A 70,378-nucleotide genomic window follows, 5' to 3' on the forward strand; every position below is an offset into this window, starting at 1 on the left:
GGCGCCCTCAACATGAGTTGATCATATAAAGAGATGCTGACTTATACTTTAAAAAAAATCCTGAGAACCAGAACAGACATTGAGACAGGGTTGAACAATGAGTCACTACTCGAAATTCCTTTTTTTGTAATTGTTGTTTTTGTTTTTTTTCCACGAGAAAACTAACAATGTGCTGTAATCTATTAGTATCCCCGTTATTAATCAAGTGGTTGCCAGGCAGCCCGCAGCAGCGCGGTGATTTAATGGCCGTAACAGCATCCTCTCTCCTCAAGTTTCTGCATTCCATTTGTTTCTGGTCCCCCGGAGCCCTAAATCTTAACAACCCGTCACCGTACCATAATATTAGGCCAATAATCAAAGTCAATTATGGTCCTCTAAACCTCTTTCTTCCGACTCCCTGTCTCGCAACACGCATGTACACACACGCACACACATGCACACGCACGTGCACAGACACACCCTCTTGTATTATCACACAATTAACCTGAACCTTAAAACTCTCTCTCCAAACACACACACTCACACATGCTAACACAAAAACACACACACGCACACACACACACACACACACACACACACACACACACACACACACACACACACACACACACACACACACACACACACACACCACACACACACACACAAACACACAAACACCCACGCACACACACACACACACACACACATACACACACACACACACACACACACACACACACACACACACACACATGCCACACCCTCTTGGAATATCACAATTAACCTGAACCTGAAAACACTGTTCATCGCAGCACAATTGTTCTTATGTTAAAGAAATATTTCACATTTTTCTGGGGGGCACTCTGCATCATACATGAAAAACAAGAGGATGAGCAAAGCATCTGTGATTGCTGATGAATGATAGACCCGCCCATGCTTTCCTTTCAGAAAATGCTCATAAAGACCGATCAAGCCCAAATCAGAGAATCGGAACGCAGCCGAGTCTTGTGCACATCATCAAAAAGAGCAGCTCTTTAAGGCAAGCAGCCCTATGACGGAAGAGCACTCTCAAGCACAAGGCCAAGGTATTGTGCGTGCCATAAAGTCTGCTTTACAGCGACTGTGATAGATGTTGTTTAGAGCGATTTAAGCGGCCCTTATGCTAGTGTCAGCACCTGACCCCTCGGCAGTGATAAAGCTATCAGATGGAAAGAGTTGAAACTGAAGTGAAATATGGAGGAAGAGACATAAGTAAAGCCCTGCATGACTGGCAGCTTTCCAGACCTGGAGCGGAAAAAGCTTTCAGCGGTGTTTGCCCCAATTCTGAGAAAGAGAGAGAGGAGGGGAAAAAAGGCCAGAGCAAAGGGGAGTGGAGATGATTTACACTTGAAGGATGGCTTTTAGAGATTAAATTGGGATCTAATTGAACGCACTCATAAGTAGGAGACGTCTAATAGCTGCCTTGTTTTATAACACCGAATCCGTTCAGATTGAATTGAAAGAAAGTTTTATGATGTGGTTAAAAGTTGGCCAATATACCTGCAGTAACTGACAAGATTTATGAGAACAAAATAATTGTTGATGTAGAAGTGGCTTGTGCCTTAGTCTCTGGCAGATGTCTTTCCAATAAATATATGTTCCACACATCTTTGAATTAGTTCTTACTGAAATTTCAATAACAGAAATTGTGGTGTTTGGTTGATTAATACACACTTTATCAAACAGATATCTGAACTGTACCAATGAAACAACCCTAAAAGTGCACATTGATAAAATGTGTTGTTTTTTTTGCTGGATTGTGTCTGCAAGCTCTGTCCATAATACAAGAACACAAGTCACTAGTGATAGAGCACTGGGGGATTTGCTTTACACAATAGTCTCTCTCTCTCTCTCTCTCTCTCTCTCTCTCTCTCCCTCTCGACATGCTGACACAGGTGAAGAGAGCAGAGGAAAAACAAGATCTCATCTTAAACCAAATCTCTAGCTTTTTTTCAAGATTCTAAACAGGTTGGACGGCAGCAGGCTGGGTGCTCACCTGCAGAACAACATAGTAACAACACAGCAAACCCGTGACATTTGAGTAATCTGCCTTTTTCTTCTTCATGACACAGTCTGGGGTCCCTGGGTTTGAGTATAAGTCTGGTTCCATAAATACACCCACAGATCCACCAGAGGCAGGAACACATACCAACAACAAAACTACTGCTGGACGGAAGGAAATACAAAGTTATCCGTTTCTAAAGCCGTTCCTTCCTCCCTATCGCATCACGCCGGGAGAGGATCCACCACACTAAACCACAAGACGGACAGTCCGGCTAATGGAGCGACCATGGAATGAGTCCACAAAGAGTTCAAGTGATACCAAGAGAAAAGCCCTGGACTCATACCAGGCGTATTATCCCTCCATCTTCAAAGGTTATTATTTTTTAGAGGGCCCCCATACACCCCAAGAGGGCCCTAAACGCCCACGCCACGTTCCCGGCTCCTGTAACACACACCCTGACCCAGCTGAGTAGTTGGCGTTGTCATGTCAAATAGAGACCTATAGGTTGCAATCAGCCCCGCAGCACTGCAGACCACGTCCTCCTAGGAGAGAGAGGGGGTCACCTCTACTGCCCCCCCCGGCCCTGTTCGGACCCTCGTTCAGCCCTCCAACTGCCCTGGGTTTTATTCCTGGAGCCTCTCTCCACACACGACGTCGCCTGGCCCTCCGTCGTCCTTCACTCGACTCTCTCTGATTGCTGGTTCCGCTATTCTGGCCAATCCCCACTTACAACCCCTCGTCTTCCTTGACTTTATGACATTATTACACGCCTTTATCCCTGCCATCAATACTGAGCTCAGCACCGCTGATTGTGGCTTCAGCATCTGACCCAAACTAGGCCCAAACTTTTGGCTGAGCCGGCGAAATACATGGCACCTGCTAATGCAGAATTTATATCCAATTATTCGCTTTTTTAGAGAGAGCCAAACTTCCATGCAGTGGGATACAAACGGTACCTGGCTGTATGTATAGTCGGACGTATCCACATTGCATTTCAACCTTTCAGCTATAAGGGAGCAATAACTATTAGTGACCAAGAACATGGCTGAGTCTTGGATGTTCTTTTATTCTGTATAAATACATTCTGAACGCTCAGTCTTGACTGGGACCGGAGGGGTGCATGTGTAGGAGGGTGATGTTGTGGAAATAAATATTTTAAAACAACCTTCACTGTGGAATAAAGATATGTTTGCATGGGGAAATTGCATTACTTCTATACTGACTACTGTACGTGATTTAACTTAATTGAAAATATTTGACACTTGGATGATTTCTAAACCCGTTTGCAAACCACGGACAGTTCAGTTTTACTGAATTCAAATACTTCAAGGTAGAGCATTAGAAAAAAAAAAAAAGTCGCATTAAAAGTGTTTACCAAATGAATACAGATTATCTTGGGCACATAAACTTGTTTTTTACGGGGGAATATTAAGATGATTGAGGTGTAATCTCACAATAGGCCATTTCAATGTCAGAGGCACACTGCATGAGTGTCAATTACTATTGACATCATGCTAATTGCAGCTGAATAATTAATACTTAGTGGTTCTAGTCTGAAAAGGAGGTCTGAAAGGGTGAGTTGGATGGCAGATCTTTGCTCTCTGCACACTAATTGGTAATTAATATACGTTTTAGTTTGGGGACTATATCATTAGAAATTGATCTGTTCAGGTGCATCATAAATTGAATCAACATACTCTACTCCAAGTTGTCTAGAACCAGAACATAATGGATAGCGCATTACACTGACGATGGACTTCAGACCTGCAGTCAGCTCCTCTTTACAAAATGAACTAGTAGCATAAGTATAATACAATACTGCCATCTAGTGGCAACATATGTAAGTGTGCAAGTAGACCTAATCAAAGTGAAAGTACATCTCTTTCCATTAACCTTATGTTCTTGTATTGTAATAATCACAATAAAATATACGAACTATGAAAACTATACAAAGTTCGTACAAAGTTAAAATATCCTATCGTTGGTATTCATCCCCCAAATAATTGGTAAAATATGTCAGTAATCTTACAAAATAATCCAAAGAAACAGTTAAATAAAATAGAGCAATCAACACAGCTATTCAATGGTTAATTGTTGGTATTTAGTTAGGAACAGTGAGAGATTTTGAATTTGTCTTAGATGTTACCCATCAATCTTGTTTGGCGGCACAATGTGTTATGGTCATAAAGTGTTATCGTGAAATTAACACAACTGTCACTGAACACACTGCTTGATTTCTGCAAGCACTCCCCTGCCTCGCCTCTTGTGAGCATGGAGTTTGCATGAATTTGTTTTTGCATTCAATCCCCTCCAATATCGTCAGCCCGTCGAAGATATAGGCAGTACAAAGCCTGAAGTCACTGATAAGCCGTTTTGCACGCATGTAGTGCTATGCAAATGTAGCCAGAGTTTTGCATGACGCACGTATGTAGCCTACCAATACTTGAATACAGGCTCTAATTGAATTTCAATTTGGAGAAGAAGAATGGATCGCCCAGAAAAACTCAATTTTGAACTCTCATGACAAAAGAAAATTCGTGTGTCCGCAGGATACAATGCCCCATTGGACCAAAATAGGTGAACATTGTTTTGGTGATTTAGATTCGGCATAATGGCATCCCTTTGGGTTCTTCAAATCAAGCCATTATGTAATCTAATGTTTTTTAAACAGTAACCCAGCTATCAAATCAAAGGGTCATCAGTAAAGGCACAGTTAACTTTGTTGATTGGCTCATTGTTTCCCTGGTGATACTCCATCACTCGATACTAACATAAACCAATCACAAACCCCATGTGTGGTAGAGTAATGTCGTTATCCAGATATTTTTAATTTCTTTATTTACTAATCACTTTACAATTCTATTTGCTATCCTCTCAGAGTTCAAACTAAGCCTGGATGTTACGGTCGTGGTCATTTGAGTCATCAGTCACAGGTGTCAGTCCTTACATTGTGCTCTATAGGCTACATCTATTGTCCCCGGAGATGATCTGCCATTCAATGACAGCGTCGTGGCTCCACGTTGCAGGCAGGGCTTAAAGGGGAGGTGATTAGAGGCCTGAACCGCTGACGTATGTGATCTGGTGTCTCCCGTTTAGTTTCATTTTGATGTCATCTCCTGGCATGTATGTGCGCTGAAGTTGATGCACAGGGAGCACTGCACGTAGCAGCTTGCAGAGATAATACGATTCATAGGACTGTCTGTGGGACCCTAATCCACTAAATGGCCAGAAAATCGAAAGACATAGTTTAACAATTGCATATACATGTGTTGGGTTCCCAGGTGTCTGCATGCGGGAAGGTTAAGGTATTTTCTGTACCTTTTTGTTGGATGACACATTCTGCGTAGGCACAGTCACACACTTTGATGAAGAAGACAAACAAAGCCTTTTAGTTATCAGATTTACATTCCAACCGACATGATTGTCATGGGCATATTATTGAAATACTAACTCAAAACTGTTATAACTATAAAGTGTATTTTCTGCTAGCCCATTTGTTTCTCTACCCAAAAAACGTATAATTATATTCTTAACGGTATTTGTAGGATTAATGCATTGATCATATATTACGCAATGAAAGCTATCTCTCACCAACCAACAGAGAAGTGGTATTTTCCTCTACAAAACGGTCTGATATGGTGATTATATACACAATATTTGTGTATTCAAGAAAAGATTTGGCACAGTCCACAAACACATCCACAGTTATGAATTAATCAGGGATACGTCAGCAGAAATGAATGAGGCCTTTGAATGTTTTTTCAACACTACAGATGCTTAATTTAATAGAGGCCTATGTTTTATTCAAGTGAATTGTGGGCTTTTCCCTTACAAATTCCATGTGGGTTTTGTAAGTGTGTTGTTGACATTCTATCCCTTTGAACAATGTTGAGAAAATCAGTCAACATGGTGTTCCTGGTTGTTTCAAGATATCTTTCTAGCTGCACAGAAATCATTCACCCATCTCAACTCTGTACTGGAACACGGAGATGGAATACATGCTATACACATACCTGTGTAATAACACAACCCGTTTGAAATGTACAAATATGCCTATATTTGGCATTGATTTGAATTGCTAAAAGAGGAGAAAGGCAAGCATGTTTAAAGCATATTTCAACAAGAGCTTGAGAAAATATGAGCATTGAAGCAGTGAGGCAGTGACCCCTGGCTCCTACCCAAGTCCAAGAGGACGGCCATGACATCCCAACACACTGTTAGGGTGCTAGGGTGCTAGGGTGTTATGGTAGTACTCCCACTTCCAGGAGTCAAACCGACAAAGATCAAGACACATCCTCATCCCAAACCCCAAGATCAGTGTTTCATTCAAGGTAGATATATTTATGATTTTCTTTGTGTTCCTTTTTCAATGTAAGGTATTACAGGGTTATTTCTAAATCTTTCCAAAAAAGCAATAGTATATAAGGTTTGCTATTATGTTCGTGCAATTTTAGACTGGTGATGGTGAGTCCTTTACCTTTGAAGAATGAACTGAAAAGAGACCACTAACTCTGGTGAAACACAGATACTTAATATCCCTCTTTCTGATTGTCAGGGATTGTGCTGTACCTGAGGTTTTATGCAAATGTTTGTTTGGAGAACACTTGCTCAGCGGGTTTACTGGTAATAACAGAGGTCAGGATGAAAGTATCAGATTAGAGCTTTAGGCCAAATGAATGGTTTTGTGTAAACAGTTTGGAAATTTAAAGGAGAAGCCATAGGAACCTAGTTTATAATGTCTAGGATGCGATACATTTGAGGGAGTTTGAAGTGTGTAAATGAGCCCTTGAAACATGTGGAGTGTGGGGGAGATGAGAGATCTTTAGCCCGATAAAGAGGCTGTTGCTAGGATGAGAAAAGTGAGATGATGCATGTTGAATTATGCAAATTTCACATGAGAAGGTCATTGCAATGTGTGCCCTGACTGTCTGATGGATATGAGGGTCTGGGCTGACATTCTGCCTGCCCCTCTGTGCGGCTGTCTGTGCGGCTCCTTCAATAACTTAGAATATCTCTTCTTTAGGTGCAGGGGAAATAGAGGGACCACTCACATCCAAATACCACGTTGATTTAGATGCATCAGGAGGGTTGGTGCTTGGGCAACCTCTTTTCTGTGTATACTAAAATAAGGCTTAACGATGCAATTCCCCATTTCAATGAAAAACCAAGGCACTATGTAATGACACAGTAGGAAGTTGAACCAAACTAATCCCAGCAGTCGGCAGAGAACTATACTACAAGTGCAAACAAAATACTCATGGCTATGATATCATATGGTTGCAGCGTCAGGTTTAAGAGGAGGAAGACATAGCTGAGAGAACGAGCTCTCGCTCTGTGTGAGGGCTTTGGATGGCATTGTTGTCATGTCTTGAAGCCATTTTGTCTCAGCTTCTGTGGTTTCTGCTTGGAACAAATGTGTGAAATTTGACATCAAAGCAAGCCTGAGATATCTATTCACTTGGATAACAAGTACATATCTACTATTCACTATGATACCTAGTAGCCTTGTGCTTATACTCATCGCCATTACAACTGACCAGCTCTGGTGTATTATTGTTAGTGGTTGAATAAATACATCTTTACAATGGAAATGGCATTCATACCACTGAAAGAGAAGGTTGGTTCTTTCAAATGTGATGGGATTTTCTACTCTGACACCTTCCTGTCAGAGTTAAAGATCAGATTTGAATGTTTGAGATTGAACAGGCAATCCATGAAAACATCAGCGGGCAATATGTGGATGAGTTCACAGCAATGTGTTTGCTCAAAGATTTGCTAAACTTTGATCTACAACACATACATTCTGAGAATGTACAAACATGTGATTTTCAATGTACTACTCATTTCCAAACTATAATGATATAAATCATTGAAATGAGTCTTCATTATTGTGTGAGCCAAAGCATGAATTACAGCATTGATTTTGTAATTGCCTAAATGGATTTTAGATGTGAATTGTGCTCACCTGTGCTCTGGTTTTTCATACACACGTCCCTTATGTATTGTTACTTTCAAGCCTATAGTGTATACAACTAGTCAGACCTTTATAGGCATGAAATGATCTAATACTGAAAGCGAAAATGAATATTGACACTATTGCATAAACACATGGAACCCAGAGTAAAAAATATGAACGTATTGCATTGCAAATACCTTTCTCACCAATACAATAAAAAAACATCTAAAATATGTACATCTCATATAACATTCAGAACTACTAAAGGTGAAGAGAAGGGATAGAGAAAATAGATAATTGATTAGGGGACATAAGAAGCAATTATCCTTTATAACATTTAGTTCTTACTGTTTATTATTATTCATCAATCATGCATTTTATTAAAACATAACTCAGACTTTGAGGTCTTCCAAACAAGGAATTTGACAGACGAGCGTGAATAAGACCAACTCCAGTGTCCCCAAGCAGAAACCAGTAGGCCCAGTCCATCGTCTCCTCCTCTGCTGTTGGACTGCAAACACAGGACGGAGCGGAGTGACCATCGGGCTTTATTCATAGCTGGACTAATTTCAGTCCTCCCTCGCATTGGGTAAACAGCACCGCCCAGAAGGTTGTTTGTTTTAAGTGTGGAGCGATCCATCGCAGAGCGCCGTGCTCGATTGACACTGTCTGCTGATCTGCTACTGCAGCTTTCTCAGAATAACAAGGCGGCTCGCTAATTCCCGTCTACCGGGGCTTCCACCGAAACGCCGAGCGTACGGTCCTACCAAAAAACCAAGAAGGCGGGCAGGAACGCCGCGCCGCAAGTGCCCGCACCCCAGAATGGCTTCGGGAGACCTTTACGAGGTAGGCGAGAGCCTGTTCCACGGAAATACTCTGTTGTACACTGACGAATATTGTAATTAGGAAGTAAAGGGAGGTCGTCGCGTATGGAAAAGGCGATGTCCTCCTAAGCCCTTTAACAGGCGAAACTACAACTCAATTTACGGGAGACGAGCTTCTATAATTTATGCATATACTTTACGCCGCTTCGAATCCACTTTGAGATACGGATTCACCCGAAACGACGTGGAGATATGACTAGGGGAGGTAAAGTAGCACGTCGCCGAGTTCAAAGTGGTGGTAAAGTGACAGTAGTGCTGAGCTGTCGGACATGAATAGCTACGGTGGTGGAAGTGAGGATGGTGGTTGTGAAGGTGCGCATTCACGTAGCTATAGGACTTCTATTTTGTTTGATCTTTTACAAAATCCCCCCCCCCCAAATTAGACATGAGCGAATACTATACATCGATATGAAATACTAACACTCACGTGAGTATTTGATATCGCATTCGCTCATGTCTAGTTTTGAGGGAAAGTTAACCAAATAGATGGGTGCACACACTTGGATGAGAGGTAAGTGGTCTCCCGTTAGTGGTTGTACTTTGGAGATGTGTTCAGGACCAAGTCGTTTACTCGGTCTCTGTGTTCGGTGGCTGACAGTGTTCACCACCTGACCTCGCTTCTGATGCTAAGAGGCCATTAACAAGCTCTGTGTCGCTGCGTGTACGTGTGTGTCACATATGTTTCGGTTTCAGGGAGATGTAAAAGTGTGGTGTCCCACTCCAGACAGACCACGGCCAATCAGGATAGATCTCTGAAGGGCTATGGGATCAGAGTGTGTAGGATGAGGGAGAGAGAGGGCGAGATCGAGTAACAGGTGATAGCAACAGGTGACTTTGGCTGAGAGAGAAGACTGCTTCTGACACAGCCTGCTGTTTTGTCGCCACTCGTTAGATCAACTCTACACTTCATCTTAAGCGTATAGGTCTATGCATGATCAACCTTTAATTTATTTCCATCATCAATTACATTTTTATTTACTGTTGTTGATATATCATCTCAATTGTCTTGCAATCTACCTTTTGATTAGATTCAAATGCAATCAATATGATTGATCTCATGTCGGCCTATATTTCTTATTGAACCATAGCTACTTGATAACACAACCATACACACAACTACAATGGTGTTGTTGTTTTTTTGTGCATACTCCGAGGAGGATAGTTTTTTAGTTCCAAAGATAAAAGTTCAAATCAAATTAGTCTTAGATTAATTGACAATTGGACCATTATAATTTTGTTACTTAGACTCTGTCCAATCGCAACGATATCTTTCGGTTAAGGGAATAACATTAGCCAAACTCAATCAATATTTAGATAAATTACTCCTTTACAACAATACAGTTTTCTTTCAAGCGCATTACCCTTCACAATTACTGGTGTTTGTTTTCTTACAAAGTTGTTAGCTTGTTATGAGGATGGAGAAAGGCCACACACCTCAGGCTATACAGGCCTACAGAATACATTACAGTTTAGCTATTGTATCTTGATAATTAGCGCACCAATGTTGACTGGGGTGCAGGCAGAGGATTTGCTTGGTAAAAATATGTATCATTCACACGTTTAAAATGGAAACTGCATTCAAATTCACAATAAAAGTAGAGTTGTCTCTACAAACCCCCTCCTCCCAGAATGGAAGCTCACATGGGTTGCCAGGTTGGGGACACTGAACAAACACGAGACCAGCCATCACAAAATTATATTTTGAGCCGAGCGCAATTATTCTATTTTGACAATGACGAACAACGACTAGTGTTACACGGTAAGTCTATAGGCTAATGTATACATTATGTTGCACATTTTACGAACCAGCTCATATGGAGACTGTCTTGAAGTCCTTTAGGGCTCTAAGTTGTATCCTTCTTTCAAAGGCACCTCGAAGATTTACCTGTCTTTGAACACGGTTCTGGTCATCAAAAGCGGCTTTTTTAAATTGGGAATCTAGGCCAATCTCAGTAGATCCAGTTTGTTTTCTTGTTTATGTGACTGCGGCACGCTGTGTTTGTTTGCCAATTTGTTTTATATCTGGCATCCCGGGTTTACTGGGAGAATACTTACAGAACTGGTGAATCATAAAACACAGGCCAAAACAAAAACAAGCACTCCCACCAGGAACAGACATTTTTAAGGAAAGGCATAGCTGTAGCATTGAGCCAGTATTTTCAATTTAACATGTTTCCTTCATCTCTGATGAATTATGGTAATTGTGTGATTTAGTACAGTCAATTTGGTAATTCTTTTTCCTTTTGAACTAAATGCATGTGTTAACTCTTTAATGAATACATCATGAAGTACATGCCATCTTAAAACCTATATTATCAGGGACAAAGTAGGCCATGACGTAGCAATGAGCTACGTCAGTCTTGTGTTGACGCTGCAAACACCACAAGACAAGATTGTTGGCAATGACTTAGTCTTTTGTGCAACCTTTTGTATTCTGTTTAGTTCAGGAAAACATATATATTTCCTTTTGAAATTTCAAAACCAAGTACTGGTTTTGTCTAAAACCAACCTGTTGTGTAAATAGGACCATAAATAGGTTGTTGTCTTTCGGGTTTTTACTGCCGGAGAGCCTTTTGGACATTTTGGACGATGAGACGTATCCGGTTGAAATGTGTTTTAGTTAAACTACTGTTTTGGGCGGGGTACTTTGTAATGCGGCTGACTTGTCTAACGTCTGGGAACTCCACCTACCCAGGCAAGCCAGGTGACGTTTGTGAATGAACCTATATTAATTCAACAACAATGAAACCCTGGGCGACTATAATGATTCTGATCCTTTATCATAACAGGAAAATACGACTATTCAACCTCCACAAACCATAGTCGTCAAAACGCCCTGTGACTAATAGGTCGGCTAGTCGACTATGAGGGGCCAGCCCTAAAGATCATCTTTATTTTCTTATTGGAGTGCAGTCTCATAGCTCAAATTTATTTGAAGGAATTACAAGCCAAAATCAAAAAAACTCTTTAAATTAAGGTAGCTACTAAACACAGTCCTACATTTGAACCATCGTGTTAAATTGATGTTCCTCTTATACTACTTTATTCACTGATTATAACAGCATCTCTCATTGCCATCTCTGTCAGACAACTACTTGTCTACTGCTTCTAGTATGTCTGAAGCTGAATTTTCAATTAGCCTGCAGAGGGTGAATGTCCCCACCTCCGCAGACACACTTTTAGCCCCCAAAATATCTTTTTAAACGGCGACTATGTTTAACTTGCAGCAGAAAATATACAGTCTCTGCCTTCTGTAGCAATCTGTATTTTTATCTCTCGCCGGGGCTGTTCTCAGTGTGACTGAGTGGGATGGTGGGCATCAAATTTGTCTATTCGTTGAGACTGCCCCCCTGCGGTGCACCCATCTGACACCATTCACCCCTACTTAGTATTACTCAGCATCTCTTAAACCACAAGCACCACTAAGCGTTCGCTCTGAACGTCGCTTGCCATTTATTTAAAACACCCTCCTAAATTAGTTTCCATCAGCCACATGACCCTGAACCGGTTCCTTGGACGTTTCCCAGTGCTTTCCTCCACATCACACAGGGCTGATCTTCTGCACAACGGTAGAGCCGCAGTCTGACCCAGAGGTTTCTCTGTATAATGGGGAAACACTGGTCTAACTACAAATTGATTTGTATTACGCTTTGGGAAACGGGAATGAAAAATGGTCGCACTCGGTGGAGATGAAAATTGTGGTTTGCTGTACTGCTGCCTCGACTTTGTAAACCCTTGTTTTTGTGAAAGCCTCGTACAGACATTTCACCTGAAGTCCCTCGTCACTCAATTCAAAAGGGGGATATTTGTACATCAATTCAAAGTCGATGTTGTTATAAGTCATCCATCAAAATTTGCAAAAAAATATTTTCTTTATATAATGATGACTATATTCTCTCATTGGAGTTTTTCCCAGGGAATGGGCATGGTAGTAATATCGTAAGAGCAGTTTGATGGATATCTACCAGGCTCGACTGCTGTGCAATCAACTGTCATGGTGGTTTCAGTCAGTATTCTATATTATTCCTGACAGTATTTTTTGATATAATTTCATTTCATATCATAATTTTTAACAAGCGCACGGACGAAGCGGATCGCCTATTAGCTGCAGCGACAAAGTGGTTTTGAATGTGTCGGAACAACCATGAAGGAGACATTGAACAGGTGCGACACTCACTCCTAGCTGAGTGTTGAGGTGTCTCTGAGCAAGACACCTAACCCTAACAGCTCCCGACGAGCTGGCTATCGCCTTGCCCGGTTGACTGCGCCGTCAGTGTGTGAATGTGTGTATGAACCGTCTATGAAGTCGCTGTGGAAAAAAAAAGCATCTGATAGATGTAAATGTAAATGTATGGGTCTGCTCATTTTATGTACCGTAACCAGGGCACACAATCCATGGTCCACCCGTGCCCTGGTACATAGAAAGCAAACAGCTATGAGTGACACCTGGGTTCATCCTTAGATGATGCCCCTGTGAAAATGGTCTATTAAGCCAGCTGTGTAAATGGTGTGGGACCTGGGGGGAAGAATAATGTTTGTGATTGGTCAGGCTTATGATTAACGCCATTGGTCAATTAGGTGCGAGGTCACTCCTAATTGTAGATTGCCTGCCTTAATAACATCCAGTTACGGATACAATATCTAAATATTGACTGGTAAACATGTTTTATCACCTATGGACACTGGATGCCAACTCCAAAACATTTTGAAGCAAAGATTTGGGTGACCAGAGACTTAAAACCTGTTGTATCATAGGCTAAAGAATATGAATGCACTATACATTAAGTTACCCATTGGTCGTTTTGAGGTTGTAAATTAGCCTTCTCCAAATATTGTAATTATGTGAGTTTTTGCCAACAGCAGCATATTTGTCACATTGAGGGCAGGACTGAATGAACGACCTTGAAATAGGTCTATGGCCAAAACCCATTCAAATATGAAATATAATATAGAAAAAACATAATTGTAAACCAGGAACTTCGAAAGTACATACGATGAAAATGAACAAGATGCAAACTATCAAAATGTATATATATTTTTTTCCTATGAGCCCCGATGATTTATACAGGGCGATTCTGCCACCACAAACCACATGAAGGCCTTTAAGGGAAGTCCTCATCATTATCTTCTGCCTGAGCCTCACAAACAGAAGGGAGTCCAACACCCTAACCCCTAGACATGTCACGCTTATGTCATATATTATGACATGATATGACATTAGTATTATGACATGATATGTCATTAGTGCTGAAGATGACATGTTAAAGCCACACAAAAAAAAAGAAAAAAATGACAAGGATATTCAGGCCCCGTCCACACGAAGCCGATTTCATGGCGAAACCGCAAAGGTCTTGTACGGTTCGGCCTTCCGTCCACACGAAGCCGGCGAATCCGCTGACCGAAACCGCAAACTTCTGAAACCACCCTCGGAGGTGGTTTCAAATCTATCCGGTTTCGTTTTGGTTTCGTGTGGACGCCTGAAACCGACTGAAACCGCAAACCATGACATCATCGCCCCACCCCTCGACCTCCTAGCCAATGGCTCTTAAGCCCGCGGAGTCTCAGAAATCACAACAAAAAAGATGATGGTGGACTACAAGCTTGTAATCGTTCTGCAGCATATCATGTCCCTTGTTGGGTTGCTAAGCCATTATTTATTGAGAATCTAGTTCGCCATCGTAGAAGAGCTGTTTGTTTGTGTTGTTAGTGGTTCGGGGGGCAGCCTTTATGCGCATGCTCGCCTCTTCTTCTTCTGGATTTGTGTACCAGAAGCAGCGCCCCTTATGGGCCTGGAATGTTTACTACAGCGTTTCTACAGATCTATCCGGTTTCGCTTGGCTTCGTCTTTACGGAGATACTTCGAAACCGGATAGATCGAAACCGTAACGGTTTCGCCCGTTTCGGCTTCGTGTGGACGGGGCCTCAGTCCGGGGAAGACAATGTTGGTCAATTGTTGGCCTGCTAAATATGCAGCATGCGTTGTGTCTTGTTATCAGACTGTTGTGTCCAGTCCAATAAATAATTTGCATTATACAGAACCAAGACCTGTGGCAATTTAATGAGGCGGGTGCTTCTTTATCTGAACTGCAATTAATTTCCCAGGTTCCGTTGTCAATAGTGATGAGTATAAAATGATGAGTAAAGCTTTAACACAGAAATGCCAGCAGTGCACCCTTTATCGTTCAAAAAGTAGTAATTTCATCCCCATTACTAATAATCGAATTGAGATACACAGGTCAAATCCTATATTTTTACCAAACTCCACAAACCACCTAGCGAATGTTCGACTCTGTTCCGAACTCGGGTTCCTTTGATTTATTGACGTCCAAGTGCCTTTTTGTCACGAAAAAGGCAGAGAGTCGCTGAGAGGGTATGCTGCTTCAGCCATTGTGTGTGGATGTGGGAAGCTCTATCAGGGCAGCCGTTGATGTTGGTGGCTGCGTCCGAGAGCACTTTGTGACAGCCTGCTTTAAAAGGTGCTAGATAAATACAGAGAACACGTAACAATTTCCAAGCCTTAACCCTAACCTAAAACTAGGTTGGGTGTGCTTTTTGCCAAAAGCTCAATCTATCCCCTTGCTATACCAACATGGTCGGCCACCCATAATACTGCTTGACTAAATTCTAAAGCCTATTTGTCCAATGTTCATGCTATATGTTTGCAAGCAGAGCTACTTTAACCATCACTGCCGTGACTGGAGTCTATGTGGACATTTCCCATATTAGCATTGTTCCTACCATGAACTAGAAGCTGAATGAGGAACTGAGGCCCCAGATTCCGGACAGGGTACTCTAATGTCTGTATACTTATGGTGGCTCCAGCTCTGTTTGTTGCAGGCTCCAACATAATAAACACAATGGCAATGGCTGTGGGGTACAGTATACTTAAGATGAAAGAACAGACACACAACATGTCCACACACTGTGTGTGTGTGTGTGTGTGTGTGTGTGTGTGTGTGTGTGTGTGTGTGTGTGTGTGTGTGTGTGTGTGTGTGTGTGTGTGTGTGTGTGTGTGTGTGTGTGTGTGTGTGTGTGTGTGTGTGTGTGTGCGCAGCCTCATTTGGCCCTCATTACATTACAGCCCTCACAGCTTGTTATTGGCAGTGGTCATTCCTTAATATGTGGAATGTGTTATTACACTTCCGATCTTCACCTCATGCGGAGTGCCATGACGCAAGAGTACACAAACCGTTGCTTGAATGGCCCCGTTTCCACAGAAGCTCATTACTGTGATAGTAGTGGCTGCACACCATCGTGGCTGTGCACTAGAGACAGTGCTACAACAGTGGGATCAGAGGCACTCATTCAGGAGAGGGATGGGAGGGATGGAGTAGCGCAGTCATGGATATGCCAGCATGTTAAATGTAGACGGCACTGCTCATGTTCAACAACATTATTTCGTTGTTGACCGTGGAAATATTGCTGTACTCACTGTCCAGTTTTATTGGGAAACACAATAAATCCTACAATAAATAATTATGAAACCTGGTGCAGATTATCCGGACACGTTAAATTCTGTTGTAACATTAACCTTTAAAAATAACAAATTACCTTGGAACCCAGCCTTTCTGTGCCAGGAAGGTTAATCAAGGGATTGATTGAATTTTGAACCCCCGACCACGGATCTCATCTCAAACACTACACTTGAGAATCTCAACCACAGCTGCGTTAAATTCAATCGATTCGAGTGTTGGGGAGTAACTTCCCTTTGTGGGTGTTGGGGGGGGGGGGGAAGGAAGAGAAAAATACGTATGAATGTACTTTAAGTGAGCCACTTCCCTAGAATCCCAGCAAATAGGTTGGTGACGTTGAGATAAGTACTCCAATGATAAATACAGGTTTCAGAGTAGCAGTTGAGAGGGAAGGTATTATAAACAATTTTGCCCAGTAGAAGGTAATTCACATGCGGTTAGTTATAGAGATAGGCATATGAGTACGGCATTCCATGAGGGATTTAGACGCAGTATTTTTCGAGGCATCTTTCCCACATGGAAAACGACTCGCAAAATGTATCTATCTTTCAGCATCAAAGAAAAGTACATATTTCCTGCAGCGCAAACGTGGAAACAAATGAGTTGAGAACCACCAATAGCCGCTGCCTCATCCCATTTTGCTAACACAATGTTGTACTTCTATGCAGAGAAAATAATTAAAGCTGTCGGGAGATGTAGCTGTCAAGAACTTGTTGTCAAGCCTAGAAGTGTAGTCACAACATAGTGGAACATGTTAACAAAAACGTCACGTCAATCACAAAAGACTGAACAACTACCATAATTAAAACACTGTATTTGGCAAATACAGCCCCCAGTGAGTTTTCACATGCTGGTTTTTTCACTGTCATGCCCTGAGAGTAGTCTCATCATTATTATTGATTAATTGAATCCCTGTTGTTCTATACAGTTTACTCCGTTTACCAATGGCCAGACTTGTCAGAATAACATTCAGGTAAATATGTAGCTGGAAATGTTATTTGTCCGTCCCTCCCCAAATGACAATTCCTTTTTTCAGTTGTTAAAAAAAAGGCTGCTATGTCTGTGTACTTTTGTTTTTGCTAAGTAGCTTTTTTCGCACTCGTAGACGCAACTTCTCCCACTGTTAAGATATTCGGCTCCATGGTGACATTATTTATTTATTTATTTTTATTTTTCTCTACAGAAAGAGTTGCACCATATTCTTGTGCCCTCATGCAACATATTCTTTAGATTGAATGATTATGCTGATCAAATAGGGCAAATGTATTTATGTTTATATATATTTCATCGGATCCCAATGGAAGAATGCAAATGATCCCTTTTCAAAACAACCATAGCAACCCTGGTTTCTCCAGCCAGGTGTAAAGCATTTCTTTTGCATGCTATTTTGTATTGTGGCCAAATAAATCGACCATCCGTCTCTCGGTGTTGCTCTGATGCAATACAGAGCTAGGGCTGCAGCAATGAGATGCAGCCCTATTTCTCAGTGTGCCTTCATTAACAATCTCTGGAAGTGTGGTTGAGGGTTTAATTCCCTGCTCTCCCTAACCCGTCATATATTGCTGTTGGAGAAGGGACTCGTGTTGGCAGGGGATCCACATCACAGACTCTTGACTCCTGCTGCATTGTTAACAGAAGCTGATTTTGGAGCTTGTTTGGATTTCCTGGAGTTATGACTAAACTCTATAGAATCTGTAGTTCAACAATATGAAAAGATATCAAGTGTTGAAATATCCCATGGGCAAAACAGTTTTTTAATCTACATTTCTTATTGATATCTCATTCATTTTCAGCTACGTAGTTTGTGCTTACATTAACATATGCTAAGAGTTGTGATATCAGAAGGAAAAAATGCAGCCAAAGTATTGGACTAGGCGCCGATATAGTTCTAGTGTTACTTGGAGGAACAATACTGTAGAATTACATTGGCAATTATTCTACATATCTACACACTCAATTCAAATGCACATCAACTTAGTACAGCCCTTTCAAACAGTTTAGCATGCACTAGGGAAGTCTGCTTGTGCATATGCTGGACCTCAGTGGTGAGGTATGCGTCAAATGTCAGGCTGAACTGGTGTGTGAGTGAGGGCTGTGACCCTGACAGAAGCCACAGTTATGTTTAGGGTTTCCTCATGATAGCAGACTAGGAGCTCCTCTCGGCTAAACTCTGGCCTCTTATCTCTCCCTGACAGTGGATGTTCCCTATCTCCGGCTCACAACGTGTGCCTTTTAGGCTTCAACACGCCCAGGAAAGGACATTAGAAAGGACTTAATAGTCATTCAAAAGGGCTCTTTCCATTGAAGTGAAATTGTGTTAATTTCTTTATACCTATGATGGATAATAATTGAGATCGACTTTGTATTGGACAATGTATCGTTGTGCATGATTTTGTCTTCTTTTTTTTTTACATTTGATTTCACTGAATCTTTAATCAAATGCTTGTATGTTATTTTAGCTTAAACTATGCAAATAGCATACATGGTGCCCTCTTTTGTTTGTTTCATAATGCTGTCAGAGCTCTGCTGTCGGCTTTCACAAATGACAGAACAATTTTGGATGAGCAGATGCAGGTCACCCACGAGTGACAGTGATTAGCAGAAGGTTCTATAAACAAGGCTTCTATGTGCACTTCTATTGAAAAGCGCTTCAGCATCAGTCATAGTAGTACGCTATTCATACACAAAATAATGGCTACATAAAAACATGCAAATATTTGGCCTGTGTGCCATAGACCATTTTTCCAAACCCTACACTTGTTTGCAGTGGTCTCCTGTCACATGTCTCCAACTGAAGGTGGAAACGTTTGATTGAAAATAAGAAATCAATAGTAAATGGCGTGTGTGCATGCGTGCGTGCGTGCGTGTGTGCGTGCGTGTTTGCGTGTGTGTGTGTGTGTGTGTGTGTCTGCTCTGTGTCAGCAATCCTAGGTGCTGTCATATCTACCCTTGATATAACTATATATTTATCGACTGATTCACTTGGTTGTAAATACTTACACAATGATTGTGTTGTTGTGTGAGACATAATGGGCTCTTTATTAATATTTGGATGCTGTGGTGTTGTAGCAATGGGCCTTCCGAATAAATGAATCGTGTGTGTGTGTGTGTGTGTGTGTGTGTGTGTGTGTGTGTGTGTGTGTGTGTGTGTGTGTGTGTGTGTGTGTGTGTGTGTGTGTGTGTGTGTGTGTGTGTGTGTGTGTGTGTGTGTGTGTGTGTGTGTGTGTGTGTGTGCGTGCGCGCGCGTCGCCCCCTCAGGTGGAGCGAATCGTGGACAAGCGGCGAAACAAGAAGGGCAAGTGGGAGTACCTGATCCGCTGGAAGGGCTACGGCAGGAGGCAGGACACATGGGAGCCGGAGAACCACCTGCTGCACTGCGAGGAGTTCATCGACCAGTTCAACAGCCTGCGACTGCACGCCCCGCACAAGCCGCTCAAACCCCCAAAGATGCTCCACGGAGCGCCGTCCGGCCCGCCGCCCCTCGCCACCGCCCGCCCCGCCGCTCACCCGGACCCCTTCAGAGCCCGCGCCGACACCCGCAAGAAGAGGCAAAGCTCGGATCCCCGGGCTGCGGGGAGGGGGGGGGACGTGGCCGGGGTGGATGTGGTGGTCGGGGGGGGCGGGGATCCAGGGAGGACACAGAAGCAGAGGGTGGCTGGTGGAGGAGCGGTGGGCAAGCAGGCTCCAGAGGAGAGGATTAACAAAGTGACGACGTTCAAGCCCACCTCGCCCCGGCAGTTACCGTTTGTTCCCGCCATGAGGGCTTCACACAACGGACCTCAGAATGGAGAGGCGGAGCCTGTCTTATACCGGGCGTCGTCGAGGACTCCGAGGCCTCCTCCAGACAAGGGGGAGAGGACCCTGGCGGACGTGGCTAATCCTGGGCAACAGCGCGCTGAAAACATAGGTGAGCCGATGGTCATTTGAATCATTAAATGCACGGGGATATACTTTAAACTTTATATTAACCAAAGAGCTGGGTTGTACGTGCTATGTTCAATTTGCGTTTGATTGTGTTACATGATCAGAACTAACTGGAAGTAGAATACTGGAATTCTAAAGATAATGCTTGGCTCATCAAGTCATGATTGGGTTTCATCAAAGTTAGTTATTTTTAGTCTATTTAATTACCCTATGACGTAGTATGGAGCTCAATGTTGGATGGCACATAATTTATTTAATTTCAACGTTTAACCTGTAGTTTATTTAACCCCTGGGTGGGTTTTGCAAAGCACCAATGCTCTTTTGCAGCAGCACCCAAGTGTGTTCACTAATTACCATACAATGCGTATATGGTTGGCAGAAACGCATGTGTTCATTCGGAGATCATGAAAACTCAACATAGAAAAGCCATTGTCGGATTCTAAGCCATAACCTCCTTTTGAGATCTTCTTGTGTTTAAAAGCAGTGCAACAATGATACTTTAGAGCTTTAGTTACAATCAGTGACGTTGAAGAGTAACTGTATTGCACGTTCTCCTTAGCACCCTCTCCTTAGTAATGAAGCATGCTCAAATTTTAGGTTTAAAAGGTTTTTTATTTTATCTACTCTACTAACCCCAACCTCTACTCATTAGCGATGGCTAGGGTTGTTTCAATAAGGGTTTTGGAATTCCTGTTTCAGTCGTCTTAAACCAAACTCTGATAACAGTATTGTCATTCCCGGTCAACAGTCCAGAGCTGAAACCCGATGGTTAATCATTCATTAGGTATCTTAAAAGGAATATTTTATTTTTCAAGAGATGTGGCTTGACTGGACCAAAAGGTTTGGACTCTCACTACATTTCCAGATTTGTGTTATTTAAGTCAAGGTTCCCCTTGCAATAAAAAACAGAAACCTTTAATAACATTTGTTGATTTATCAAGTGGTACAAAGAGCTACGTTGCACTCCTTTTGCATCCATTTGCCGAGTGACGTTAATGATATTTATTTGTCCTTTTTATCGCAAACATCATGAACATTGATATCATGTTACACTTATAGTTCAATGGATCTCAGCACATCATGATATCAAATCATGTTTAAAAACGTAGCCCGTATTTCTACATATATTTTGAGCTGTATTGTAGGACTACAAAATGGAATACACCACTCTGCAGAAAGATCCAATTGCATGCAACTTTTCAGTTAGTACTGACCTATAAAAGATTAAAGGATAAAGAACCATTATTTAGTTTTTCTCCCTGCCAAAATCTCTTTCTTACCAACATGTATATCCTACTCACAAGTATTGTGAGTGTCCATCTAGAAGGCTGCAAATAGAAGCCAACCTTTTGTGCAAGACAAAGCTAGGACATAACTCTACGGCCAGCAAAAACATGTGTCATTCTTATTGGCTCTAATCAATCAACTAACAGAGCTGCAATAGTATTGTGGGTTAAAGTCAGGCATGGCATTTTGAGAAACAAGCCAGAGCAAGCTAGATTTTGAAAGTTTCCCACCGAAGTAATCACTCATTCAGGCCTCCCCCCCAAAGTCACTTTCCCCAAACAATTGACTAGCTCACAAGATTTAGCAAGAGGTCGGCTTAGCCTTGCGGAAGACTGGTCATGCGCATTGAGTGCAAATTCAGCGTGGGTGTAGGTAGTCGGGTAGGCAGGCGGATCATGTCATTCTTGCCAATGACATGATTGGACAGGCTTATTACAGGCCTGTGCCACCGTGGCCTTAATGGGATGCAGGTTAATTGGCCGCTGCCTTGGCTACGTGAGTGTACGCTAAGTGGTCACATGCTTGGCTATGTAGCCACGGAGGTACACAGTCTCAGTTGATTTTACTGGCTTAAAGGTAAAGACTATAATCGATACAGAAATTACGTGGGATCGCAATGGATTTCATGGAACATAATTTTCGGATTGCTTAATAGACACCTCGATAACCCTTAATAACATACTTAGAAAAAACATACCTATTTCTGTTGATCACTTTAAGACTTTAAGACTTAAGCTCTGGTTGGCTCTGATACCAAGTGTAAGCGCAGTATTGGCGCATAAGACTTGTCCCGGGATTTTACTTTATTTTCTTTCTTTTCCGAAGTATAATGAAACTGGCTTGCTTTCACAACACAAACAGTGAGTCTGCTGCGGACATGGCTTCCATTGCTGCTTCATTAGTCATGTCTGTATAAACAAAAAAGTTGTTCATTGTGTGTGTGTATGGACCTGTTCAACACCCTCCTCTACGCTCCCCTGTATTCCAGGCTCCCCTTTGGCCAACGGGAGGATTCATCTGCACAGCTCGGCAAAGCGGAAGCTGGGGGAAAACAGGGGATACGTGTTCGACAAGCGGCTGAGATACAACGTACGGCAGAGTGACTCACTCTGCCGTTTCCGGGACATCGTGGTCAGGAAGGAAGAAGGCTTCACGCACGTGCTGCTGTCCAGCCAAACGACAGACAGCAATGCCTTGACACCTGAGGTAAATAAAGCTGAGTCTTCCGGGTAAATGGTGAATGACATCCCTTTTAATGATTTTTTTCTCTAGTTTTAAATCTATCCCTTCAATCTATCACCCAATTGAAAAACCCCTCCATGTAGCGTTGATGAATAGCGTCTGGTTTCAAATTAAACGTTGAATGAAAGGTTGAAAAGGAAAATGTTTTGGTACTTGTCGGCTTCAGAATAGTGGGATCTTTTGCAATTGACCATGCCGGGACCTAGTGACATTGTCAGAAATTGTATTTGTGAAAACTCTAACGATAATAATTGGAAGGCTTAGGCTGAACCAGTGGTGTAGTCTACGTGATACGCAGGTATACGCCGTATACCCACAAGGAACGCACCAGGATTTGCGTGTAGCCACTTAAAAATGTGCACGGATACGTATCAATCGTCTTGTGACAGATCTTTCACTTCTGTGTTTATTGTTTGCAAATACTGGTTGGGTATAACTGCAATAAAATACTTTTAGCAGGGGAAGTTATCTCCTACATTCACCATTCATAAAATTCCCCCTGCGTGCTCGCGCTCTGCCCCGTCTCTGTTACGAAGCGCGAAGCTGCCCCTGCATCTCTGCATGTTAGTTGGCGGGCCGAGTCCCTCCTTCTCGCGCTGTGATTAGCAACCCACACAGATTGAAAGTTAAACGTGCAAACAATTGGCATAACAGTTAAAACAACTGGATAAAATGATAAAAAACACAACACAAACACTTAAAGAGTCCCCGGCTACATGCTACAATAACATTAAACATTACAATATGAAAAGCAAACTACGTCTATTTCAGTGTTTTACTTAGTTTTAAGCCTGGCCCAAAATCTACTGCTGCCGCTTAAGTTGACCCTGCAGCAGCAGATGCCACTACCAGAGCTATGGAGACTAGCAAAGACACAACAGAAAAGTGTGTGTGTGTGTGTGTGTGTGTGTGTGTGTGTGTGTGTGTGTGTGTGTGTGTGTGTGTGTGTGTGTGTGTGTGTGTGTGTGTGTGTGTGTGTGTGTGTGTGTGTGTGTGTGTGTGTGTGTGTGTCCAGTCCTCCCATATTAATGTGTAAACCACATAACAAGTAGTCAACAGAAGACAATGTTTTAATCCCACTGTATATCTCCTTGTTACTTTTAGATGAGAACCCCTGGCCAGCCTTTCGGACTTGGTGTCAGGCTAGGGAATTTAAAAACAGGCATCCTTGGTTAGAGTGGAGGGAAAGAAAGTTAGGTAAATGTCAGCGAACATGCAGTTGGTATACACAATTGAAATTCATAAAGTTAATCACTATGCAAATGAGAGTATAGCTAATTCATGGTCATTTTTAAGGTGCAGTAATTTCACACTTTTACACAATTAAATTACTGTATGGTATGTTAGATAACAACAGTAAGAGCTCAAATTAGAGCAATTGAAAGAGTGAAACATTAGTCTCCTTTCATCTCCTTCTCATGCACTGGTTTAGCCATGGTTGTAAACAGTTCATTCAATTATTTATTAGATTTTGGTCCTTGTTTAGCATGTGCTATTGCTACTATAGATATACAAAGGACAACTTGTCATTTTTGTGTTCTATTTGTTCATACTGTTATTAAAACTGATAAACCTATTCAGCTTTCCATGATTGTTGCTAATCGTTATACTCTTAAATCAGCGGGTTGTGGACCCCTACGTTGGTGAGTGTGGTGCGACACCCCATAAGCGCCACACACTCACACGTACCGGTGGGACGGGTTTGTACGAGGCTGGGAGGGAATCATCACAGTATACCCACTACAATACAATAGACTACACCACTGGGCTGAACCTCTTCACCAGAGTATCACGCATGGAAAATAGTTTAATTGCCCATCCATTCCCCCTCTCCTAAACCACCGTGTGGCTATTCTCATGCTTTTCTGTCTACCAACTTGTCAATGTTACAAACCTAACACCCAGTGTTGATCGATTCTGGATATCCCATATAAAATTACTTCATTCATGGCCGCACCCTACAGACAAGTATTTGTTGATTGTTGTTTCTGGTTGTCGTTATGGATCTATTGATAGGGGCCTGCAATTGTTGAACTGATTGTTCGGATCTACACCCTCGTCTGTGGTTAGGTTGTCTTGGCAACAAAGAGATCACCGCCCGTTCCCGCTCCGCTTTGTTCCTGCCACTCATTGTAAAGCCCATGTTTCTGATAGGATTAGGGAAAATGTATTTTAGGGCAAGGTTTGAGCAACCACAAATGGACTCCGACATTGCCCCGCATCATTCACACTCTCCTCCGTGCAGAGAGGAAAGTGGAATTAGATTCATTGTCATCCTCCATTACCACTGATGCTCTGTGATCAGTGCTCACCAACGCGGCTGGTGTTCCCTTTGCGCCTTGTGTCAGCCCTTCCCATTGAACAGCATCCTCGCCCGTTGAAACACTGAATGAATTTATAGGTAACGGCTCTGGTGACTGTGGCACAAAACTGGCCACTTCATTTGTGTAACAATCATTTTTTATCATAGTGATCTATTCATTAAACCGAGGGATGTGATTAGACGTGCGACTGACATTGGCAAAGGCCACTGAATCCGATATTGAAAATACCGAGTGATAATTCTATGCTGACATAACCAATAACACCTGTGCTAGTTGCTCAGCTACTGCATGATGCAAAGTGACATACATGACTTTCCCTAGTTCCAAATAAGGCTTTGGTGGTTACTTTGCATGTCAGAGGACTGCAAACGTTATCTGATGACCTAACAAGCCAGGCTATTCTTTTATGATTGCTCGCCCACATATCATGTACTCCTAAATTATCATCCGCCAAAAACGTATTGCAGTCTGCCTTTTATGGGTTGTATAGCTGCTTTAAAGATTATTGTTTTATTGAAATGGTAAAAAGTCACAAGTATAATTGGTGACTGATGCCTTCTTTAATTTGGATAGCTATAAACCATTTGTTAATTATGTTAATTGAGGGCAAGTTTCCGAATAGTCTTAACAAGGATATTAGACATCCAAACACATCTAACCAGCGGAAAGACCCCTAAAGTGTTTAATTTGACAGACTACGGTGGCCTGTACTGGCCAGTCTTGTGTAAGGTGCCAGCAGGTACTGTATTTCTGGTTAGCGAAAAAAGCGCCATAAATTTTACCTCAACAAGGTAGAATTGCAATCTTTGTCATAGTCGCCATGGTCACTATTGTAGGTAAATGTGGAGGTAACGGCCTATTTTCGTTTCTCATCACACAATCCTCTTATTGCATCCATAGTAACTGCATTCATCTACCTATAATTATCACTATCTGTTCTAGGTATTGATCGTTCACCATTCATCAGTCGGCCCTACAACCCAACAATTCTTATTTTCATTGGATTATACACTAATTCGAATATACTTGAATGAATATGATTATTATTCGGAGAGGAAAAAAATGTCTTAGGTGGGCCGCCTTAGCCTTTTCAATGCAGGACAAACCCTTGCAAAGCTGCTGGTTCTACTCAGCCAAGCTCTAGACTAGAGCTCCCTTCCTGCTTTTACACCTTCAAATGTAAAATGTAGCCTTTTATCCATTCTGGTTCACCTCAAGGAACCAAAATGGCCGCTAAAACAAAAGCACCTCCTAATTTCCACTGTACTGATTGGTGATGAATGCAACCATTAAATGATGACAACTTCTCACAAGTAATGTGACGTTACATATACAAGCAGTAACATGGCTATGGGAAAGCTAAGGGTTATCTAAATACCAAGGGTGTGAGCAGTGCTTGCTCTGTCCGCCACCCGTAGCACCGCTCTGATGGACTTGCGTTGGAGAGCATAGCCCTGTGGTCGCCTAATGGCAACAGGTGGATTAAAAGCAACGGTGACCCGGCGCCATCATAGACACCAGCGTACCGTTCATATCGATCCGAGTTCTCACTACATGAAGCGTAATGGGCAGCTTCGTGGTGACCCTTCCACCACCCCTCCACCACGACACGCTGGTGTAGTGGTGGGGTATTAGCGGAGGATACCGGACTGTATGAGCACGGTTTGCAAGCATTTGTTCCCCGGCCTTGGTACATTGTGTTGTGGGATGAGAGAGTAGCGTAGTATTCTATACAGCTTAATATATATGATTACCCTTTTTGTAAGGATTCTGTGTATGCATTTGTTCGCTGAAGCCTGTCAAAACATGACATAGGGAGAGCCCGGTTTCATAGACGTGAATAAACTTGTGCTTTCTACAGAACAAATGACATGATGTGATCACCATTCAGCTATGACTCCTTAATGTATTCATATGTTCTGGTGTATCATGGGCAGAATTTTTTTTAAATTTTCTGATTGATACAATTAAATGTAAAATCAACCTAATGATTCAAAACTTCCCACTGGGCTTAACAGTTGTTTGTGGTTGGGTGTAAGATTGTAAAGAATATAGACACAATCAAGATCTTCATCAATTGATGGGGTGTCTCTTACATTGAGTCTGGCATTTATAATGCCGGACTCAATGTCCTGGGCAGCCTTATTTTTCAAAGCAAGAAATTGTGAAAAAACACTAGATATTCAATAAGAAAGTATCTGTAGTAATGTTGTATATCAGTCCTACTTGTTTAAGGGGGATACTGTCCTAATTGAATACTGTGTGTGCCAAGGTAGTTTCAAATGTATGTTTAATATACATAAACTTTGTATATTAATGGCTATCCCAGATGCATCAACACATTTTTTTGTTTCGTTTTGAGATAGGGGAAGTACAATAGAGCCTACACAATATAAATGCAGAACATGCTCAAAATTTCCAAAACAAATGGAGAGGAGTAATCAAAACATTTAAATTCCATCAGGGATACCACATGTCACGTTTCTAATGCTACTCCCCCTGGTGGCAAGATCTCCCAGAATCTCTTTATTCCTCTTCTCCGTCGTCAAGCTAAGCAAAGAGAGTGACATAAAATCATTATCTATCTCCAAAGGAAGACAACATAAAAACAACAATAAAAATGGATTTGAATTTGGTTTGGAGGGAACTTGATCTTTGATTACATCAATGTTTCTGTAATTGTGGTTAAATGCAAAGAAGGTTTATGCGCAGATATTTAGGTTATTCTTTAGAAGTCAGGTAGTTCATTTTAAAGTCTCTACCAGTCTAGTGATTGTGTAAAATGTAGAATACAAGATGAAATGGAACCAGAGTAATATAATATAAAATATAAGAAACTTGAGGGAGCCTATACTGTTGAACTGGCCACCGTTTGCTTAGAATGTGTTCATAATGGTCATGGATCTGCCGAATTGAAGGCCTTCTCAATTTCATTTTCCCCGGCCCCCCTTAGGTGGAGTGGGGGGCTTCGACAGGGGGTGTCGCAGTGCAATCAAACTGCACCTGATGCCTTTCTGGGTCTGCCGCGTTAGGGTGTCATCATTCCATAATCAAATCTCTATTCTTATCCATATTTGCAGAGGCCTGCTGGCTTCATTGCATCTAACTCTCTGTGGAACACATGGTGCCTCTTATGGGGCATAAAAGCATAACAGCTTTTTCCATAACAGTCTGCCGTTTCTTGTCGTGCCACATTGTGATGAACCTGAGGCAGATGTCAATCAGATTGTTATAAAAAAATGTGTCCTGCTGTAATTCAGGAGAGATAATGTTTGTATTGAGCGAGTTAAACTGGAGAACCAATCGAGTTTAATTGTGATTGTACCTTTCGGCAGGTACAAACCCATCAATACCCAGGAGTTGTCCCCTTAAAAGCCTGTCCTGGTCAGTCATTACTCAATGACCGATGACCGACAATCAGACCATTTATTGGTCTGATTGTATTCCTAAATCCTACATAGCCCAGATATTGTACAGAGATCTTGGTACAATGTACAGAGATTTTGTATTTGTTTGTTCGAAAAGGAAATCCCCCTTTTTTTCTTTTAAAGATCATGAAGGAAGTTTGTCGGGCCTTGGGCAATGCAGCTGCAGATGACAGTAAACTGCTGCTGCTGACCTCCGTGGGGACTGTCTTCTGCAGCGGCCTGGAGCCCTCCTACCTCATAGGGCGTCTGTCCACAGACCGGAGGAAAGAGAGCACTCGCATTGCAGAGGCTGTGCGGTAAGAAAAGGGGACTTGCTGAGGACAACAGGATTTACCAGACACAACATTTCCCAGAATCCACCACATCCTCTTGAGTTTTAATAAAACAAACTTGCTCCATTCAGGGATCTGGTGTTGGCATTCATCCACTTCAAGAAGCCCATTGTGGTGGCTGTGAACGGCCCTGCTCTGGGCCTTGGGGCCTCCATCCTGCCTCTGTGTGATGTGGTGTGGGCCAGCGAGAGAGCCTGGTTCCAAACCCCGTGTGCAGCCCTCCGTCTCACCCCCTCTGGCTGCTCCTCCTACACCTTTCCCCAGATCCTGGGTGTGGCGCTGGTCAGTCACGCTATTAATCAGGGTTGTCAGTGAACCCAGTTTATTTGTAAATATTTACTCCACGGTCCACAATGTTCATGTTTTACCACATTTTTTTCAAATCCTAGGCCAATGAGATGCTGTTCTGTGGGAGAAAGCTCACAGCACAAGAAGCATGCAGCCGGGGTCTGGTTTCACAGGTCTTCTGGCCAGCCACATTTAACCAGGAGGTGATGATACGTGTGAGGGAAATGGCTCTTTGTAGCTCTGTGGTAGGTACCCAACCAACAAGAGAGCTCATTATTTCTCTTTATCTAATAAGTGCTGGTAGAATGAAGGTGACCCTGTCCCATTCTGACCCCCAGGTGCTAGAAGAATCCAAATGCCTCGTGAGGGGCATCCTGAGACCTGTGTTAGAGGAGGTGAATGAGAAGGAGTGCCAGATGTTGAGACAGTTGTGGTGCTCCACCAAAGGTCTGGAAGCTCTCTTCGGTTACATGCAGAATAAAGCCTATGACAACTGACCCTTCATGCAAGGATGCATGGAACCTGGCGGATTTTACCAACCTCTCTACCAGCAAGGGCACGCTTCTTCAACAGTCACCGTTGAAGCGCGACTTCATGTTTTTGTGATTCTACTGTCCCAGTCCTCGAAGAAATCAAAGAACGGCCCAAGGGCCAAACGCTCATTGCTTAAAGGGTAAGGCCTGTGTAAACCTGTACACTTTCATTACCGTCGTACTGAATGAAAAGATCAAAGGTGACCTGCTGTTGTCCACCTAAAATGTCTTGTTATCTATCAATTAACTCTTAGGTTCAGTGGTGTTTTACCATTACAGCCCATTTAACAAGTCTGGCTTGTTTTCTTAGAAGAATAGAGAAATACACTGAGCCCACGTTTAACGCCAGCCTGATCATTTTAGAGATTATATATCAGAGAATGATCCTCTTCTAGGAAGAAACATAGACTGTTTGTATGAGTTTGAAAGCTTTGTGAAAGGTTCGGAAATGTGTACATGCAATCGCCTATGTTTTGAAATAATTTATTTAATGAAACGTAATATATTATATATAATATATTGAGATAGAGATATATGTATATTTGTATTTAAAACGTAAGCTTTGTGTACAAAGTGAAAATATGGTCAGCCTTTGTTGTACATTCTTATGAATATAGATTTCCATGTCTGCTGATGGTCTGTGCACGAGTCGCTATTCAAGCCATTGAGTTAGTTTAGCAAAAAAACCAAAGTTTGCATCCGAGTGAAGCACAAGTTTCTCCCTTATGATACATCATTTCTATGGACAGAATTAAACTCCACAATGGCATTGAGTGCTCAAAGCAGTCCTAATGACATTGATTTGTTATATGCCATTGAGTTGCAAGAGTTTGAATTAAATTCTTTATTTCTTCATAAAGTACTTATAATTATTTAAAAAAAGACTTAAAGGAATATTGTAAATTAGCAGAAGGAAATCTAACATTACTGACTTAATTATCGCGTCACACTTTTTGATCTAGGCTAATTAAAAAGAGACCATACTTGTCCAGATCATGGCTATTTACAATCACCCTCAAATTGTTCACTTTCTTTTCGTCTGTATTATATTCTCAACATATGTTACACTTGTGATTAGTGTAGCTGCAAGAATACATTGACTTCTTGAAGAAGGTTTGGCAAGTTTGAACCCATTAAGGTGGGGGTGGGGGCATTTCGGCTCTTTGATATTGATTTGTATAACACTGAAACCGTAATAATGTGCACGAAAGATGAAATCGTATTAGTGGCCACCTACTAAAGTGAAACATTAAATTGCTTTGGTATACATCACACATTGCAAATGGTATGCAATATGCATCACACTAGCGTATCACAAAGGTGTATAGGGCCTATATTGGTTGTAATAATCTATCATACTAGTGCAAAAGATATCGTACTCTACGGTGTGTTGAATGTGTTGGATATAGATCGTGTTTACCAAAGTCTGATGATCATGTACATGTTATGTTTTTTTAAGTTGAGGATCTTTTGTTTGTCATGGACATCACCGTAAGGTGTTTGTTTGGTGTCTGCGTTGTCTACGTTCTGTATTGTGAAGCTGAAACCAAGGTAGAACTTAATCACATGTGATGTTAGTTTCATGAAATGATATACGTACATAAACTTCTATTGTATTTACGTTTTTAATTTACCAAAAAATAACGACTTCTGTGGAAAATAGTTTGAATAATTCAGAGAATTGTCCAGTTTTCCAATCAGACACAGGCAGTGCATAGACTATAGAGGCTAGCCATTTGTGTAATGAACTGCATGTAATATACTGTAGATATAAATGTATTGCCTGCCAGAATACTTTCTATTACAGGGTATGTTTTGTATTGGCATTGTAAGTAGCGTTTGAAAGCAGTTTATTTTTGTATTTATTTGAAATTTTATTTACAGTCTGCTGTGCCATTTTCCATTCCCTCAATCCCTCCACAACTTTCTGAATTATCCACAATATAAATAATGATGAATAAAGTGTCATGATGAATAAATTAATTATATTCATTCATTCATATTCATTCCATTTTTGGACACATGCATCAAAGTAATATGCTTAAGAACATATTTTAGTTTTCCTTTTCTATGGGTAACCCATAACCAGCATTAATCGTATATAACAACACAGCCACTGTAAACATTTCAATCAAGATTAGTGAACATGTTCATCATACATGTTAATCACATAATTAACTTAATATGGTTTAGAGAAGGTTAGTTAATCAATCTTGGAGCTGCGTTCAGTGTAATCTTTTGGTTGACCTCACTGACGAACTATGCGAAAAAATACACAATATTTTTTTTAATCAACGATTTTTATTTTCATCATCACACTACAAACAAATACAGATCCGTCAGCAGGTGTCTTATTGAACAGTGATTTATTGGCAAATGGGTAACATTTACAAGTCTTAAATTAGTCCCAACCCCATCCATCCCACATCCAGTTGAAGTGGTTATGACAGATTCGAAACGCTGCTGTGGTTCAATCAACATCCAGATGCGCCGGTCTTAATCCGTCTCAGGCCTCGGCCCTTCTTTCACCCTTTTCCTCATCTCTTCGGCGTGCTGTCTGCTTTTCTCCCTCTTAGCTAGCCTCTGTTGAATGCCAAGCGGACATGGAAGGCACCAGGTGTCAGTTTAGGCAACGTTTTTTCTCTTATTTAATAAATAAATAAAATTAGTTGGGAGTCACTCACCTCTGCCTTAAGACAGTGCCGCATTGCCCGGTCCATATCATTGCACGTGCCAAAGAACCTCGTTACATTGTGCTGGGGGGGAGCGACAAGAAACATTGCATTAATAGCATGAACTCTATTTAACACAGAACCAAGCTGAAGGACAATTGTGAGCGACTAAATAATTGACATTTGGTATGTGTGAAGAAAAAGGCAGTGGGAGAGACAGGAGAGAAGGTTATGAATCGCTGTCTTACCTCCGTATGGCACTGTTTTAGAAGATTTATCATTGCATTGCATTCATCCGTATGCAGATGAGGTGAGAGATCAGGGTGCATGCTGAGTTAAGGGCTTACACTGCGGTAACACTGAAAATGTCAAAACAAGAGGAACCCTGAATTTATCAGCAATCCGAGAGTGAATCCAGGAGAAATCCACATGATGTCAAAGCACACTTCAAACAACAAAGTCAGTTCCATCATTCCATCATACCCTATATAATCAATAATCACTGGTCTATTTAAAGGATACTACAGCCTCCCCAACCCTCTCCTTCCTGAGCTGTCATTTACTCTTCAGTGGATAACGTTCACCTGCACGCCGCCCGAAACAAGAGGGTTGTTATTGTTGTTGATTGTTGTTTACCACCCGTCCCCTCATACTGCACCCTCTAACCACGGTCAGTTCGTTCTTTACGATGGACTGTAGGCTACATAATGCTTTTGTCCATTTCCGTCCACAGTGATCGTACTCTTTTGACTTACTTGCAAATTAGTTTGGCATATGTATTGACGAATTTAAAATAAGCAAACGGGACTTCCTTTGCGTATCTTTGTCACTGAATATGCCAAACTAATTAGCATTAGAGTTATATTAGAGGTCAACATCACAAGTTGCTATGCTCATGTTTGTTGACGTTTGTTGACATTCTCGTATTACCAGATGACCAAGCTGGCTACTTACCAGATGACTGACGGCTTAAGTCACATGAAATAAACCAGTGCAATAATTCTGCAAATCCAAACGAAACGATCTCTTAATCGAGCTCAGAATCCCTTAATCGGTTCTAAATAAGCAAGCTCAGCTTTCTATATAGCGACAAGGACATGCAAGAACAAATATCCCAACTGGGACGTAGCAGATGTGGATAGACTAGGCAGTCGCTGTACAGTTCAACAGATAATTGCGAGTGACATTAATGCAGCCTTGCGATATTATTGATACATCGATTACACGTTTTTGTAACATTTTACCTAACTGACCAACACTTGTTTTGTAGTTTAATGACGGATAAGGAACCAGCGTATTGGCTCAATACCGCCATCGCATGGACAGGAGTATGGATTTCCAGAAGTAGCTTTGGTAGGACCAATAATAAAATAAATAAATAAATTTGATAATTATCAAATAATATCGTATAAATAAATCTAATGTTATAATGCAATTGTTACATTTCTATAAAAAATAATAATTAATCGAAAAATATATATATAAATAGGTCTTTATATGATATATATATTATTATTTTTTTACGGTATAAAAAAATGTAAATTAAATAAATTATAAATTGTGAAGTGGCCCAGTACCAGTACTTTATACACGGTACTGGCCCAGGCCCAGTACTGTGTATAAATGCTACCAGCAAATGCTACCAGCATTTATACACGGATATTAAAGTGTATAAATGCAAATGCAAACAAGTTAAGCAGTTCACCTTATGTTTCCTTGGGGTTCCTTCAGCGACACTAAAATACAACGAAGCGGTAAAAAAACAAAACATAATGTAGAGATACTTATCATTGCTGTAACAATTTATGGTGATGTATTTGAGAAATAATTATCATTATTTTCTGAATTTTAGAAAATAATACAAGAAGAGACTACTCCGGTACGATAGGGGGCGCAACAGTTCCCCGCGTACTTTCCCTGATTGAAATGTGATTGGTCCATTCGTATGCTCGGCCTGTGGCGCTTGCTTGGAATATTTTACCGTCTTCTTTTATCTGTATCACCAGCGCTGGTTCTGATATACATTATTCGTCTTATTCTTTTGTGTTCTCTTAATAAAAGATGGACGACCTCAGGAGACATTTGTTAAAACGGCTCATACGAACCATGTCGACACAAACGCTGAAGACGACACTGAGACTGTGGGCTCGTCTGAGCGTCGAACAACAAGAATCGTTGGACTTCACTAAGCCCAAATATGTGTTGACGGAAAGACTGCTGGACCTATGTGAAGTATGCGTCTTTCTTGTGTTGAAATCATTTTAGATGGTATAAGGCATTACGGATTTTAAGATCTGAACATTTGCCTGTCGCTATATGGTGTTCGCCTAAGCTTGAATGTGTTTTGGGTTTGGTCAGTGTAACCATAACGCTAGTTCACTGTCTTATGCACACAGTTCGGCAGATTCTGTCCTAATGAAGTACGATAAGTCTTGTCCACAGTACAGCAGTGTGTAACGTAGTGATGTTAGGCAATGTATATGATGACCACTTGAATGGATGTTCTTTCTGTCCTAACATTGTATGCAATATGTCGGTTCTCAACAGGAAAGTGGATTGGGAGTAAAACACATCACAGAGCTCGAGATGGTTTGTAAGTAGCTTCACCATAAAACTCAAACTACGTATGAATTTGTTATCATCAGGGATGAAATATAAGAACATCTATTTTGTTTTAAGATGTCATTGACCACCCAAACCAAAGGCAATGGCATGCTTACCAGCTTCTAGAGGCAGCAGGTAGGACAAACCATTACCATGACCTCTGAGTTACCACATATTTTGTTAAATTATTATATTACTGGGGGGGGGAAACCTGTACACAGACCAAACCGGTGATATGTATTGTGTCATGAAAGCTAGCTATATTACTATTTGTGTTTCAGATGACGCTCTCTCGGTAGAGCTGTCCAACTTTAAGGAGCAATTTAAAGCTCACCTTGCTGAGCTCATTAGACATGTAAGAACAAACCCTTGCAAGATTAGCAACATGGTGGATCCCATTTATAGGCTGAACATAATTAAGTGCAATTCTGCTGATTTTGTGTTTTTAAGGTGTCCATCAAAATTAAGAAGCATACAGATGAGGCAGTCTGGATACGAATCGCCTGGGGCGACAGGTCTTCGCGGCCGAATCACCTGAAGCCTACATACGTCGTCCACCATCTTCAGACACCCTACGTCTTTATAACCAACTCGACTTCAAAAATGATGCCTCTGTTATCCCAAGTAAGGCCTGATGTTACCCAAAATGGCAGCAATATTATTGAATACAACACATTAGTAGGTGGGCATAATTCATGACAACTAAGACCTAACAACCGGCTGTTCCGTTCAGGCCTTGGTTCTGGCTACCAGATATAGCTCTATGAAGGATGCCGGACTCAGTGGCCGGAACCTCACTGCCATCAGGGGTCTGCTGATGAAGCAATTTCAACAGGTTGGCTGGTTTACACTCCTAACTTAATTTTGTATTCAACAAGGCATTTTCAGGGTATGCATAGATGTAGGTATAGATCAAAGTTATTCCAGAAGAAGTTATTGGGTGTATTCAGTGTTTCCCACACATTGACGAGACTATGGCGCCCCGCCATAGTCTAATTTCGGCCGCCATAGTCTCTGCGTGCACATGAATTATTATTATTATTATTAAAATAATAATAATTTTTTGCTCAGACGAAGTTTGAAGACATACAACCCCCCCCCCGGTCAACAATCGCTCCATACCACCCCCCCCCCCCCCCCCATAGTCTCCAAAATTTCTGTGGGAAACACTGGGTGTATTGCAGTTATTGAAAGCATCCCTCTGGGGCCGAATCTTGTCTGTCTTATCCCTTACCTTTCCTCAATATTCATATTTTTTAAACCAGGATGAATACATGTTATAATTTAAAATTAAATTGTGTTTTTTCCTAATTGTAGGTCTTTCCCAGCAAGCATCTGCAGCCTCTTCAGGAAGATCACCAAACCAAACCAAGTATGTAGGCTTAGACGTGACACATTAGCAAATGTTTTGTTATGTTACAAGGAGACCTACTTATTACATTGTTGAATTCATGAATTAATCTCCCATAGACCCACAGATGGAGTGTGAACAAGATGAGCAGTCAGAGAAAAGACTTCAGGCAGCCTGTGAGGCTTTTGGTGGTGGAACGCTACCTGAACTGCAAAAGGTCACCTACACGGTATGACACAAGAACACGAGAACAAAAAAATTTGGTTTTCAAATGTAAAGTAAATTACATTAAAGGAAACTTACATTATTTTATGATTTCCATCCACAGCTGGAGACAAAGTTCAAGGACAAGACCAACCAGATCATGACAGAAAGGGAACAACCGTTCAGATGTACTGTTGCATTTAAGAGCTCCAATATCCTGGAGTCACTCCGACACAGTGCATTGACAGGTCAGAAAAGCATCAAAATAATTATACTCTTCGATCTTGCCACTAGGTGGCAACAATGCATAACAGGGGGGTTATTAGAAGCATTAGCTTTGAATATACCGTTCGATTGCATTATAAACAGCTTTCCCCATCTTTTTACAGGAATTACTTCAACCCCTCTCTCACCACTGTTGTCATCCATCTCCCAGAAAGGAAGAAATGTTTTTCTGATCACTGACAAAGGTCCTGGTCCTCAAAGATAGTTGTAGTGTGTTTCGGCTGACTTTTGAATATTTCTGTATTCTATTCGTTTGTAAGGAAGAATTTCTATTTTTTTTCTCAATTTCGAATGTGGAATTTTATTTATTATGTTTCTTGAGGTAGATATGTGTAATAAACCGTTCAAATCTATTCGTCCAAATGCCCTGTAAAGTTTTTTTTATTTTCTGTTTTAACTTTCATCATTTCATTTCACTTCTAATCGCCATCGCTGAGTGTACCATTATTCAGGGTGTCCCCTCCCGGAGAAGCCCCTTACTGCACCCGGCAGACTGTACTCGATGTGCGCCCATATTGAGCACAGCCTCTCAAGTACCCCTGACTGGCTTCTCCTTTGAATTAGCCTACTCGACATTACAGACAACAATCTTTGTTATTTCTAGGCAAAACTGAAGACCAGATAGGAAAGAAACGGGGACTTCGGAACCTGGTATGTAATATGCGTGTAAGGCTGGAGGTTGTGTATATATAGCCAGATACAATAGGTCAGATGACTATAGTTAAATAGTTTTGTTCATCATTGAAAACTCATCAGTAGTAGCCTTCGTTAGCATACCATTGTGTGGTTTTGCGAGAGTAGGATGTCAATTATTGTTTTTTTTGCCAAGTACAGACACAAATAATTTTTCTTTCTTCAAGGCAGATGATGTTTTCCTGAAGGACACAATTGAGGCAGCAGCATGGTGCCAGTTGCAGACCTTTACCGACCACGTTTCTCTCCCGATGGTCATTGGGATGGAAGGTGCAGAGCAGCAGGCATTATTAGCAGAGCTGAAATCCGTTGACCGCAGTTGCCCGGAAGAAAGCCCAAACAGGATTGAACCGTTCCAGTTCTTCTTCAATTCAAAGAAGGACTACGAAATGTTCTGTGTGGAGATGTTTGACCGGAGAAAGCTGAAAGTGTTTGCTTCTTGGGAGTAGCGACATTTGACCTATTGTTTTAATTGTTTTTTTGTTGCATGGAACTCTCTACCTCTAGTAATAAGATGCATTAATAATACCGACTTTTAAGAGAATGTTAAAGAATCATTTATATAACCAGTTCTAAATCTATTTTCATTTGTCTTTATAAATAAAATGATGTCACGGTAATATCAGTTGTTTCTTACCAACTTGATAGTCTACACCACATTCTGTGCACATTTCACAGCCAGCCGCTCTGACATGGTTAGCTGCCTTCCTTGCGTAGGCTTGCTAATCATATGAGCGGGATATAAATGCCTCATTTCATTTCATTTTGTTATTTTTAAATTATTCTGTTGAATAAAAAGACTCCTGAGATTGGTGTAACTTAATATGCGTCTTAAATGTAGCTTTTCATTATGTCCATTATGTCTATTTTTCCCTTAGATGTGGTCACTTCGTTTATCCTCACATTACAACTGCTAAGGTCATACATCAGGGTCACAGTTGACCCTTCATAGTTCCCCCAAATCTTATTTTTACTCTTACTTAGGTCAAAGGCAGCTGGGCCGGTGTGGGTGTCAGATTGACTCTGCTGCCAGATCGACTCGGGGTCCTAGATGCGCAATAATGACGCACTTCCTGTAAACGCTGTCTTTTAAATGCAAATGCGCGTTTCATTCATTCCCATGTTATTCCCAAGTATTAACGATCTCCTTTTCTTTTCTAATCTATGAATACTAAAAGTCTAAGATGGCCGCACGGCGTCTTATCAAACAAAGGATTAAACCTGAGATCTACACCACTATTGATGGCAAAACTATCGTGGAAGATGAACTGTTAAGTTTCCTTGCTGTCAAATTGCAGACTGTGCCTCAGGATGACATTATCCTGATGGCTGTAAATCACTTTGGATCAGAGTGGATTGAAAGCTCCAAGAAGGCCCTGTTTGAACTGTGTCCTGGCACGGGGCAGCGTTGTGTAGCTTACAAAGGACTACAGAAAGATGCCAACAATGTTAAAGGCACCCAGTGCAACTTTATGTAAACATTCAATGAAAAATAAACATTCAATTTCTAGTCTTTTTTACACGTAGTAAGTTTCAATAACTCCATACCATTACATATCGACATTCAAGGAGCAAAGATGAGACGTCGTTGTGTGGTGAGAACTGATAGAAAATCGTAAACAACAACAATCGCCGGTGGGGAGAAGCCATTTTTCCATTGACTGGAAGCCTGCTTTATTTATTGTAGGTTACAAAAAATAAAGAAAATGGCGGCATTGTTGTTGTTATCGATTTTGTATCAGTTCTCACCACACAACGACGTCTCATCTTTGCTGCTTAAATGTCGGTATGTAATGGTATGGAGTTATTGAAACTTACTACGTGTAAAAAAGACTAGAAATTGAATGTTTATTTTTAAGCCTCGAAAGTTGCACTGGGTGCCTTTAAGAGTTGTCTGAAACTACTGAATGAGGTTGGAACTCGGCACAGAGATGGCGATCTCTCTGCTCCACTTCACCACTTTTTTTCAAGGCGATAAAAGCATAGAAAGAGGTGAAAACCACTATAAGTCGGGGCATGTGGAGAGTTTTAGTTATTAGCCATCTCTATGGCCGTATCTCAATTCGCGTACTTGTGCGTCATCAGTCGTTGCCCGAGCACTGTTCCAATTCGAAGCACGCATCAAGCGAGTACTGTCGTAAAACCCGGAAGTGTTCTTGATGCGTGCTCGATCTCGCCGTTTCACCGAGCATGCATCGGAGGTGGCTCGTGTGTACTTGCAACCATAGACATCTTATAGATAGACGGGCCATTGGCTGCTGGGACGCGAGAAATACGGCCGCCATCTTGGAGTGGTCAACCGGGAGCAGCAACAGCAGCAGAAACAGGATGCCGGGCTGTTGTTCAGCGTATTCCTGCTCAAATCGGCGGACAATCCATAATAGGAATCGGGGGATTACTTTTCACAAGCAAGATTTAACATTACCATACTATTGGTATAATTAGTATTGAATAATAAAACACGCCAAACCATGTGGCCTTTATCATAGCTACACGTATGACAAAAAAACGCATGGAAATTAGTGGTATTCAGTGAGGTATGATTAATTAAATGCGCTGACAGTTCATTGCTCCAGCCAAACGGATTACACTGAGTGGAGCGGATGACCACTCCAAGATGGCGGCCCCGCGTCTCGTCAGCGCCAGTAGGCGGTAGCATTCGATGCTCCGTCTATCATAAGATGTCTATGCTTGCAACCGCTATAAATCCCAGGATGCATTTCGCACTCGCAGCAGTACGATGGCGGACAATATCGAGAAGACGCACAACTGTAGCTTAAGTTACTCTTAACTTATATATATATTTATATAATATAATAATAATATAAGATAATATATAAATATATATATATAAAGTCGTGTGTGTATAGCTCATACACATGACAGGACACGCATATCTTTTCAATTTTTATTCATTCAGAATATTTACATACTAGGGAGGCTGGGATCTTGTATTATATCATTTGTTTATATTGTTCAGTAGTATATGCCTAAATTAGGCCGTAGCACAGTTAACGGACGAGCAGAGGTGGTGACGTCATCGAGTCCGCTGCTGTTCCAATTGCAGGTACGTACTCGCAAGTCTGTGCTTGAAGTACGGACTTGCCAAGTACGTGCTTGCAAGTCATCGAGTCCGTAGTACGCGTGCTAGGAATTGAGAAACGGCCATGTGCCATCTCTGTGCCAAGTTCCAAGTGCGGTTGTGGTGACGTATATCATATGCGTCGAGAGCAGCGAAGAGCTGTAGTTCACAAAGCGGCCTCACATAAAACCTAAAATTATCAAACTTCTTCACGAAAATTTTTAGTTTTCTTTGCGTGAAAAATTATCATTTAAATCCACAAACAACATATGTGTAATCCAGGGCATATAAAGACTGGGACCAGAAAATAATTATTTTCTCTCCATTGACACCCATTCATATTTTTCGATCTCATAGGCCGTTTCTCAATTCCTAGCACGCGTACTATGGACTCGATGACTTGCAAGCACGTACTTGGCAAGTCCGTACTTCAAGCACAGACTTGCGAGCACGCGAGTACGTACCTGGTACGTATTGGTTGCCATGGCGCCGTCGAGGGTGGCTGCCTGTTGCAGTAGCTCTTGCAGTTCCTACTTATTTTTTCTTCTAATTGCTACTATTATTTCAACTTGACATCTTTCTGATATTCGCTGGAAGGTGCCTTTAATCTTTTAAACACATTTGATCATTAGTTTAAGTTAGTGTTAGTGTAGTTTTTAGTGTAATTTGTGATACTCGTGGACCAAACAATGATTACCCATACGAGGGAAGGGCTGCTGATGTACCGGCCGGGACCAACGGCCGGGGCCGTTGGAGCCCCACCCGCGGGCATACCTGCGGAGCTTAGGAGACACCGGAGGGGAATGAGAGCCGGAACGAAGGCAAGGTTGAGACGGGAGACGCACAGGAGATTTAAACCTTGCCTTCCATCTATCGTGATGGGGAACGTGAGATCGTTGGCCAACAAAACGGACGAACTAACAGCCTTGGCGAGCGGTCAGTGTGTGTACCGGGAGTGTAGTTTGTTGTGCTTCACGGAGACATGGCTACATAGGAATATACCGGACTGTGCTATCGAGTTGGCTGGCTTCACGCTAGCGAGAGCGGACAGGGGACGACTGAGCGGAAAGAAGAAAGGAGGGGGTCTAGCCGTCTTTGTGAACACAAAATGGTGTAACCCCGGACATGTTACCGTGAAGGAGAGCATCTGTACTCCAGATATCGAACTGTTAGCTGTGGGATTGAGGCCATACTATCTGCCTCGGGAGTTCTCTCACGTCATCGTTGTTGTTGTGTATGTACCACCGTCCGCAGTGGCAGCGCGCGCCTGTGACGTCATCCACTCTACCGTCGCGAGATTACAGACTCGGCACCCCACAGCGCTCATGATAATCAACGGAGACTTCAATCATGTCTCTCTCTCCAAAACTCTGACCAGCTTCACACAGTATGTGAAATGTAAAACCAGAGGAAATACAATTCTGGACTGTCTTTATGCCAATGTGAGGGAGGCATACAGCTCCTCTCCCCTCCCACCCCTCGGCCAGTCTGACCACAACTTGATACACCTTACACCTGTGTACAAGCCTGTTATAAACAAGCAGCCGGCTACCACCAGGACTGTGAAGGTGTGGTCTAGAGAGGCTGAGGAGGCCCTGCAGGACTGCTTCCAGAGAACAGACTGGGATCTGTTCCAGGAAGACCACGCAGAGGACATTGAGGGACTCTCCCATTGCATTACGGATTACATCAGGTTCTGTGAGGACAGCGTTGTACCCATCAGGAAGGTCCGCTGTTTTCCTAACAACAAACCCTGGATTAATAAGAACATTAAAATCCTACTTAACAGGAAGAAGAGGGCTTTCATGGCAGGAGACAGAGAGGGGGTAAAATCAGTTCAGAAGGAGCTGAGAAGGAAACTAAGGGCGGCCAAAAACCGCTATAAGGAGAGGCTGGAGGGCAAGCTGGAAATTAACAGTGCCAAGGAGGTGTGGGATGGGATGAAGCAGATTACGGGACACAGACTGCCAGGTCCAGCTGTGGGGGGCGGGCACGAACGTGCTAATGAGCTGAACCTATTCTTCAATAGGTTCGACTCAACCCCTGCCCCAGTGAGCTCAGCGAGTCAGTCTGTGCCCCCCTCCTTCACCTCCCCTACCCCCAACCCAGTCACCTCCCCTCCCTTTCCCCCTCCACTCCCCCTTGCTACCAGTCTTGTCATTACATCAGGCCAGGTGAGGCAGGAGCTATCTAAGCTCCAGAGGTATAAGGCAATGGGTCCGGACAACATCAATCCCAAGGTGCTTAAAGCGTGTGCCGGACAGCTTGCTGGAGTGTTCCAACACCTCTTCAACCTCTCCCTGAGGCTAAAGAAGGTGCCCCAGTTGTGGAAGACCTCCTGCATTGTTCCGGTGCCTAAGATAGCTCGTCCTAGCTCTCCCAATGACTACAGGCCAGTGGTGCTGATCTCACACATCATGAAGACCTTCAAAAGACTGGTTCTACAGCACCTCAGGCCCCAGGTGTGTGACTCCATGGACCCACTGCAGTTCGCGTACCAGGCCCAACTCAGCGTGGACGACGCCATCATTTACCTGCTGCACAGGGCTTACTCACACCTGGAGAAGCCGGGGAGCTCAGTGAGAGTCATGTTCTTCGACTTCTCCAGTGCGTTTAATACCATCCAGCCTCCCCTGCTTGAGAAGAAGCTCTCAGCAATGCAGGTACACCCTGACATGGTGGCCTGGATTGGTGACTACCTTTCCAGCAGGCCACAGTACGTGCGGCTGCAGAGCAGCCTGTCAGATGTGTTGATGAGCAACACTGGCGCACCCCAAGGAACAGTACTTTCACCCTTCCTCTTTACCATCTACACCTCTGACTTCAGCTTCAACTCTGGAACCTGCCATCTCCAGAAATTCTCAGATGACTCCTCCATCGTGGGCTGCATCAGTGAGGACAGGGAGGACGAGTACAGAGGTGTGGTGGAGGACTTCGTCAGATGGTCTGAGGAGAACCACCTCCAACTCAACATCGGCAAGACCAAGGAGCTGGTGGTGGACTTCCGCCGGAAGAGGAAGCCCCCAACCCCTATTACCATCCAGGGGGTTGAAATTGAGACGGTGGATTCGTATAAGTTCCTTGGAGTACACATCAACAATAAACTGGACTGGTCTGACAACACAGAGGCCCTCTACCGGAAGAGTCAGAGCAGACTCTTCTTCCTCAGGAGGCTCAGGTCGTTTGACGTGTGTGGCAGGCTGCTAAGGACATTTTATCTGTCTGTGGTAGCCAGCACGCTGTTCTTTGCTGGGGCGTGCTGGGGAGGAGGCATCTAGGCTGGGGAGTCAAACAGACTCAACAAGCTGGTTAGGAAAGCCAGCTCTGTTGTGGGACTTGAGCTGGACAGTCTGGAGGTGGTGGTGGAGAGGAGGATGAGGGACAAATTCAAGTCCATCATGGGCAACCCCTCCCATCCCCTCCATGCTGAGCTGTGGCAGATGGGGAGCACCTTCAGTCACAGGTTGATGTTCCCCAGGTGCAAGACGGAGCGCTTCAGGTGCTCCTTTGTGCCGGCAGCCATTAGGCTGTTCAACAGTGCCCGATGATGATTGTGTTTGTGTATGTCTATGTGTTTGCATATGCATGTGTGTGTGTGTTTAGGTATGCGTATATATGTGTATATGCATCACCCATCTTGATGTTGTTTCTGTTTGTCTTGTTTTTGTCCCTATTAACTATAAGCGTCTCCTTATGCATCAGCACTTTGTATTTATTTATTTATTTATTGTATTTATTACATTGTTATTTTGTCCTGTGTCCTTCCACTGCTGCTGCAACATACAAATTTCTCCTACGGGGGATTAATATAGTTATATCGTATCGTATCGTATGTGTTGCCAGATTGGGCACATTTTCAGCCTGATTTGGCTACTTTGAATCACGTTAGGCTGGAAAAACGGGGCATATGCCCAATCTGGCAACACAAACCGAAACTAGACATATGGTGCGTTCGAGTATTCTCTGCGAGCCGACTCGGATCTCGGATCGGACGCCACGCCCACACTAAAATCGTTTTATTATGTTTTGAGCGTAGGTCGTCGGAGAAAAACATGGACGCCACCCGGAAAGCTATTGTTGCGGTAGCATTGGCCGACTACTACTACTATTTTCATTTATATTATTTCAGGACTACGAAATAATATAAATGAAACGGTGCGTTTTCACCGTACGAAAACGCAGCCATTTGAACTTCTAAAATTTTCACTTAATTTCATGTTTCAATGTATCATCTGCATATGTAAGTTATTACAGCAATACGAGTGATTGAAATTGCGATTTAAACCACCAAAGCGGTCCAAACACAATGAAAACAGTTCACTGAATGTCACACTGGGCGCATCCATCTTCAATTCTATCTCGGAAGCCTCGCTCGGTCACCGCTGAGTTCAAACGAGATGGCGAGATCGACTTCCGAGGAAAAGGGGCGTGTTTGTGCGTGTCGCTAGGCAACGTCCTCGGAGCTCCGAGACGGATGGATATTAAAACGCACCAATAGACCTACTCGCGCTCACACATGTGCTCGCTGTTGCCTCGTGGTTGCTATGACTACAGCCAGAGCTACAGCACAAAACAGCCAATCACAATGTACGCCCATTCAAGCGTACAGCCAATGATATTGTGCAACGTAATCAGCAGACGACGGACCCCGAGCCGATCTGGAAGCCGAGCCGATATGGTACTTACACCGGCAACTCCCAACAGACAGGCACTCAAAAGACAGGAGTTCTCTTCGATGCTGGCTTTAATTTGTCTGTGTAGATCTCAGTGAGGACCCTTGGGAGACAAGTCTTGCTGCTTTATTTTAACACTCACAGGACAATCATCTATGAGATAGCATAAACAATCAACATAGTAGGCTAAGTTTATTATGCATTGACAAAGAAAATGCAAGTGTCAACATTTATGAACGATAAATAACCATAGAAATGGCTATTAATCATATAAGACAATGTCCTGTATGAGAGGAAATATGCTATGATTTAATTTGAATAGGTGAACTGTGAAGTGAAATCTGCCTTGTCCGAGATTTTATCCTCGATGCATGTATTGCACTATTTCCAGCACTAGGTGGTGCATTTGCTTTGCATTGCTCAATGTAGACTCCGCCTACATTTAGCGAGCACCATCTGCGGGTTGCAGTCAGGGATACTTGGGCCTCCTGTAGCACACGCCGCGGTCAAAAACACGGTGGGCTCCGTGCTCCCAACTGCGCATGCGTAAACAGTACCTGGTTGGTATGGAGCATTATCCACGGCGGCGGGTGGTGACTGCATCGGTTAGCACTACGGCGTCGAGGTGTTAAATGGCAAACATACGTATATGCTGCTACTGGGCTTTCTGCACTACAAGCTAGCGGTTGTCAACGTACAATCATGGCTGCCTATGCGTCTGCTGGGAAAGGGAATCACAAAGCCAGCGCTTCCAGAGGAAGTGCGAAATCAAACGAAGAGTCTCCTTCGCAGTCCCGGGAGATAATAACGCCGTCCATCGTGGAGCTGACCAAAGAAGTGAGGACTAACATACTCTGCACTGTGGAAAGCTGTGGGAAAATCCTCCCCAACACACCTGCGTTGAACATGCATCTGGTGAAATCCCACAGAGTGAAGGTAATGGTCGAAGCGAGCCCACTGGTCATGCTGGTTTATTTGTGGCTCACCAACACAACACTGGGAGTGGGGGGAAACGTCAAGTCATGTGTATGTACTTAATAAACGCTAATACGACGTTATAATGTGGTGGTGTCAATGTCGCTCACCTAAACAGCACTATGCGATACATGGTTAAGGTCACAGTGTGATTTGACCAAACCCGCGATTTCTTCGTGGTTTTCTCCATTTAACACCAGCCACCACTACGGGTTGAGCAAAAAACAGCCAATTTATATGGGATTTTATTTAATTATTATTCATCTGTCGTCTGTTTCTTCGCCTTACGAATTCAATGTGGGAGTCGCATTGAGTCGATCTGTCTTTTGTTGTATAGGGTATTTTCTCTCTCTCTCTCTCTCTCTCTCTCTCTCTCTCTCTCTCTCTCTCTCTCTCTCTCTCTCTCTCTCTCTCTCTCTCTCTCTCTCTCTCTCTCTCTCTCTCTCTCTCTCTCTCTCTCTCTCTCTCTCTCTCTCTCTCTCTCTCTCTCTCTCTCTCTCTCTCTCTCTCTCTCTCTCTCTCTCTCTCTCTCTCTCTCTCTCTCTCTCTCTCTCTCTCTCTCTCTCTCTCTCTCTCTCTCTCTCTCTCTCTCTCTCTCTCTCTCTCTCTCTCTCTCTCTCTCTCTCTCTCTCTCTCTCTCTCTCTCTCTCTCTCTCTCTCTGGGAATGTCTCCTTTTGTCCTTTGCACACATTGAGTTATTTTGAGTGTGAATGTGGCATTTTAATTTGTTCTTCGGATAACTGAGTGGCCGGAGGCCTGCTGAATGAATATGTCAGCACAGTTGTTATGAAGATGCGATACTGATGTTTTGAAGGACTTGGGTTGAAATTGTTGTGATTGGTCAGTTTAGAACGATTTCAAGTTTCCGCTGAACGGAATGATACTATATATAATATTTATAATACCACTTAAGTCGGTTGCATATGTTTCCTTCAGAAAGTTGGTTTGGGAGATATTGTGTGGTGGTTTACATCCGGTCCCGTGTAACATGGTCACGCCTTCATGGTAGTGATCAGATGCCACACTCCCTTCAACACATGCTTTCCAAAAATAGAAGTGTCCACTGTCCACTACTTAACAATTATTAATTAGTTGACACTTAATTGTTCGCTGATTATTCGCCAGAGGCGAATAATTGTTTTAGTATATACTACACGAGAACGCTCCAAAAATAAACCGTCACGCAATAACCCGAGTTTGAGATGTCAATCATGGGATCTTGCCAAATATGAGATAGCGAACCAATCAAATTGCGCCATCTTAGGAGGTTCACGTGTAGCATATACTAACATTAAATATCACAGATCCTGAATTTGACCTTGAATTGGCCAATCAAGATAATAAGTTGCCCAAATAAACCGTCGAAACATCTAGGTTTTGAGTAAGTGTGTTGTTGAGTAAGTTCTATAGCAGAATGAATGGACCTCAACAAATGCTAATATGGTGCTGCTCTATCATCAACAAATATTAGATAATGTTCTGGCGTGGGGGCACTATCAGGCCCTCAACATATTTCAAGATGTGGAGAGAATGAAGTGCAATGCCCTTTAATTGACAGAAAACATTGCTAGTGAGCAATGTCAGATTGGTTTTGCCCGAATTGGCGACATGTCTCACGTTTTCAGTGCCCCCTGTATTTATCCATGTTTCATTGCTTTGTTCATTCATCTGTGTATTGAGAAAAGCTCTTGATGACTCTTTGTAGTGGAATGATGGAACCCAGACCGTACAACACATTGTTCAGGAGACAATGTTCTGAAAGGAATTCAATATTAGCTACAATATTATTCTTCATTGCTTTTGGTTTGGGAGATACTGTATGACCTTGTCAGTTATCTATTCATACACTTTCATGGGCTGTACTAGATTCAGAGGAATTCATGATCCTGGGAGAATGTCTTGATGTGATTATTTTCTCTTTTTTTTAATTTGTTTCTCACGCAAAGTGTAATTCAGTCATGGATATTGGAGTACAGACCTATCATCAAATCTAGGATGGATGAAACCTACAAATACAATGAACCTCATTTCAATGTTTCATATTATGATTTGTAATCTATTATAAACTTTACAATAATGTTGTACCGTTGGATAACCCCCCTCTAACAGGTGTCTAGTCTACCAGGGATCATATGTCAAAGATAGGAGTCCACTGTGATAAGAGGTTGAGTTATATAGTTATTAATAATAGAAAGAATATAACATTAAATATGCATAATCAGTAGTGACTGAGTGTAGCAGGAGTGGAACAAGTGCTCTGGGGATGTGGTATGATTTTAAACACAACATTGAACCAGCCCTTGTACCCAGCCAAAGAGACCAAAACTAAAAGGATCCAAACCATATGGCACTACACCATCAACCAACGTTGGAGGATAGCAACCGCCTGAAGGCCAAACAGGTTTTCCCCATCGGCTGATGACTATCCCTCAGCTCCGCCCACTCTCTTCCTTCACCCAAACCTCATCACAGGAGCACCAGCCGAAGGACAGAGGGTCACACCGGAACGATTGGACACAGACTTGAATCCTTATCATCATTATATTTCCAATGGACTGCGAAATATATAAGAGTAATTTTGTGTGGTTGCGTATTTCCACATTTCTTGTTTTGATTACTTTGATTATTGGCCACACTACAAATATAGTATGTTTTTTAATTTCTGTTTAGCTCTGTAAAAAATGTAATCTAATGTATTTTTAAATCACCCATTAAATGTGAGGCTAACGCAAATCTTTGTATTTAATGTTTACCATCAGGAAGGCCTCGTCAACCCTACCATTAGGAAAGAGCTGACTGCGTCCAAGAAGCTTTACAGCTGTCCTATTGAGGGCTGCCCCAGAGGCCCTAACAGGCCCTTCTCCCAGTTTTCACTCGTCAAACAAGTAAGGCCTTCCCTGTTCTTCATTTTTCAATCACAGAATATTTCTTGATTTTCTTATGCAAGCCAAAGATTGTAATTCCTTGGTTGATTTGTATTATTCGCAGCACTTTATGAAAATGCATGCAGAGAAGAAGCACAAATGTTCCAAATGCAACAATGGCTACAGTACGGAGTGGGACCTGAGGAGACACACGGAGGACTGTGGGAAGACCTACCGGTGCACCTGCGGATGCCCGTATGCAAGTAGGGCTGCACTGTTGTCTCACATCTACCGGACGGGACATGAGCTCCCCACAGAACACAGGTATGCAAACAACCACAACTCAAATCTCAACCACAAGATTTCATCAAGTGTTGTTGGCTGTGTTAAAATTTCTTTCATTCTTTTGTAATTCATTCCCCACGTTCTCTGTTGCTCTCTTACATTTCAGGATTCCCCCAGTGAAGAAACGTAAGATGGAGAAACTGATAAGCAGTTCTGTTAAGGTGCGGCAAAACGAGTCAACCTGTCAAAATCTAAGTGCCAACAAGGAACTATCAGTGGGTTGTTTTTCTGCGGAAACAAATAGTCATGCACCAGACACGCCCAATCCAACCTCATACCTCCAGAGAAGCCACAAAAAAATGCTCCTGCCCAAGCCCAAGATGGCCCTGGTCAATTTCCCTGTGATGCAGCTGACTCACCTCCCTGTCCTAGTACCATCCACAGAGAGTGGTGCTCTGAGGTCCGTCGTGCTTACGATGGACTGCAAGGGCTCCCTCAGCGCTCTTCAGCTGCTGCCACAAGCAATGGGGGCTATGGTGCCCCACCTGGACTCCAAAGCCCTGGGCTTCAAGGAGAGCTTCCTTTCCTCGCGTTCTAGCCTTGGGCCCATCAGCACTGGGGTGCAGGTGAGTCTAGAGCCTTTGTACTCACAGGATCCAGCCAGTGGCCTTGGAGGTCTTCATGGCAGAAGCACATCCACAAACATTCAGACGGACATATCATGCCTGTCTAGGATGCCCTTAGGGGCAGGAGTCGGTGTAGGTATGGGAGTGTGTGTGGTTGGCGATCCACCCGTGTCTTCTTGTGCCCAGACAGACATAAGTGTCAGTGCCGAGGTGCTTCTGCCCGTCAGTGTGGAAACTCAGACGTTCCCCTCCACCAAAGCTAAATCCACTATTGCCGCTCAGACAGACGGTCTCTGCCTCAGCCAAATACCCTGCTCTGGCCTGTTGGTTTCTGCCCCAACCTCCAGGCAGACCCAGACAGGCTGCCCCAGTGCTGTGTCGCAGTCCAGGGACAGGGTTCAGGTCGACCAGGCGGTGATGTGTTCGGACCTGTTTGCTAGTGACTTTCTGAGCGTCTCCACACAGACTTCTCTAGCCTTGGAACAATCTGCGGCCGCAGGAGTGGGCAGTCTCTATGAGGACGTGAAGTCGGCAGGGCCTATGTGTTTCGGTGTCCAGACCGACGACCTCAACTCCAATAGTATGTCGGACAACCAGACCCAGACCATGACCTTCCTCCACGACCTGGAGAACATGTTGTCTGACTCGATGTCGGGCCACCAGGTGCTGGAGGATAACACTGCAGGCTGTGGGCCAGGCCTGGACTCTGTTCAAGACCAGCACACGGGTATCGACTTTGACTTTGAAGAGTTCCTTAATACCGTGCACATCCAGACCCAAACGGAGGAGAGTGAGCTCAGAGGGCTGGGCAGTGACACACCGCTGGAGTCTCTGGACATTCAGACCCAGACTGACTTCCTCTTGCTGGAAGAACTGGAACAAAGCACCGGGCACAGTCGAACGCAGGCCACTGACCTCGAACTGGAAATGTTTGACACGCACACGCAAACTGACCTCAACTTCCTGCTGAGTGCCGGCAACCGCATGCCGCTTGGCAGCATCCTGGGACACTCCAGCTTCTCCATGAGCACAGAGTCGTCTGACACGGAGACCCAGACGGACGTCCCCCCTCCGCCTCTAGGCCTTTCGCCCCAGCTCCCCGTCCCTCACACGGAGCAGGGCCGGTTGCTGAGCAGCACAGAGACCCAGACCAGCACCTGCCAAGTGGACGGCCTCTCGCACCTCTTTCTGACCAGCAACGAAACCCAAACGGTCATGGATGACTTCCTGTCGGCGGACCTGGCCTGGAATATGGAGTCCCACTTCAGTTCCGTGGAGACCCAGACGTGCGAGAGTCTGTGGGCCCTCTTACGGCACCCGGACAAACCCAACAGTTGAAGGCCTCTCTGTGCTGCTGCTACCCACGATGAATGTGTCTGCTCTCAATTGTCGTCCTGGACTACACGTGGTGTCCTGGTAAGCTGGGAGCATCTGGAAGGCCTATGAACATTCCATGAAGGGAGACGTGCCCTTGCGTATTTCCTGTCATACACCCAGATAGCTAAGATGCACTTTATTATCTCACTGGGCATGATTTATTGACTCCCTGCCCGTTTACATATTTATTTGCACATAGGATAACCTTGTATGCGAGTCCTGTCTAGAAAACATGTTTACTTCTATAGTTTAAATGTATATTTTGATTTGTATTATAGCACTAGTGGATGCTGTCTTTGTCTGTATTAGCAGTTTAATAATTGTAACACTATTGTGCATTAAATCGAGTCACCATCTTAACAAATACTAAATGATGGTTCCCCCCCTGCCCACACTCTCCCAAATCTTTTTGTGAAAGATGTGTATATACAGTTCATCATGTAATCCGTTTGACACTGGCCTCATTATTATCCATTATTGGTGGCAAGATATGCATGTCCTTCAGGTATGTTGTACCTTGGGGCATTATCACTGTGAAAACCATCCTGAATTAGTTTAATAAATAAGAAATAAATAGATCTTCAATCTCAAGTATGTAAGGAATTCACCAGAGCCATGAAAGTACTCAGTAACCCAAATCCGTTAATTAGACGTGGCACAAATTATTTAAATGCTAAGCTCAGTTCTTCTTGATACATTGTAATGATGCATTGTAGTTTAATGCAAGTACTTAGGTTGTTGTGGTCTTATGATCCATATTTCTGTGGGTCACCGGCTAGACAACCCCCTTGAGGATAGTTCCAAGACAAGGGTGTCGTCCACCTCGACTTATTCATTAGCTGACTAGGTGTATACAATAGCAGCAGTTTGTGCTGGAGTTTTAGGCGGTGTTGTGCTGCACTAAAACACTGAGGCTTAGAGTACAGTTTAGCTACTCTCCCTCCAGTCAGAGAGACGTTGTTGTTTTTGCAAACCATATTAAATTTCCTCCATCTTTAATTACTGAATTCCGTCTTTGACCAATGGGACTCATGCATCGTGCATTGATTTTTATTTGTATATTTTTTTCGATGCAAGATACTGTACAACCTGTTGGTTCCTTTCGTGTGTTAGTCAGTTACCTCATTTGCACGGACACCTTTTTTTGAGTTATAGGGGAACAGTTGGATATACAGCAAGCCTTGAGTATTTCTTAATTTTATTTCTGTGCCTTAATCAGAGTATTTTATTTTTATTCTTTTCCAGATATACTTTTTGTCTTTGGAGATGTCACCTAAAAGAAACAAAGGAATGTATGTGGCATTATGCCCAAATCTTAACTTGCTTTATTTTGTAATGTATTGAACCCAAGGTTAAGTGCAGTATTTTGACCTTACTTCAAATCATTTATTGTTCTGTGTATACTGTTTCTAAAAGGTTAATGGATGTAAATGAAGCAAAGAAGAAAAGCTTGAAGATGTTGAATTGTCATAGTTCGCAGTGGTTAATACAGTGTTTTATTTTCCATAAAATTCATCGCATGAAGAATTTATATATTCTTCCAATACAAATGATTATTTTCATTTTATTGGTGGCCTTCGGTGTTTGCCTAAATGTTTAGAGTTCCAGATTGCAATGTTGGTTTCTTTGTCCAAGCTGTACTGCTGATGATCTCAATAAACTAAGGGAACAGTGTATTACATTACATTACTCATTCAAAAAAGTATAGCCTTGCAGCATCACATTTACGTTTTAAGATACATTTTTAAGTAAGTTTCAGTTACAAACCTGATACCTTTTAAAATGTTTCTAATTGAGCTACAGCAATAAGATATCTGTATAACATGCTCACAATGTAGTTTTATGGTTTCCGATGTTTATTTGGATAAAAAAAAAGATGTTTGACTAAGTTAAGACCATCATGTGTATAACATTATAGCCACAGCCTCTAACACAAATTAAGGTTGTTGGCTTTGAGGAAGCAGCCATCATTGCCGGACAACTAGAACATGCATTTGATGGAATTATTTAGGAACCATATTAAAGACACATCTATCCACATGGGTTTGAACACCAAAAAAAACCTGGGATAGTGTAACACTATGACACACCTGCCATGAGTTTATTAATAACATATTTTTATAACTTTTAAGACACAAATTAGATGAAATCTGCTGTGATACTGTCATGAAGTTAAATATTAACACATCATTCATTATCGTGACTTACCAAATAAGAGAATCATAGATCCTCTTTGCTACTTTTATTTGCACGTGCATAGTGAGGGGAGTGTGTATTCAAAGCGGTCTTTGGCTGGAGACCACTATTGGGACCTTGGTCCCAAAAAGAACAGGCAGCTGTGGAGTGGGGGATCTTTCGTGCCGGCTGTACTCACTGCCAGTCCGCACGGCCTGCCTCCAATGCTGGCCTAAGGAGACTGTAGTCCGGTGCATGGTGTCAGTTATTTTGCCCAGAGGCACGCTGTACCTCTTTAGAATGGGCAGAGTGTAAGTGGAGAGCAAATGCCGTTTTTTTCCCTGAGAGTGACAACAATACATGCCTTTGGGTGGAGCGCTCGGCCTGTGGGTGTCCTTAGTCGGCTCCGTGTTTGTCAGCGTGTCGGCTCCTCCTGTTTCCTCTGTTCTCTTCACACCTCTGCCCTCCCTGGCTGCCGTTGGCGCCACCACACTGCCCGTCTCCGCGCTCCCTCCTGCGGCGGATCCGCCTCCCGCGAGGCTCTCCCCGACGCAGACCTGCCGGACAACTCCTTGGGAAGCCAACTGGGGTGCTCTTAGAGGGGGCAACACTGTGAAGCTGTTGATGGGGTTACCCAGGTCAGGTTGGAGGCTCATCAGCGCCGGGTCTTTAGAACACAGGTAGTCTTGATACAGGTAGTCCGTCAGCAATGGCTGGAGGACCTCTCTGGGGACTTCTGTGTCGTCGTCGGCCATCTTGTCCCCGAGGACACGGTGGTTCAGGTGGGCCTCCTTCAGTGGGGAAGACCCCACTGTCGTGTTGTAGAGTTCTTTCTGGGTACCTGACACTGTGGCGTCACTCTCCTGGGGATTCCCATCAGACTCTGGGTCAAACTCGGGGGGCCAGTCCGGGGTGAGGGCCTCCAGGGGCCTGATGTCGACACACAGGAGACAGTGGGGGTCCTGCTCGTCGCTCTTGGTTCTCCTACAGTTTCTCGCAGGGAGAAACATGCAGCTCAGTGCAGAGACTCTGTTCCAACCATGGACCTGTCCCCGAAGCACGTACTGTTATTTCCTATCAAGTTTCATGTTAAAGTTATGCATGAGGACGTAGGTCGATGTTAGCATTAGAAGCATTTGGTCAACTTGCTTGGTTTTTTTTTATGTCTGATGCCAATCTACTGTGTCATACATTGTCATCAAATAGTGTTTCCTTGATATTTAAAGTGAGTATGAGCATTCAAGTGAGAAGATGAAAAATCTCTGTACAAAAATGTTTAGCCTTACCATTAAAACAACTAACCATGTTAATTAAGTAGACACTAGCTATTAGCTAATACAACAACAAATGGACAAATTGGCTCCATCTGCTGCTGGAATAAAATACAATTAAAGGTACAAGAAAAATGTATTCAAAGGAATCTAGACATGTAAAGTTGGTCAAGGAGTGAGTAAGGGAGTGTATGGTTACTTACAGCCTCGTCCCAATCAGAGGAGTCGTAGAGATCACACGGATCCTGTTCCTTCATGGAGTACTCGTCGCTCATGTCCTGTAGTAGGCCTACCATGTAAGAGACGTCCTCCTCTGCTAGACCGTTCTCCTCGGACTCCTCCGCACCATCCTGGTCCACTTCCTTCACGGTTTCCATTATGCAAGGGGACGGCACCTAGTTCACATGCTTAAAATGTAAATGCACAAGTCAATTTAAACCACACAACATTAAATTGTTTTAAGTTTCTTCTATCCAAAATACTGTCTTTCTATAGGGTAAAATAACAATGCAGTCTGTTGTGAGGGCATAAGTTACATTGTCAAGGATTCACTGGTTGTTGCTTCACGGATCAAAACGAAGCAGGATCGGATTTTGGGGGATGAACGGACAGGCTTGGTCACCACTAACATAGACTCCGGCCAGCGTCGTCCCACAATCACACACAACACTGAGCCATTATATCTGTATTTAGCAAAGCACGAGTCCAAATGGTGTATCCGCGCCGTGAACGAGAAATGTGATCCAAAGAGTAGGTGAGTAGTAGCGTCGTCGTTATGGCAACCCAGGGGGACCGCGTTGGCACGACGTGTGACGTCAAGGAAAATGGGAGGAGCAACATGCCGTGGGAATGTGGTGACGTAATTGAAATATATTTTACAATTACAATTAAACACATGAGTAGGGCAATTGCAGGGTGTATCGTGTTTTATTATTTTATTTTGTTTATTTTTTGTATACTAACACAATATAATGCGATGCAAGTAACAGAACGTTTTGCTGTAAGCCTAGGCCAAATGGGATGGGATGTTGTGGATGAGTCGAGGTAAATGTCTTATACTCAAATATTTGGGTTTTTTAAGTAGGTCCATCAGTAGCGTGACGCAAGTGGAAGTTGCGCCTCTAAAATGAGAAGTTGCAGTTGATGATGGCGTACGTTCCTTCTGGCACGTAGCCCCACAAACCACACACACACGCACACACACACACACACACACACACACACACACACACACACACACACACACACACACACACACACACACACACACACACATACAGACGTTGCAAACGACCAGCGATGCTTTAAGGTGAATTTGCTTTATTTACTACAGATTAGTACATTATGTTATGAATTAAATACATCCCAGCTGATATTGATATGCAGGATGAACGCTCATCTGGGCGCTGAACGAGCCTGGCCATTATTGGTTAGCGTCGCGTACTGTCAGCCAGTGACGCAACCGGTGCACCTATCCGCGTTTGGGACTCTTGACACCTGACCAATTCGTCTTCTGACTAGCCGGTTTTTATTGATCACGACCGCGTTTTTTGCTCTGCAGTACAGGGGACTGACCTTAATGGAAACCCAGTCCGTTCCGCCTTCCTCTCTGGTCATGCTGCCTCCAAAGACCTGCCTACCCAGGAACTACAGCTGCATTGCCGGGCTGTTCGGGAGCCTGGCAGCGGCCAATCCGAGGCTGGATGATGGAGAGGATTTCGACTACGTGAACGGGACCTGTGAGCCCATCGAAAGCCCCGTGGTGGAGGAGAGACCGAGAGGAAGGGAGATTCTCCTCAAACCTACACAGAGTCCGAACCTCCGTCGGAGATGCAAGTCCCTGCCGACCCCCACAGAGAGAGCTAAATTGGAGATCGCCCGTAGTCGAAGCCCAACAAGTCAGAAGACCGTCCGGTTCGCTGACTCTCTGGGTCTGGAGCTCACTTCGGTGAAACATTTCGACGACGCAGATCTGCCACAGGTCCCAGAACGTATACTGGCCAAATGTCAGGGACCCCTCAACATCCACCATGTGGGTACCAAATTCCCCCGTCCTCCGAGCCAATCAGCAGTCTGTATGGAACTGCAGTTCTCCAACCCAGGCAGACTGCCTGATTTCGAACACAAAGTAAGAGAAGTTAAGGTAATGTTGGAAACGTTTGAGGCGGACGAATTCAGCCTATCGGGAGTCGTGCGTGTGTTGAATTTGGCGTTTGAGAAGAGTGTGTATCTGAGATATTCTCTGAACAACTGGATCACATTCATGGACAGTTTGGCGTACTATGTACCTGATTCCAGTGATGGGGTCACCGACAAGTTCTCCTTTAAGATCATCACCCCGACCTTTCTCGAAGGAGGGGGGACATTGCAGTTTGCCATTAAGTATTGCGTAGGTGGGGAGGAGTTTTGGGACAACAATGTTGGGAAAAACTACAAAGTGCGTCGCCACAGGCTTAAAATGTCCCCACCACGTGAATGGGAGAACGGCTGGATCCACTTTATCTAGTGAACCCTGTGCGCGTAATGTGTGCGTAATGCTCACGCAATTAATCCTCGGGCACCCAGAGCTTGATAATGATGTTACTTTTGTTTTCACTTGTCTGCCTAACACCGTCCGTCTGTGATAGTATCGACTTCAACCAACTGAAAACGATGTATCCTGTATGTTCACTTCCAAATAGATATTTGACCAATATAAAAGTAATGGACCTATAGGCTTTAGGTGCCAGCTAGATTCAGGAAGGGACGGGCTTTTGTTCCCTCACTCTGAATTCAGGGCTCGGGAGACTACAGATGGGTGCCCCTTGTGCACGTCGAGGTGGTTATATAAAGAAACACGTGCCACGGAAAACGTGCTGGGCTGTGTCAACTCTATAGGCATCCCTTTCAGAGACGCAGGTTTGGTTTTTACCTGCATCGTCGTTTGGGGCCACTGTTCGTTCTCTCTGCAACAAGTTCCACTCTCAATGCAAATGGTTCATCAACATAAATTAATATTTCACCAGGGGTCATTGTAGCAGATTCTTCCAGAAATCAGGAAAACGGTGGACGCCAAAACATATATTGGACTGATAGAGAAAATAGTATTTTCGTATTTTTTCTGTCCCCCATTGCCATACAGTTGAAATGCCTTATAAAGGAATTGTGCAATTGAAAAGTATTTTAGGAAAACATTCCCAGATATTTATTTTTCAGATTACTTTGGGTTCACATATTTTATTCACCCTTTTGTAATATGTGATATTGGTCTATTCCTAAAGTTCTTGAAAGTGTTGTTTAACATGTGGCTTAATGTGTTAGGCCTCCATATTCTGATAAACCAATCTAGTTTAAGGCCTACACATTTCGTTTTGTGTCTATTGTTATTGTATTGGACACCTGTTCCCCTATTGAACTGAAATGTAGTTGCATGGATGATTACCTCAGACAAATTGTGGACCTATAGCGTTCATCTGTATATATCCTGGTTTATCTTTTCATGTGGATATAGATTATTTAAAGAGATGCATTTATGATATCCTTCTAAATGTTAATCTATTTTTTCAAATCTCAACATTTCCAAAACACTTTTTCCAAAGCAATCATCACCACCTTATAATGAACCGTGTCTACTTTTGGTTTCTGCATTTTAAAAGGAAACTGTCTATAAACAAAGAATCAAGCATTAAGTGGCATTTACTGCTCCTAAAATGATCACTTTTGTTTTCCTGTGATCGTCTTATATAGTGCAACCAAGGAGGCATTGTGTTTTTCTGTTTCATGTTTCAAATCCATATACAGAAGATGACATAAAGAACCAGACAGCCATCATCAACCCACATGTTGGGTCGGTGATCACTGTGTATCTCCACATACCATATAGTAAACATTTTCTTCGGAATTTCGTAACGTTGTTTGGTAGCTCTAGTCTTGAGTTGCCACCAGATTACATCTTCAAACATTAGGCAATCCGGCCCTAATGTCAACATCCATTTGTTGGCATCTTGCTACATCCTCTTCTCACTTCGGGGGGGATGTTGTTTATTCTAAGCCTTTAGAACCATGTGGAAAAAGTGTTCCAATAGTTCCACTTAGATTTTGGAACACATTCAAAAAGTCATTTGACTTGAAATCTCTATGAGATACCTCCAAAGCTAACACGGTTCGTTGTGGTGCGTCTGGACTGCAAAACGGTTGGGCGTCAGGTGACCTAGCCCGTCCTTCTAACAGCAAAACACTGTGTTGATGTTGGCCATTCTAGTCTGGTGTTATACTTTGAATATCAAATATTCTGGCATCATCACTTTGTTGTGTATTACGCGGTCACACTTCTGTCTACCTTTCATCTTGTATGCTTATGCTATTAACCAGAGTATTCGCCTATATGTGGTTTGGGCTGAGGCTGCAGGGAATAATCAAAAACTGCTACCGGGCTGTGATGACAACAATTGAACCAATGCTGAATATGAATGGCAAGCTTTAATATATTGTTTTCCGCAACACTAATGTGTCTTCTGAGTGTCCTATGGGGCATATTTAATACCAGTTCTTCAATACCGATTCTGGTGCGAGTTTGGAATTAGATGGTTGTTATAGTATGTCAATAACCCATAACATGTTATCAGGCCAAAATAAAGATCCTGCAATTCCATTTAAGATAATTTTACAAGACGCACCTGGTTTGGATGTGCCCCTTGATGTAGGAAAGAGAAAAGGGCTTCTGGTCTAAAAAGCGACAAGTTATTCCTCTTTGTGTATACAGGAAATCACATTTGGCATACTCATATATAAATATGTATATGTAAATGTCTGTTTTCACATTGAATGTGTTTTTGGTGATGTGCAATGTTGTGTACACTCAAATCATTTTAAAAAGGAGAGTGCAATGGGGACGGGAAAGTGAGATGTTGGAGACAAAAAACTGTGAAGGCCAAGCATGATGATACTAAAGCACAGTTCTTGATGCATATGATAACCAAGACTTTCAAAAAGAATGAGATGCTTTGTCGATAATATACATATAGTATTATATGATAGCTATTTGAAGCCTTCACGGCCAAATTTAAACACTAAGGAATATTGGTAAATAAAGCATAGAATGAAATATTGATGATGCATATGAATAGAAAGTCGTACCTGAATTGAAAAAAGATGCGAAAAGCACTTTAGTTTGAGTACGTTTTTGAGGAGAGTGACAGTGAAGATTGTAGGGGGAACTGAGAAGTATGTTTACCTGATGGGATTTGAGTGAACATGGAATGAAGACAGGGACACCATCCTGTGGCTAGTGAACATTCAAACCAAGGTTTGTTTAGTTTCCTGCTCATACCTTGCTATTTGCCTCACAATGTGAAGTTGACCCATGTTTAACCCTTTGAATTTCTAACCCTTTTTTGTCACTGATGAAACACTTTTAGGCTTGCCAGTGACTATTTTATTGTAAACCTATGCAAGCCCCTTTTTTGGATTTTAATGTTTTAATTTTTTAATTTTCATTACTGTAAAAACTTTTCAACACTGTTTGCATCCACGACTCAGTTAAACATCTTCTTTATATTGTCAAAAACATTGGTAATAAAGGCACTTGTGATGGTCAATTTTGATGTTGAGTATTCTTCTTGATCGTAATCACTATTTGTAATCATGCAAAAATATCTATCTTATTTGTGAATGCTGAGCTGAGCTGTGACTGTGTAGTTATATGCTAGCTCAATTGTGCCGTTTCTCCTTGGCCAGGGACTCCAGATATCCATTCATTAAGCTAAAGCAGCTCTGCAGTGGTCCTCGGCCATTGCAGACATGCCGGCAGACATGTCCTTGAATTGATCAGAAGCAGAGGCCACGCCCCCCCCTCTTGAGTTGAATGTGGGGGCAGGGCTCATGCAAAGGGGGTGAGGCTATGGAGTCAGATGATTTATAATCTTAATAATAATATTATCGTTATCATGATCCAGTAGTTCACGTGATCACATTGCTAACATCATCAATCCAAAATAGTGGTTGCGTGAACATTTACAGCTTCATGTTTTCGCCCAAAACTTCTATAAAATATAACTGCTTTGAGAGCATATATATTGCATCTGTTTAATCAGATGCAATATATATGCAATTGCTCCCATACGCGTCATTGAGTACCTTAACCCATGGAAAACAATATTGACATACCACAAATCTAAAGAGAATTGAGAGCTTGTGTGCGCTTGTGTGTGTGTGTGTGTTTGTGTGCGTGTGTGTGTGTGTGTGTGTGTGTGTGTGTGTGTGTGTGTGTGTGTGTGTGTGGGGGAATCGTCAGTCAGTCATGAAGTGATGCAGTTTAATCTGCCATCGGCCTGTTTAGTGCTGTCTGGTTAGAGGGATGCCCTTATATACAGTGTCAGGTTCTGTATAGTACAGAGGAAGGTGTGGCCGACTAGCTCATATTCAGAGTGCGCAAGCTATCAGTGCCATAATAGATAGACGTTGGACCCTTTTCCTCGGCTCTGAACTTGGATCGTTTTCTGTCTGTTTTCAGCTAAGTGAATAGCGTGACATCAGCCACGTAGCATTCGTTCTCTTCCCATAAAAACATTGTTTATTACCCCGCACAGGAAGTTCAGGCAGGAAACTCATGCAGCACTGTCATACTCTTGAGTTGCGCTACAAACATACACAGGACACGATCTAGCATTGGTGTCTATGACAGACAAGTTATGCAAGTAGCTATTTTACATTCTAGCTTATATCTCAGTCGACCTCTACAGTAGGCAGGGGCTGGTAATAGGGTATTTGCTGGGGTGTTGGACTTGTTGGTGGCTAGCTGACTCAATAGTAAATAACTGGCACACAATCAGCCGGGCACTCCAATCGTTCATGTCAACAGCGTAACCGGGAGTGTATTTCCATTCTGAGATCCAGCTGGCTTTAATAATTTAAAGCTCAAATAGTTGATTCTGGTTTCTTGTAATGATCTTGCCTGCCTGGTGGTTATATTCAATATACATTTACCTTTAGTTTCTACAGCAAATGTATTCAGTGAATTCTTACATTTAAAAACATTATCTTTTTCGGCAGATGAAAGGAGCATTGCAAACACATGCCATTGGGAAGTGAAGCATATTTAAACACACACACTAATGAGTATTTAAGTAGAAATTGTTCAGTGATAAAACCCATCTGAGATGGTCTCTCTCTAAGGAGGGCAGCCTTGATGAGAACACCTAGAGGCAGTTCCAGCTTTTAATGAGCAAGTCTATCGCTGTGCGTTTGATTCCCCATGCTGTGCGGAGCTCCACTCCTGGTTGGAGCTCTTACAAGTCAGCTGCTTCACCTCTAGAAACCCAGCATGGGCTCGTTGCTGAATCGATATGTTCCTGTAAGTCTGAAGGGGTCTGTTTCATCGTCCAAAGGGCGGCCACCCAATGCCTTAGGAGCCAACTGCGCTCCACCGACCAACGACTGAGCGACGAAGGACGACGAAGTCGAGAACATATGCAGGGAGCAGGAACGCAGAACCAGTGCACAGAAATGGGTGTCTCGTCTCCCGTCTGAATAATGAATGTGGAGCATTCATTGAGACGGTCAACCATGATATTAGTTTGACTCAGTGTCGTCTCTAGCGGCTGACTGCAGGGCCCACCTCACTTCAATAAGGGCTGTGTCTGAATAATTGAAGGTTGCCTCGATTATCTTTTCCATCTTGAATCTTCTTTTGGGGGGATCAAAGATGCTCTCTCCTCTATCCCTAACCCTTCTGTTTCTCATTGGACCTCAGCTCCATCATGTGATGCACACACGCACACGCACACGCACACGCACACACACACACACACACACACACACACACACAGAAAAACACAGAAAAACACATACACACACACACACACACACACACACAGAAAAACACATACACACACACAAACATTTCGGAATAGCATTTCATTGCTGCTGGATCCATTTCAGCAACAAAGCAGAGTTGGAAACACAAGTGTGTCATTCAGTGAAAGCTATGGGACCAGAGGTCCCAGAAGGAGATTGCAGCAGTCCCAGGAGGATCCACACTCATCCTACTGCGCTACACTGGCTAGTACACAGACCTCAGGCACACAGCAACCCCTGCTGTTATGTAAGACAGACCACACACACACACACGCATACACCCCCACACTCACTTCCCTCCCCGCATACACACACACACATACACACAAACATACACGCACCCCACACACACCGAACCACAAGCACACACACACACACACATACACACACACACACACACGCACACACACACATACAAACACACAACTATTAGTACCCTCCTGCCCAGGTTAAGCATAAATTCAGACAGACAAAAATAGCGCACGTGTTAAATTATGAATACCGCATACTGAATAGAGAACCAATGGGTTCACAGCAGTGCAGGAGAACATATTTGCTTTTTCGGTTTACTTCTGGACGGGCTCTGTTTCGAATGATCATTCATCCATGTTCCACATTTTCCCGATTACGGTTGCGTTGGCAACCAGGGCAAATAGAAGCTTATTAGTGTGTCCTCCCTTAATTACATTTCAACCTCATTCAGTCTTGATATCAAAATGACTGGAGTCTCAGTCACAGTCTGCCTCATCAACCTTTTTGTCCATCCCATAATTCCAACTCCTCCGCCCTCCTGTCTCTGCCTTCCAAACTGTCCTCAGGTCACCTTTTGACCCCTCTGGACTGTTTCGGCTCCAGTGATTCAGTGGGTCTCTCAGCAGGATTTTTCTGTTGTAAATACATGTAACTCATATATAATAGCTACATATAATAGCTCATAAATAAAGCACCGCTATATAGACCACTTCCACCTTCACTTCCGCTCCCTGCTGCCCTCCTTCAGAGCATGAAGTGAGAGTGAGAGAGTGAGATTGAATCACATTGATGATCCCATATAACCCTAAACACATGAGAAGCAGCCTTTTCACACACAAACAACACACACAGCCATCATACAAACACACAGCCATCATACACACAAAGAGCCATCATTCACACACACACACACACACACACACACACAAACACACACACAGCCATCATACAAACACACAGCCATCATACACACAAAGAGACATCATTCACACACTCACACACACACACACACGCACACACACACACACACACACACACAGCCGTCATACAGACACACCCACGCACACACACACACAAACACAGCCGTCATACACACATACAGCCATCACACACACACATACACACACACACACACACACACACACACACACACACACACACACACACACACACACACACAGCCATCACACACACACACACACACACACACACTGCCATCAGTCTCCCATTATACATGCAGGTGGTTTGAGACGATAAAGTGTGGTTCTTTTTAACAGTGTCAGCCTCATCACTCTCCGGCGATGACAGAACACCCACCCTCCATGCCTCATCCAGATAAGAACAAAAACAGGTGACGCCTCTCCTGCCAAAGCCAAAGGCAATCCTCATCTCTCAGGGGCTAGTGTGATAAGGGACCCAACCCTCCCGCCAGATTTGGGCGACATTTACCAAAGGGCCGTGTCTTCATTTAGGGGAAGGCTGTGTTTAGTGGGATGAGAGAACAAATCAAGTCTGTTTTGAGGGGAGTAAAAGGGAAGAAATGTGCTACATGAGTTTATGGATGTGATAAAACAGTTATAAAGAAGATAACAGTGTGCATGTTATATTAGTGCTGCTATCTTTGAACTATAAATACAAAGGTTACTGTTTTGATCCATTTATCAAAGATACAACTCTGTATTACCGTGTGTGTGCTATGTTGTTTGCTACCCTGTATCTCATTAATTTTACTACAGCCTATTTGTTGTTCTGTGGTCTTTATCTGTTGTAGCCTACCCCCAAGTCCGTCTTCGCCTGACTATATACTTTTGGATCAAAAGCTAATCGAGCTAGATAATGAAGAGGGGATGAGAGACGTGTGTGTGTGTGTGTGTGTGTGTGTGTTTGTAAGTGTGTATCTGTGTGTGTGTGTGTGTGTGTGTGTGTGTGTGTGTGTGTGTGTGTGTGTGTGTGTGTGTGTGTGTGTGTGTGTGTGTGTGTGCGTGTGTCTGTGTGCGTGTGTGTGTGTGTGTGTGTTGTCAGTGGGTGTTGACAGGACGCGACGGGAGCCAACACAAGGTCACCTCTAATCAGTGTCATCATCGCTGAGTGACGCTACGCGATACGCTGCTAATGCTATCTGGCCTCCTCTACCTGGGTCTGTATCTCTTGTCTCTGCTCTAGTCTAGTCTATGTTTGGCCCGGAACCTGATGCCTGGCTGTCTGTCTGTATGTTCTCTGGGCTCGTCAACGTGACCTCAGGCCAGAGTACGGCTCGACCCTCCTGGGGTGCCAGTGGTGGTCTGTCACGCAGCCTGACGTCATCCACCCCCCCCCCCCCCCCCCCCCCAACCTCGTCACCCCCAACAAAACGCCCCATACTGCGCAGCGATTGGAGGAGGCTGAGGCACATGTGAGCACAGAAACGTGACAACGCTGTCAGAGTAAAGGGTCCCATCCTCGCTCCATTTGCTTTATTTGCAACACGAGGCGCAAATGAAAAGTGTCCCTCTAAATATTCATGGCTGCTTGGCAGAACAGGCTCACCGTGGAAGGCCAGTCATTGACAAAGAACAGGATCTTTTTCTAAAACACGATAGGATCGTCCTTTAATTAGAACCATCAAGCTCCAACAAAGACTCATCAAATTCGCCATTCCACTGTCTATGCATGCGTGTCTGTTTGCGTGTGCATGGATGCATGCGTGCACACACGTGCAGCACTGTGATCACACACCTCTGTGCAATTGGGTTGTTGTGCATGCGTCATCCTTTCCCACACCTGTGATACCTACAGTATCATGTATTATCATGTTGGGCTATAGCTCTGGTACATCTCTGGCCATGTGGTTGCCCCCTGGGCACCAGTGCACACACAGCAGCCTTCATAAAATAATGATAACCATTCTCAAACACCACTCTGTGTCTGGCTTTCATGACCGAGAGCACACCCCCATGGGTCTCTCTCTCTCTCTCTCTCTCTCTCTCTCTCTCTCTCTCTCTCTCTCTCTCTCTCTCTCTCTCTCTCTCTCTCTCTCTCTCTCTCTCTCTCTCTCTCTCTCTCTCTCTCTCTCTCTCTCTCTCTCTCTCTCTCTCTCTCTCTCTCTCTCTCTCTCTCTCTCTCATGTCACATGGAGGCAGTGTGTGACCGCGATGCTTTTTTGGTCCATTTTACCCTTAATACAATTAAGCACACTAAGCGCAGGCCTTTGGCACATCCTTATCTTTGGACAGTACTGAGGCGTGTTGACGCAGTACACGCACAATACTCAATGCAATTTCATGCACGTGCGCTCTCTGCATTATGCAGCACATCTCGAGGTTTGATTCTACACACGGCCGCCCTCTTGTGGCTGTGAGCGGCAACAAAAACCCATATTCGCGAAAATCGTTTCACCAGACCTGTGGAGAATTCAGCTGCAGATTTAATCACAACCCGTTATTACATGTACCAAAATCTTACATTTGGTGCTGATGACTGCAAATAGGTAGTCAACTAATTGATTCTTTCACATTATGCTCCTATTTCATAGTCAGCACTTTTCTTGTAAACACACTAATAATGAAGAAAACAAAAACTGTTCAAAAGCGGTAAATTAATTGTAATGTTCTGTGAGCCCAATTAAAAACCTTTGCGTGTGGTGAAGATGCTTCCCAGGTTGGCACAGTAGGAAGAACAAAGCACGCAGTGCAGACGTGCTGGAAGTAAGGCAACACAGGCTAATGCTCCAGTCTCGAGGGCCCTGTAATCAGCCACAGCACCACTAATTCCATCTGCTTCAGGGGCCTGCGCCCAATCTCTCCCTCTCTCTTCACCTTTCATCTCCCTCCCTCCCTCCCTCCCTCCCTCTCTCCCTCTTTCTGTCCCTCTTATTTCTGCTGTCTTCCCCTCTTCCTCTCATCACATCAGGCCCTGGTGTGTTTGGTGTGTGTGTGTGTGTGTGTGTGTGTGTGTGTGTGTGTGTGTGTGTGTGTGTGTGTGTGTGTGTGTGTGTGTGTGTGTGTGTGTGTGTGTGTACTCTAGGAATATTTATTCATGCAGTCTGCTCATATAAGGCCCTCTAGGATGTGCTCTGAATATAGATGTCTGTGCTATATATATCTTTATAAGTATATTAAGATCTATATAAAGAGAGAGACACACAGAGAGAGACAGAGAGAGACAGAGAGTATAACAACCACTTCGCAAAACATTCAAGGAAATTCAATTGAATTGTGTTGAATAAACTGGACAGTCTGACATTGAAATGCGATGGAGCAAAGGTGACCATAAGCCCAGATGGGGCCGAGTCAGGACATCATCATGATATATCCTGTAAGCAAACCGAGCAGGACAGCCTCCCTGGTAAAGGGTTTCAATGATTAAGAGACCATATGCTCAGAACAGGCTTGCCAACAGGTTTTGTAGCCACAGGTGTGCGGTGTGTTAGCATCCGAACGAATCACAGAGAGCCTCATGCAGATGGATGCAACAGCGCTGAACGATCGCTTATATTGCTCCTTTCTTCCTCTTTTCCAGACCTTGCCAACACCACAGTTATTATCAGCATAAAACATCTCGTAGTAGTTACACTTCAAACGCCCGGTGTTTGAAGTGTCAAACGCACCATGTGCCAGTCTGACGTCATCACGTTGGGTGATGGCTGAGATCAAATCCCCATCAAGATCAACACTCACTCCTTACCCCTGCCTAGCTCTGATGGGTGCGTGAGGGAAAGCACCACCACTTCACTTGTCCCAGTCGACAGATACAATAACAGACCCTCTTTAATGTGAGTATATATATTCACTCAGTGAACATTCTGGAAGATATAGAAGTTATGCTAATGTGTGGAGCTCTATAGGGAGGTGATTCAGGCATTTAAATGAGCGAGGCGGAGAGGAGGAACAGCCTCTGGTGAGCCTCTGCCTGTGTCTCCGCTGTTGTTTCCCCATCACCGCCTGACAGTCGTCAGATGTAGACGAGGAGTGAAGCGACAATCTCACACGCCACAGAGACACACGCGCACACACACAGACACATTGGCAGCAATTAGAAGACACATCACAACCAAAGATCTCTGCACATCAAGCGCATGGCCCTGACGGCTTTGCAGACAACACCCTGCGCAGCATTCCACATACTCAAACAAGATGTAATGGAATGTAAAGTCATCGTGACTTGCCTGACGCTTTGACAACCCATCAGCCAGTACAACTGAACTTTTGGGAAAAGTCTTTGGTGAACGAGCATATCATGATGGATTACAGAAGCTCATCGTTTATTATATTTAGCTGGCAGCACTACCTCGGCATTAAAATTCATGTCTTTGGAAATGTGTGTGTCTGTCTGTCTACTTGTCTGTGTGGGTGTGTGTCTGTTGGTCATTCTTTGTGTGTGTGTGTGTGTGTGTGTGTGTGTGTGTGTGTGTGTGTGTGTGTGTGTGTGTGTGTGTGTGTGTGTGTGTGTGTGTGTGTGTGTGTGTGTGTGTGTGTGTGTGAGGGATCAGTGCTGACATGCTATTATAGTTAATAAGGAATGCGATGACAGACTGAATGACAAAATGTGGTTGAAGAAGGGCAAGCCATGAATAATTCATCAGCATGAATCACAAACATAATAGAGCGCAGTGTAGTGCAGTGAGCTTAACGTTTAATAAATGCATGTAAGAACAGAACCCATTCACTGAAATGGCAAGACGATTACGAGGAGGTTTTTACTCCGATTTATTGCAAACACCAGGATGTGTTCATTCTACTTTTACATTTTACAGCCTGGCTAGCTACAACATAATAACATTTTATTCATGAGAAGCAGCTGTTGCATTTAAACAGGGAGAAAACAGTAGTTTATATTGTTTCAAAAACATTTTGGCCACAATTCAGTTTTATTTTACAATGGTTTTTCTCTGTGATTCATAAATCCATGCAGTTTAGAGAATGAATGTGATCATAACATACGGTTCCATTGCAAGACTTATGGCTGATCTCCAGAGCTTGCCAACAAAGCCTGAACTATGAAACCTAATGCAACATATACTGCCTGTGTCCATCCGTCATTTCGCCTCCATGTTTGACTGTGAGTCCTGTTATCTAAACTGTCGACGACTCTGGACGTACTGAGATGAGTAAGATTGCTCTGGGTCTGCTGAGCCTCATCCATCTCTGACTCGTACATTTCTTCGTCATCTTCCTCCTCCTCCTCTTCCTCCTCGACCTCGTCCTCTTCCTCCTCCTCCATTCCTTTCTGACGCTGGAGTTTGCTGGGAAGAGCTGCTGATGAAACACGATTCATTAAGAAAAAGACAGTCAGACTGTTTTCAGGTAACACTCACATTTCATTTAGGGCAGTTGGCAGACGCTTTTATCCAAAGCGATGGTCATACACACATTCACGGCGGGGTCATCCATGCAAGGTAACAACCAACTCGTTGGGAGCAGGTAGGGGGAGGTGTCCTTGCTCAGGGAACACCTCGACACTCAGCTAGGAGGAGCCGGGGATCAAACAACCTTCCAGTTACAAGGTAACCCGCACTACCTCCTATGCTAGGCGGACCAGGAAACCCTCAATGACCCTCTGGTTGTGATGAAGGAACGGGATCTCACCCTCCCCGGTGGCGCTTGGTTTTGTTCTTGTCGTTGTCTGCGGCCCTTTCTGGAGGCCAGGGTGGAGCCTAAGCTCTGACCCTGGTGGACGCCAGGAAGCTGTGGTTGTTGGTGGAGGCCAGGCTGGGACTAAGACTCTTGGCCATGGAGGCCGTCCTGGTGGGGCTGGCAGCGGGGCTCATGGAGGACGTGGATCGGTGGGTCAGCATGGCGTCCAGAGGCCCGGACATGGCGTCCGACATCCGGAACCTTCCGTTGAACAGCTGGAGGGCGGGGAAGGAGGATGTTAGGCCAGAGGCATGGCATTGCCCTCTGTGGTACAACATCGGAAAGGTGCTATGGTTCTGACTGAGTCGACGGGCATGAGTGCAGGAGTAGCCAGAACAGCACCACACACACAACATCAGTTCAGGAACTTCCTCTCATGTCTTGATTTAAGATGTTTATGGACCTTTAACATATATGTGTTCATCCTACGGTAAACGCCCATAAATATCTAAAATCACACACACAGCATAAGTTCAGGCAGTTCTCTTACGTCTTGTGTAGAATTAAAGATGACATATTGTACCACCAGGTGTGAGTGTGATTGGCCATCACAAGCGGTTTTGAAATTCTGCCTCTTCTGACATCACAAGTGGGCGTGTCCACCTAGAGGCGTGCAGCATAGATCAGTCTACCAGCCTACCCATTGGACTGTAGCAAATGCTGCTCATCTATCCAGCACACATCTAGGTGGACACGCCCACTTGTGATGTCACAAGAGGCAGATTTTCAAAACGGCCTGTGACGGCTAGTCAAACCCACACCTGGTGGTATAATATGTCACCTTTAAGATGTGAATGGGACCATTACCCTAGCATGAACACATAGAAGATGGTCGTCATGCATTGTAA

General features: G+C 43.3%; 7 protein-coding genes across 11 annotated transcripts in view; 4 read left to right on the top strand and 3 right to left on the bottom strand.

Annotated features, from left to right (window-relative positions):
• Positions 1–8,450: 8,450 nt before the first annotated feature.
• LOC132471654 (chromodomain Y-like protein 2) lies at positions 8,451–31,688 on the top strand. Its single transcript, XM_060070863.1, has 7 exons — positions 8,451–8,828; positions 19,597–20,245; positions 22,538–22,755; positions 28,667–28,839; positions 28,947–29,157; positions 29,265–29,408; positions 29,502–31,688. The coding sequence occupies exons 1-7, from the start codon at positions 8,805–8,807 to the stop codon at positions 29,658–29,660; spliced, it is 1,578 nt and encodes a 525-aa protein (XP_059926846.1). The 5' UTR covers positions 8,451–8,804; the 3' UTR covers positions 29,661–31,688.
• Positions 31,689–32,045: 357 nt separating this feature from the next.
• Positions 32,046–33,657, bottom strand: cmc2 (C-x(9)-C motif containing 2). 2 transcript variants are annotated; one of them, XM_060070864.1, is made up of 4 exons: positions 33,323–33,657; positions 32,617–32,727; positions 32,381–32,452; positions 32,046–32,279 (listed from the first exon to the last, which is right to left on the bottom strand). In XM_060070864.1, the coding sequence occupies exons 2-4, from the start codon at positions 32,695–32,697 to the stop codon at positions 32,193–32,195; spliced, it is 240 nt and encodes a 79-aa protein (XP_059926847.1). In that variant the 5' UTR covers positions 32,698–32,727; positions 33,323–33,657; the 3' UTR covers positions 32,046–32,192. The 2 variants fall into 2 exon arrangements, with proteins under 2 accessions (XP_059926847.1, XP_059926848.1); XM_060070865.1 differs by having other exon boundaries at positions 33,613–33,636.
• A 602-nt stretch (positions 33,658–34,259) lies between these two features.
• On the top strand, positions 34,260–38,266 carry cenpn (centromere protein N). Its single transcript, XM_060071481.1, has 12 exons — positions 34,260–34,600; positions 34,916–34,961; positions 35,048–35,107; positions 35,254–35,327; positions 35,423–35,596; positions 35,706–35,807; positions 36,290–36,344; positions 36,443–36,552; positions 36,652–36,775; positions 36,917–36,997; positions 37,417–37,463; positions 37,673–38,266. The coding sequence occupies exons 1-12, from the start codon at positions 34,430–34,432 to the stop codon at positions 37,952–37,954; spliced, it is 1,326 nt and encodes a 441-aa protein (XP_059927464.1). The 5' UTR covers positions 34,260–34,429; the 3' UTR covers positions 37,955–38,266.
• Positions 38,267–45,726: 7,460 nt separating this feature from the next.
• atmin (ATM interactor) lies at positions 45,727–53,064 on the top strand. 2 transcript variants are annotated; one of them, XM_060072212.1, is made up of 4 exons: positions 45,727–46,196; positions 48,996–49,121; positions 49,225–49,424; positions 49,552–53,064. In XM_060072212.1, the coding sequence occupies exons 1-4, from the start codon at positions 45,963–45,965 to the stop codon at positions 51,347–51,349; spliced, it is 2,358 nt and encodes a 785-aa protein (XP_059928195.1). In that variant the 5' UTR covers positions 45,727–45,962; the 3' UTR covers positions 51,350–53,064. The 2 variants fall into 2 exon arrangements, with proteins under 2 accessions (XP_059928195.1, XP_059928196.1); XM_060072213.1 differs by lacking the exon at positions 45,727–46,196 and adding an exon at positions 46,881–48,808.
• LOC132472546 (uncharacterized) lies at positions 52,367–56,548 on the bottom strand. 3 transcript variants are annotated; one of them, XM_060072215.1, is made up of 3 exons: positions 56,410–56,548; positions 55,038–55,241; positions 52,367–54,609 (listed from the first exon to the last, which is right to left on the bottom strand). In XM_060072215.1, the coding sequence occupies exons 2-3, from the start codon at positions 55,209–55,211 to the stop codon at positions 53,665–53,667; spliced, it is 1,119 nt and encodes a 372-aa protein (XP_059928198.1). In that variant the 5' UTR covers positions 55,212–55,241; positions 56,410–56,548; the 3' UTR covers positions 52,367–53,664. The 3 variants fall into 3 exon arrangements, with proteins under 3 accessions (XP_059928198.1, XP_059928199.1, XP_059928197.1); XM_060072216.1 differs by lacking the exon at positions 56,410–56,548 and adding an exon at positions 55,371–56,040 and having other exon boundaries at positions 55,038–55,229; XM_060072214.1 differs by lacking the exon at positions 56,410–56,548 and adding an exon at positions 55,371–56,040.
• Positions 56,414–60,410, top strand: LOC132472547 (protein phosphatase 1 regulatory subunit 3E). Its single transcript, XM_060072217.1, has one exon. The coding sequence runs from the start codon at positions 56,414–56,416 to the stop codon at positions 57,338–57,340; it is 927 nt and encodes a 308-aa protein (XP_059928200.1). The 3' UTR covers positions 57,341–60,410.
• Positions 60,411–68,586: 8,176 nt separating this feature from the next.
• The window catches only part of LOC132472460 (CBY1-interacting BAR domain-containing protein 2-like), a 5,131-nt gene continuing 3,339 nt past the window's right edge, over positions 68,587–70,378 (bottom strand). The window contains exons 8-10 of the mRNA XM_060072066.1: positions 69,563–69,745; positions 69,055–69,129; positions 68,587–69,019 (exon numbers count right to left, since the gene is read on the bottom strand). Coding sequence (XP_059928049.1) covers positions 68,966–69,019; positions 69,055–69,129; positions 69,563–69,745 — 312 coding nt within the window. The 3' untranslated portion in view covers positions 68,587–68,965. The remainder of the gene's footprint in view (positions 69,020–69,054; positions 69,130–69,562; positions 69,746–70,378) is intronic.

This window comes from Gadus macrocephalus, chromosome 14, assembly GCF_031168955.1.
Source record: "Gadus macrocephalus chromosome 14, ASM3116895v1".
In the NCBI taxonomy this organism is placed as follows: Eukaryota; Metazoa; Chordata; class Actinopteri; order Gadiformes; family Gadidae; genus Gadus; species Gadus macrocephalus.

Bases quoted from the DNA above. Each gene is read 5' to 3' on its own strand.
- LOC132471654 (XM_060070863.1), top strand. From the start codon at position 8,805: ATGGCTTCGGGAGACCTTTACGAG. The intron at 20,246-22,537 runs GTGAGCCGATGG...CCTGTATTCCAG, and splicing joins ACAGCGCGCTGAAAACATAG to GCTCCCCTTTGGCCAACGGG. The intron at 29,158-29,264 runs GTCAGTCACGCT...TTCAAATCCTAG, and splicing joins AGATCCTGGGTGTGGCGCTG to GCCAATGAGATGCTGTTCTG.
- cmc2 (XM_060070864.1), bottom strand. From the start codon at position 32,697: ATGCACCCTGATCTCTCACCTCATCTGCATACGGATGAATGCAATGCA. The intron at 32,453-32,616 runs GTAAGACAGCGA...GCTCCCCCCCAG, and splicing joins TAAAACAGTGCCATACGGAG to CACAATGTAACGAGGTTCTT. The intron at 32,280-32,380 runs GTGAGTGACTCC...GGCATTCAACAG, and splicing joins GGCACTGTCTTAAGGCAGAG to AGGCTAGCTAAGAGGGAGAA.
- cenpn (XM_060071481.1), top strand. From the start codon at position 34,430: ATGGACGACCTCAGGAGACATTTGTTAAAACGGCTCATACGAACCATG. The intron at 36,345-36,442 runs GTATGTAGGCTT...AATCTCCCATAG, and splicing joins AGATCACCAAACCAAACCAA to ACCCACAGATGGAGTGTGAA. The intron at 37,464-37,672 runs GTATGTAATATG...TCTTTCTTCAAG, and splicing joins AACGGGGACTTCGGAACCTG to GCAGATGATGTTTTCCTGAA.
- atmin (XM_060072212.1), top strand. From the start codon at position 45,963: ATGGCTGCCTATGCGTCTGCTGGGAAAGGGAATCACAAAGCCAGCGCT. The intron at 49,122-49,224 runs GTAAGGCCTTCC...TATTATTCGCAG, and splicing joins AGTTTTCACTCGTCAAACAA to CACTTTATGAAAATGCATGC. The intron at 49,425-49,551 runs GTATGCAAACAA...CTTACATTTCAG, and splicing joins GAGCTCCCCACAGAACACAG to GATTCCCCCAGTGAAGAAAC.
- LOC132472546 (XM_060072215.1), bottom strand. From the start codon at position 55,211: ATGGAAACCGTGAAGGAAGTGGACCAGGATGGTGCGGAGGAGTCCGAG. The intron at 54,610-55,037 runs GTAAGTAACCAT...CTTCGGGGACAG, and splicing joins CCTCTGATTGGGACGAGGCT to GTCCATGGTTGGAACAGAGT.
- LOC132472547 (XM_060072217.1), top strand. From the start codon at position 56,414: ATGGAAACCCAGTCCGTTCCGCCTTCCTCTCTGGTCATGCTGCCTCCA.